The sequence below is a fragment of the Panthera tigris genome, chromosome B3 (genome assembly GCF_018350195.1).
Source record: "Panthera tigris isolate Pti1 chromosome B3, P.tigris_Pti1_mat1.1, whole genome shotgun sequence".
In the NCBI taxonomy this organism is placed as follows: domain Eukaryota; kingdom Metazoa; phylum Chordata; class Mammalia; order Carnivora; family Felidae; genus Panthera; species Panthera tigris.
In genome coordinates this window covers 11703243-11773199 of record NC_056665.1, presented here as the reverse complement: position 1 = coordinate 11773199, position 69957 = coordinate 11703243, and the positions used below count along the sequence as shown (strand labels likewise).

General features: G+C 50.3%; 1 protein-coding gene and 3 long non-coding RNA genes across 5 annotated transcripts in view; 2 read left to right on the top strand and 2 right to left on the bottom strand.

Annotated features, from left to right (window-relative positions):
* Positions 1-1011, top strand: part of LOC122239386 — a 6089-nt gene extending 5078 nt beyond the window's left edge. The window contains exon 3 of the long non-coding RNA XR_006218406.1: positions 680-1011. This is a non-coding gene — a long non-coding RNA (uncharacterized LOC122239386). The remainder of the gene's footprint in view (positions 1-679) is intronic.
* A 15297-nt stretch (positions 1012-16308) lies between these two features.
* On the top strand, positions 16309-49886 carry FAM174B (family with sequence similarity 174 member B). Its single transcript, XM_042988129.1, has 3 exons — positions 16309-16667; positions 38552-38683; positions 49804-49886. Exons 1-3 carry the CDS (start codon positions 16309-16311, stop codon positions 49805-49807), a joined length of 495 nt encoding a protein of 164 aa, XP_042844063.1. The 3' UTR covers positions 49808-49886.
* Positions 49375-53481, bottom strand: LOC122239384. 2 transcript variants are annotated; one of them, XR_006218402.1, is made up of 2 exons: positions 51941-53481; positions 49375-51560 (listed from the first exon to the last, which is right to left on the bottom strand). It is a non-coding gene; the product is annotated as an uncharacterized LOC122239384 (long non-coding RNA). The 2 variants fall into 2 exon arrangements; XR_006218403.1 differs by having other exon boundaries at positions 49375-51165.
* Positions 53482-60559: 7078 nt separating this feature from the next.
* LOC122239383 lies at positions 60560-62339 on the bottom strand. Its single transcript, XR_006218401.1, has 2 exons — positions 61222-62339; positions 60560-61119 (listed from the first exon to the last, which is right to left on the bottom strand). It is a non-coding gene; the product is annotated as an uncharacterized LOC122239383 (long non-coding RNA).
* Between the last annotated feature and the right edge of the window lie 7618 nt (positions 62340-69957).

Below are 69957 nucleotides of genomic sequence, written 5' to 3'. Positions count from 1 at the left end.
GTTCCGGAGCCAGGAGAGGTTGGGGGTGGGAAGATGAGAATCCAATTTTGCACATTTTTGAGGTTTCTGGAATCAGAAGATCTTTTATTTTATTTTTTTAAGTTTAGTTAGTTATTTTGAGAGAGAGGGAGAGAGGGAGCATGAGCAAGGGGGGAGGGGCAGAGAGAGAGGGAGAGAGAGAGAATCTCAAAAAGACTCCACACCATCAGCTCGGAGCCCAACGTGGGACTTGAACTCATGAACTGCGAGATCATGACCTGAGCCCAAATCAAGAGTCAGACCCTTAACAGACTGAGTCACCCAGGTGCCCCCGGAATCAGAAGATCTTAAGAATGGTCATGGGGCACACGGAGAGGGTGGTTTAAAGCCGGGGCCATGGTTGAGGACCCAGGGAGAGGGTGCGGAATGAGGAGAGGTCTCGGGCGGAAGCCCTGTGGACTGAGCTACAGGCAGAGGTGCCGGATGCAGAGAGGAAGACGGAAGGTCACAGGGAAGATGGGACATCCGGAGAGAAAGAGGGCCAGTCCCTCCAGGGAGCAGAGACTTCCAAGGCAGGAAGCCCCAGCATCATTAAAGGCCACCTAGAGGTTCGGGGGAGGAATAGCAAGAGATATTGAGGGACGAAGGAGACAAGCAAAGTTCAGGGATTTTTTTTTTTTTTTTTTTTTTTCGAAAGCAGGGGTGTCTAGCAGAGGACTGAAGATCCTGGAGAAAGTAGAGGCGGTTGGTGGAACAAAAGCCTTCGAGGACACAGAGGAGACGGGATCCAGGGTCAAGGTGGAGGCGGGCCACAGCCCTGAGACCCCAGGGGAGCCCGGAAAGGTGGAGAAGGATGCGGAGTAGCCCTTCTTGGGAAGCAGGTGGCAAGGTCATTTTGGAGAAAGAAGGGTCCAGAGTGGAGCCGGGGAGGCATCCACAGAGGGCTGCAAGTTGGGAATTCGCAGTGTGGGGTTTGGGAGAGATGCCACCCGGGACTGTCTCAAAACTTACACTTCTCTGCCCCAGTCCTTCAAAGAGCTCTGCCTGGGAATCAAAACATGAACTTTCGCAAACGTGCAACCTAATTCGGGCCTCCGGCGGGAGGCTGATGATGCCAGTTGTGGGAATCACAGCAGGACAGGCCTGGAGGGGTGTCTCTGGACACAGGTGGGCGGGTTGGGGGGGGGGGTGGCTCCCGCTTGGAAGTGCAGACCCTGAAACACAGAGACAATAGCTGGTGTGTTCTCGTCAAGCAGGCTGGATTTGGCCTCACGATGTTCGCTATTTATTTTACCAACAGCCCCCCAGAGGGTGAGCTGCCCCCCTCCTCACCCTCCACTTGGCTGGAGAAAGAAGTCTGTGGCTTGTTTAGTTCGGCCCAGCTGGTCTTCCCCTGTCAGAATCTTCATTTTGAGAAGAAAGCGAATGGATGTGACCTTGACGTGTACGAGACCAGCACGGCAGTGCAAGAGGAGCCGTGGACAGACGGTGCAGCCCGGGCTCAGGGGTGGGGGCCCCCCCACATCACGCCCCCCCACATCACGCCCCCAGGGCTTTGTGTCCTGTTGAAATCCCGTAGAAAGTTTCTCGCTGGGTGGTGCCTTCTGCCGCAGCGTGATTGGCCGGGAGGGCACCATCAGCCAGTATTATGTCATCACTGGTTGTTGGGGGGTCTCCTAGGGGACACTGGAGAAACTTTGATAGAAATATTTCTCTTTGGCAACGGCCCACCGTTTCCATGGTTTGACAATACTAACCAGATGGAGGCCAGCAAATGAGAGGCCGGCCTCGGGGAGAGAAGGCCTGCAGGCACCCGTGTCCAGCCCCGGGCAAGTTACATGACCTCATTAGGCCTCCGTTCTCTCTCTCTTTTTTTTACTGTTGATTTTTGAGAGAGAGAGAGAGAGAGACAGAGCACGAGTCGGGGAGGGGCAGAGAGAGAGGGAGACACAGAATCGGAAGCAGGCTCCGGGCTCTGAGCTGTCAGCATAGAACCTGACACAGGGCTTGAACTCACGATCTGTGACATCGTGAGCTGAGCCGAAGCCCAACGCGTAACCGACTGAACTACCCAGGCGCCCCTCTAATCTTTGAAATGGAATAACCACGAGAGCCCCACTTACCTTCCGGTGTTGTGAGAGTGAGTATTACAGAAGTTTGCACAATTTTGAGTTCTTTGGGTGAATCATGGTAAAGTCCCTTGGAGTATATATTTTAGGAACTAACGGAATAATAAACGAAGCAGAACTTAAATGTAATAATGTTAATTTTGCACGGGTCTCGTAAACTATCGTTGGCCATTTGTAGAGGTCTAACTCATTTTAGTAAAGAGCTCTCTCACCTGATAGTAACAGCACATTTTTAAACATGCTATTAAAACATTTTTATCGCACGTCCTGGTAGCACAGACTGCTGTGTGGGGGAAAGTTGGATGTGAAATAACCTTTGCTTCATTCATTTCCATAATACTTAATAGATCCAGGCCTATACTTTCATTTTCAAAATGTATCATTTTTATTGTTACAAGGCAATACATACCATTTCAGAAAGATCAGAAAATGCAGACAAGAAACAAAGATACTTTTTAAAAAAAAAATTATGTTTATTTATTTTAGAGAGAGAGAGAGAGAGACAGTGTGAGTGGGGAAGGGCAGAGAGAGAGAGAGGGAGACACAGAATCCAAAGCAGGCTCTAGGCTCTGAGCTGTCAGCACAGAGCCCGATGTGGGGCATGAACCCATAAACCATGAGATCATGACTTGAGTCAAAGTCGGATGCTTAACTGACTGAGCCACCCAGGCACCCCAGCACTTTAGTATTTTAGATTGTTTTCTGTTTCTTTTTAAATAAAAGTGAGATCAAAACATGCATAGTTTGTAACCTGCTTTTAATATATTTATTATTTAATGTATCACTTAATATATCAGGAACATATTTCAGGATAAAAGATTCCTCTACAGCATCATTTCGGGCACCTGGCTGGCTTCTGTTGGCAGAGCATGTGAGTCGTGACCTCAGGGTTGTGAGTTCGAGTCCCATTGGGTATAGCAATTACTTAAAAAAATAAAATCTTTAAAATTGTTACATATTATTCTACTGTCTGGACATTCTATTATTTATGTTGGCAAGCTGCTATTGTTAGACATTTACCTCATTTCTGTCTTTTTACAATCACTAACAATACTGCCACAGATGTTTTGGTTACCAAATACCCAAGCTAATTCTTATTTCCTTACCACAAATTCCAAGAGGTGAAATCATGTAACATTCGAGATGTTTCACCTGTCGTCAGATTTAGAGACAATGGCTTCAGTAGGTATCCGTCAGCTCAGTTGCTTTTTCGTGGTGCTGCGTTTTAGTCCTACCTAGCTGTGTGGATTAAACTTGATCAATGGAGCATATACCATGGGATGGAGTTTAATGGTTTGTACTCCTTTGGGCAGGCTCGAGAGTATCACCTTGCTGTAAAACACAGGATGGTGATTAGTTCTTAACAAAACATTTTTAACTTATTTTTTGGAACAAGTAATAAACTCACATGGTTCAGTATTCCAAATGTGTGTAAGGGTATATCGTCACCATTTTCTCCCTCGCCCAGGGTCCCAGTGATCCAGAGTCCCTCAGCATAGGTGGGATGTCCAACTGGTTCTGCTTTGCCTGGGACTTTCTGGCTTAGCCCTGAGAGTCCCGCGTTCCAGGAAAACCGTCAGTCACCAACCAAGTTGTTGGTTACCCTGTGTCACAGGCAACCAACATTATGAGTCTTTGTGTGTTCCCCTGAAGATAATATGGCGAGAGTAATCTTAGTAGTTGAAAGATCATCACAGGTGGCAAAAATAAAGATCTTGTAAAAGACATAATGTCAAGGGGAAGGGAGGACCCATGGTCACACGGACGCCCAAATCTTATTGTCTGCCAGTGGTTTCTAAACGTTTCCAACTCTGGAAATGCTGTCTCTGCAAAAGAACTCTCCCTGTCAGCCTTGGGAAAAAGGCTCACGTAAACATTAACAATCTGTGGCCCCATTTTCCATAGCTGTGGCTGACCCTAGACTCCATTATCCTTTTGTTTATGATTTATTTTTTTGTGGAGTTAAAAAAAGCATTTGTGTACCGGGGGCCTGGATTTTATAAATATGCTATTTGCCAAGTTGTCTTTTAGATTTCCCTCTGTGAATGTAACTGATTTGGGAAAGCCCGCATTCAGAGAAAGCATAACACTGCCCTTATCAAGTGTGAACTGAGAAAGACATCGGAAGGCCTTTTCCAGGCTAAAAATAGCCCCAGAACTCGGTGTATTTTAGCTTTGGGACTTTCACAAACTGTCTGGCAAACCAGCACATTATTATTTTATGAATAAGGCACCAACGTTCCTTTTAAATGTTCTGGCTTCAGGCTGTTTAACTTTTCGTGCAAAAAAAAAAGATGAATTATTTATAAAAATAGGCATGAATATCCTATGATAATATCCTCATTTCTAGCGGGGAGTAAAATGAGCTGCAGCTGGTGCTCTGTCAGCTCCCCCGGAGAGCCGAGTGGGGAGCAAGTCGAGGACGGGGACCGAGTGCCTGCTTCGGAAGGGGCTGCCCAGATGCAGCATGTTCTCCGGGAGGATGATCAAGTCTCCCAACTCTCTCCTGCTCTCTCTCTCTTACCCTCCTTCCTCTCTCCATCTTTCTTACATCTGTTCCCCCCCTTCCTTCCCTCTTCTCTTCCCTCCCTTCCTTCTGTCCAAACTTCTTTCCTTTCCTTCCTTCCTCCCTCCCTCCCATCCTTCCTTCTCCCTCCCTCCCTCCCTCCCTCCCTTCCTTCCTTCCTTCCTCCTTTCCCTCCTCCCTTCCTTCCTCCCTCCCTCCCTCCCTCCTTTCCTTCCTTCCTCCCTCCCTCCCATCCTTCCTTCTCCCTTCCTTCCTTCCTCCTTTCCCTCCTCCCTTCCTTTCCTCTTTCCTTCCTTCCTTCCTTCCTTCCTTCCTTCCTTCCTCCTTTCCCTCCTCCCTTCCTTCCTCCCTTCCTTCCTTCCTCCCTCTCTCCCTCCCTCCCTCCCTTTCCTCTTTCCTTCCTTCCTTCCTTCTTTCCTTCCTTCCTTCCTTCCTTCCTCCCTTCCTTCCTTCCTCCTTTCCCTCCTCCCTTCCTTCCTCCCTCCCTTCCTTCCTTCCTTCCCTCCTCCCTTCCTTCCTCCCTTCCTTCCTTCCTTCCTCCCTCCCTCCCTCCCTCCCTTCCTCCCTTCCTTCCTTCCTTTCTCCCTCCCTCCCTTCCTTTCCTCCTTCCTTCCTTCCTTCCTTCCTTCCTTCCTTCCTCCTTTCCCTCCTCCCTTCCTTCCTCCCTTCCTTCCTTCCTCCCTCCCTCCCTTCCTTTCTTCCTTCCTTCCTTCCTTCCTTCCTTCCTTCCTTCCTCCTTACCCTCCTCCCTTCCTTCCTCCCTCCCTTCCTTCCTTCCTTCCTTCCTTCCTTCCTTCCTTCCTTCCTTCCTTCCTAATTTCCTTCTTGAATCCTTCTTGACTTCCACCCTCCCTCCCTGTCACTCTGGCAAACTTCAGAAAGCAGAGTAAACTTGGTGGTGGGCAGAAGCTGTTTTATGGAGCTATTTGTATATACGTTGTTTACCTGTCTAAACCTCAGTTTACTCATCTGTGAAAGGAGGTGACATTGTAATTTCTCCCTGGTCCTGTGCTGAGGTTTAAATGACACAACTACATTAAGTTCCTGAGCCCGAGGAAACGGTGATGAGGGTGTTAGCTGTTAGCAAAGCCTACCCTCCGGGGACCACACTGGATGGGGCATTCGTGTGGCTGGGAAAGACAAGAGCAGGAGGTCATATTAGGAGAGGTTGGGTGAGGTGACCAACTTTTCTTGGTTTGTCCGGGACTAGCTTGACTTTAAAAGGCAAAATCCTGCCTGCTGAGTGCTCTCTGAGATGCCGGTGCCCTGGAGAGCTGGTTACCCTCCTGCATTAGTTCGGATGCCCACTTTTATGTGCCCTCTCTTCTCAGCTGGAGAGTGTGGCAGTGCCAGAGCTGTGGCACGCATGCGGCCACCTGTCCTCCTGGTGACGAGGACACTGACTGCCCTGGCAAGTGGAGGGGAGGGGGAGAGCCACCTAGCATGGCCCTCCGTCCCTCCTGGCCACTTGGTTGTGGGGCACAGGGACAGAACGGCTGGGAAGCCAGCTCCCTGTCCCCCAGCAGGCCCTCCAGGCCTCCTAACCCACCCACGAGAAGCGGGAGGAAACCGCAAGAACTCAACGGTGAGAGAAGTATGATCCCTTTTATCACATGGGTGATGAAACTGTGCATAAAAGAGCTTATTGTTGACTCTGATTTGAGCATGACATTTACTGGTATTCCAGGCGTGTGTTTTATACCATTGGCTGAGGCCTGTGCAACAGGGTTCCAGAAGCTTCTCCCACCACACCAGCATTACTCTCCTAAATGCACTCTGATGCTCACAGCACGTTGGAGGCTCACAGGACATTTCTAATTGAGTAACAGACATCTGGAGGGGGTCTCAGACTTGATTAGGAGTCGGACAGACCGGGGGTGGGGATCGGGCTCTGCCCCTTGGTACCAACTGGTGTGGCTTCAGACAGTCGTCGGACCCCTCAGGGCTTCAGGTCCCCAGGGGGACCACAGGCCACGGAGGTTGCTGCGAGGACGGAAAGAGGGAGTGTGTGAAGTGGGTCTGGCACACAGCTCGCACTCTGTAAATGAGTTTCCTGTCCAAACTTCCCTAGCAGTGATTGTGTAGTACAGCCAAAACCTATTTATCGACTCTCCCTGACCCCTTTCTCTGAGGTCTGGAAACTTTGTTCACTGGTGATTAGATTAGTGGCCGATAGGTCTTGTCTGCAAATCGGAATGGCTTTCATTAAGGCCAAAGGCCACGTGTCACATGCTTCTTCGCTCCCTGCAGCGCCTAGCTCATAACAGGAGCACACGCAAAAAAAATCCATTGCCATGGAAAGAAGCTTCCAGATGACATGAGCTCTGCTGATGGAATAAGGAAAAGTGAAAGACTGGCCGAGACAGCATGGACTGCTCCCCTGGGTTTCTGGCCGAGGAGCGCCGGGCCTTCTCCAGTCCTTTGCTATGAGTGCCCTTCAGGAGGGTAGCTGGTCGCTGCTTCCCCAGCCTACAGGGGACCCCTCACCAGGCCAGACCTTTCTCCTACTGCCCGAGCACATGTGTCCCTCTCGAGTCCCTAAATTGAGAAGGCAGATGAGCCCCGGGTTCTTCATCTGTAAAACAGGGGTGCCGATGTTTATTTACCTCTGGGGTTGGATGGTTCGGTGCCGTCATGCATGCAAAGCTCAATGAACAGTGGCCATTATTATCTGGAACTTCTTTATCCTCATGAAGTCTTTTGTTAAAAATTATTTTCAGTGCGCCTGGGTGGCTCAGTCTGTTAAGCATCTGATGTCGGCTCAGGTTGTGATCTCGTGGTTCGTGAGTTCGAGCCCCACGTCAGGCTGTCTGCTGTCAGCATAGAGCCCGCTTCTGATCCTCCGTCTACCCCTTCCTTGTCCCTCCCCTGCTCTCGCTCTTTCTCTCTCTCAAACATAAACATAAAAAACATTATTTTCACTAACAGGCACCTGGCTGGCTCAGTCAGTGGAGCATGTGACTCTTAATCTCAGGGTTGTAAATTCAAGGCCCGTGTTGGGTATAGAGATTACCTAAAAATAAAACCTTGAAAAAAGAGAGAGAAAAATTATTTTCACTAAAGAGTGTTGGGGGTTGAGCAGCCCTGAGGTTCCCAAGCCCACCTTTCACGTTTTCCTCGTACACACACTCTGAAGTGTGATCTCAGGTCATCTGTATACACGTGTTCCCAAAGTCATATTAAAAAGAATGATTGAGGGGCACCTGGGTGGCTCTGTTGGTTAAGCCTCCGACTTCAGCTCAGGTCACGATCTCACGGTTTGTGAGTTCGAGCCCCGTGCCGGGCTCTGTGCTGACGGCTGGGAGCCTGGAGCCTGCTTTGGATTCTGTGACTCTCTCTTTCTCTCTGCCCCTCCCCTGCTCATGCTCTGTCTATCTCTGTCTCTCAAAAAATAAATAAACGTTAAAAAAAAAAGAGTGATGTCATGATCAGTTTTAGACAAAATCATTAAAATATATAGTGTATATTTTAAATGTAATAAATAATATATGAATACATAATTATATATTATTACACATCAAGATAACAAAATTAATATGTATTTATTTTAGAGACTAGAAAATTCTGGTAAGGAAAGGAAGAAAATACAAACGCCCCATGACAACACCCTTAGGGATAGTTACTATTAATATGTTGGTTAAAAATTATATAGATGTATATTTTCCTTCAAACTTTTCTCTCTGGTGGCCTGAGGACTGAGCAGATCTGTCTTCTGAAGGTTTAGGGTACTTGCCTGAGACTCACTGCCTCTGGGCTGATAGGGAAATAGGTGAGACACGTCCAGAAGTTGTCTTGCTCTGAGGTCAAAGGTGGCATCCATGCTGTTACCTAAGGTAACTAGTTTTGCTTCTCAGCCCCTGACCCTGGAGGTGTCCCCAGCAGGAAATAAGAAACTCCCCTCCTTGGCTATTGGTGAGCCTTGAAGGTTGAGAAAACAATTTTCAGTTAAATATATTCTGCCATGTCAGCGTGCCTGGGTGGCTCAGTCGGTTAAGGGTCTGACTCTTGATTTCGTCTCAGGTAATGATCTCGAGGTTCCTGAGTTTGAACCCCACGTCAGGCTCTATACTGACAGTGTGGAGCCTTGGGATTCTCTCCCTCCCCCTCTCTCTGCCCCTTCCCTCTCTCTAAATAAATAAATAAACTTAAAAATTTAAAAATATTTTCTGCCATGTCAATGTTCCTTCTTCACTGCTCTGGTATTAATAATGAACATTTCTAGACATTGTGCTAAGCATGTTACAAATACTTTAGTCTCTGCAATATTCTCATGAGGTAGGTTTTCTTATTATCCCTGTATTACAGATAGCAAACAGAGACATAGCAGGTTTAAGCAAGGGCACACAGCTAGTAAATAGTATACTGGAATTAAATGACTTCTCTTGTGCTTGCTATGAATAAATAAGTAAGTAAATAAGCATAGCTTTGTATGTATATATAAAGTATGTGTATATAAATTTTTTTTAACGTTTATTTATTTTTGAGACAGAGACAGAGCATGAACAGGGGAGGGACAGAGAGAGAGGGAGACACAGAATCCGAAACAGGCTCCAGGCTCTGAGCTGTCAGCACAGAGCCCGACGCGGGGCTCGAACTCACGGACCGCGAGATTGTGACCTGAGCCGAAGTCGGACACTCAACCGACTGAGCCACCCAGGCGCCCCAAAGTATGTGTATATAAGAATCTCATCCGTGTCTGTCTGTCTCTCTCTATCCATCATCTATCTACCTTTCTATCTATCCTTGTTTGATCTGAGTTATTTCTGAAGAATTTTCATCTGTTCAAAGGGAGTACTTGTCATTTTTGGCCACCTGCATCCAGATGTCCTTATTTGGGTGGCTTTCCTCCAGGGCTGTGAGTCTTGGTGGAAGGGTCACGCCTCTGCCGTGGGAGCTGAAGGGGGTGGGACATGCCCTCTCCTGCTCCTGACAGTGACATGCGGCTTAGGTAAAGCAGTCTGATGCTCCAGCCCGGGACTTTGGATTCAAGTGATGCAATTCAAGGTCACTTTTGCCGCGGTGGTAATGGCAGTGGCATCTATGGTCCAGTGACAAAGGAGACAGTAGTTGTGGTGGAACCAGCAGAACATCTGCTGGACAGAGCCATTGGTTAGTAGCTTGCTAGCTGGATCCTTCCTGGGGTCTGATTTTGACCTTGGCACTAGGAGCCCAGCCAGACTCACGTCTCTGTTTTCCTGCCCGTTGGAATGAGAGTTGCAGCCTATGTGGCATCTACTTCTTCCCTTCCTCCTCTCTTAAGAACCTTCCCTCTCCTTTAGTTTTCCTCAAGGGGCTTCCCAGACCTCAGCTCCAAGGCAGGTCCAGTCAGATCAGTGCATGGCATTCCCCTGGTGGGTGCTAACTCATGATGGACTGGTCAGACCAACAGAAGGGTTTATATTCCGTGGGCAGCAGAAGGTTTTCTCTTTCTTGTTTCTTCTCTGCTGTATGTGGACAAGAAGACATGCCACTCTGATTGTCACTGTCATGATCTTGTGACCACCTTCCTAGGGTTGAAGCCAAAGCTGTGGGCAGCAGAGCAGAGGAGTGGAAGGGTCCCGGGTCCTTGATGTGATGTAGCTGCTGAGTCAACTAACCTTGGAGCAGTCCCATCTGGGACTTTCTTCATGTGAGAGAAAAGATTTCCTTTTCCTTTAAATCAGTTAAAATTGAGTTTCTTTTCTTTAATGCTTATTTATTTTTGAGAGAGAGAGAGAGGGAGAGACAAAGGGTATGATTGGGGGAGGGGCAGAGAGAGGGAGACAATACGAAGCAGGCTTTAGGCTCTCTCACTCTGATGCGGGGCTCAAACTCATGAACCGGGAGATCATGACCTGAGCCAAAGTCAGACACTTAACCAACTGAGCCACCCAGGTGCCCCCAAATGGAGTTTTCGGTTTCCCATAGCAGAAAGTATCCTAACTGATTCGCTTCTTTTCTCCTCCAGACCTGATTCTCTAAGCTCAGCATTTCTCAAATAGAATTTTAGTCCCTGAATGTTTTGGTTCCTTCTTGATTTCTAGTCTTAATAAAGATGAAGGACCTTAGGTTATACCCATTGATATTTACTGTATTAGAAGTTTATTGTTTAAACATTTTTAAGACATTTTAAGACATTTAAAACATTTGTTTTATGTTAAGTAATTTCTACCCCCAGCCTGGGGCTCGAACTCATGACCCGGAGACCAAGAATTGTACGTTCCACTGAGTGAGCCAGTCACATACCACGTTAGAAATTTAAAATGGAGAAAACTTAAAAATACTTATTAATTCATTTAAAAAATTTTAAAGTTTATTTATTTATTTTGAGAGAGACAGCGCAAGTGGGGGAGGGCCAGAGAGAGGGAGAGAGAGAGAATCCCATGCAGGCTCTGTCCTGTCAGCGCAGAGCCTGATCTGGGGCTTGAACCCACGAAGCCGTGAGATCATGACATGAGCCAAAACCAAGAGTTGGACAGTTAACTGACTGAGCCACCCAAGTGCCCCTATTAACTCATTTTAAAAACAAAATTACAAATACATTAATATGTTAACATTGATAACATTGTTATGGAAAAATAACTGTTTTCTCAAAAGTTTTCTCAAAAAATAGAAGAGTGGCATTGTTTAACTTTTTGTTTTTTAATTTTTTTAATGTTTATTTTTAAAGGAGAGAGAGAGAGACAGAGCGTGAGCAGAGGAGGGGCAGAGAGAGGGAGAGAAAGAATCCAAAGCAGGCTCCAGGCTCTGAGCTGTAAGCACAGAGCCTGATGCGGGCCTTGAACTCACAAACTGTGAGATCATGACCTGAGCCGAAGTCGGACGCTTAACCCACTGAGCCACCTAGGCGCCCCAACCTTTTTATTTTTGTAGATATTTTTAATATCAGACTTAATAGAAGATAAATGGGTCTTTATATTTGCTTTTGCTTTCAATCTGTTGCGAATCTGAAGAATATGAAGGAAATCCAGCCTTACCCAGATACGTGCTCAGACAAGGGAGGAGAATTTTAATAGTCTTCAAATAGTATAGACATTCTTCTTTGATACTGCATCTGAACTTGCAACTAGAAGTTTTTTTTTTTAATGTTTATTTATTTACTTAGAGAGAGAGAGAGAGAGAGAGAGTGCGTGTGTGCGCATGAGTGGGGGAGGGGCAGAAAGAGGGAGAGAGAACCCAAGCAGGCTGCACTTTGTCAGCACAGAGCCTGATGCTGGGCTCGATCTCACAAACCTCGAGGTCATGACCTGAGCTAACACCAAGAGTTGGGCTCTCCACGGACTGAGCCACCCAGGCTCCCCACAACTAGTCGTTCTTAAACATCAGTTACAATGTGAAATCTAAAACCATGACAATGGACTGCTGCACTTTGTTTCCTCAAAATCTGTTTGTTTACCTTGCACTTTGAATGGATCTGTTACCCACACATGATTCCCCCACCCCGACCCCTACCCCATGCATGATTTTGTAACATTGCACATTGGCCGTTTAGAAAAACTGGTTTGCTGATTTATGCAGAGCTTCTAAATGTTGACATATATCATTATATAACATCTAAATTCGAAAGCTAATCAGAAAAGTCTTGAAGGATTGGGAAGCGGTCTAGCTCACTGCAGAGAGCATCCTAATTGACAGGTTTTCTAAGAATTCAAATTTTCACTCGAAGGTTTGAATTTTATCATTGGCTACAATGCAGTCAGTTATTATCTGTGGAGTGACAGGCTCATCTTGTTCATTTTTGAGAAAATGCCTGCCAAAAACCAGGTTAAAAGCACTCTTTTGATTGGAAATGGTATTCTGTGAAAAAAGTGGCTTGTTCAGTTTGCAACTCTAAGAATGGCACATGTGCTTTTTCTTAAGACAAACATCATGCTTCAGTGTGCAGCAGAAGTGACTTATTCATACTTTCCATTTCATCACATGTAATATTAAAATGTTCTGTTCCCAAGGGTCAAGATTTAATAATTTCATGGCTATAGCTTTTTTTTTTTTCCCTATCGCGCATGGTTGTGAAGAATTCAATTACTATGGGTATAGTTTGTGTTGATACATGATAAGACACCATCAGTTGTCTTTTTTTTTAAGTTTTAATTTTAGTTACTTGATGGGCAGTGTTCTATTAGTGTTATATGTACAATGTAGTGATTCAACAATTCCATACATTACTCCACACTCATCATAATCAAAGTACTCTTAATCTTCCTCCCTTATTTTACCCACCCCCCACCCACCTCCCTCTGGTAACCATCAGTTTGTTCCCTAGAGTTTTTTCTGGTTTGTCTCTTTTTTTTCCCCTTTGTTCATTTGTTCTGTTCCTTAAATTCCACATGTGAGTGAAATCATATGGTATTTGTCTTTGACTTATCTCACTTAGCATTGTACTCTCGAGCTCCATCCACGTCCTTGAAAATGGCAAGATTTCATTCCTTTTAATAGCTGAATAACATTTCACATCATATATATATAAAACATCCCATTATAATATTATATATATCACATCTTCTTTTATATATATATCACATCATCATATATATCACATCTTCGTGTGTGTGTGTGTGTGTATACACACACACAGTCTCACATCTTCTTTATCCATTCATCAATTGATGGACATTTGGGCTGCTTCCATATCTTGGCTGTTATAGATAATGCTGCTATAAACATACGGGTCCATGTATCCCTTTAGTTAGTGTTTTTGTATTCTTTGGGTTAAAAAAAATAGTGCGATTGCTGAATCGTAGGGTAATTCTGTTTTTAACTTTTTGAGGAAACTCCACACTATTTTCCACAGTGGCTGAATTCCCACCAACAGTGCTCAAGGGTTCCTCTCTCTCCACATCCTCACCAACGCTTGTCGTTTCTTGTGTTGTTGACTTTAGCCATTCTGACCGGTGTGAAGTGATAGCTCATTGTAGTTTTGATTTGCATTTCCCTGGTAAGTGAGGATGAGCATCTTTTTGTGTGTCTGTTGGCCATCTGGATGTCTTCTTTGGGGAAGTGAGACACCATCGGTTTTTATCACCATTGTTTTTGCAATATTAGTGCAAATGTTAACTCAGTGAAAAAGTCAAATAATATTTTAGTATTATTATGGCATTAATCTTCACCCCATCAGTGAAATTCCTTGAAAGGATCTCAGAGACTTGAGGGGTCCACAGACCACACTTTTAGAACTTCTCCTCTAGTTACCAGTTGATTCTAGAAGCAACCCAACATGCTTCCAATAAACTCCCCTTTTCTGAAATCAGCCAGAGTTTTCTGTGGCCGGTCATCTGTGTTCCACGTTAAAAATGTCACTGTCTATGGATGGTTTAATCTAAATGTTTAAGGAACTCTAATTTAGGGCAATTTATAAATAAGTCCTTTGTTATGATGATTTATGCAGCAAATAGGAGGAATGAGAGATTCTAAAGTTTCACTTTACTAAAAATATCTAACATTTATACTTTTTACATCTTTGGTGGTAAGTCAATGTTAAATAATCAAAATAAGTCTACACAGGTCCAGGAATTATAGCAAAAGAAGGATAAGGTACTAATATTTTCTCCTTTCTTATGGATATTTCCAGTGACCTTACTGAGCTAAGTATTGTAGACATTAAAAATAACTTGGATTTGATGGTTAAACACCTTGACCGAGGCCACTCCGTGCTTAAACCTCTCATCCTGGCTGAGAGACTCCAGAGCTCAGGACCTCTCTGCTCCACTACACAGGAATTTCGGATAAGGACAAAAATATGAACCTGTGATGTCTAGGGTTTATGCCCTTGAACGCTGTGCTGTAAAGTCATGGGTGTCAGAGTAAGCTCTTTAAGGAACTTCTTTTTATAAATTCTGTCATGCTGATATGATAATGTTGGCTTTGTACCAAAGCAACATTTCTGACATGCCATAACGTGGCATTTTAGAGATGGAAGAGACCTGAATCATGTGATCTGTCCAAATTTATCACCACTGGGGCACGCCAAAATACTCAACATACATTTCAAATAGTATTTGCTGGGTGATAACCCGATTACTGTTCATCCCACTGAATCAAAATGTATCACATACAGTGGCAGGCATCTTCATGGATGGCCTCAATAATCCCTGCTTCCTGACTTTCACACCCCTGTGTAATCTCTTCCTCCTGAGTGTGGACAAGATTGGTAACTTGCCTGTAACCAACAGAATACAGCAAAGGTGCTGGGATGTTGCTTCTATGATAAGGTTTCATAAGATAGTGACTTCTGCCTTGGTAGTAGACTCCTATTGGCTTCCAAGCTTGTACATTTTGATGAAGCAAGCTGCCATATTGGAAGGGCCCACATGGTAAGGAACTGAGGGCAGCCTCAGGCCATCATCAGTAGGGAACTGAGGCTGTCAGTCCAACAGTCTGTGAAGAGTTTCTTCTGGCCAACAAACACTGATGGAGCTTGGAAGAAGGTCCTTCTCCACTTGAGCCTTCAGATAAGACCCCAGCACCTGCTAACCTGCATATACCCCTGAGAGATCCTAAAACAGAGGTCTCTGTTAAGCTATGCTCAGATTCCTAGCCTACACAGACTGTGAGATAATACATGTGTGCTGTTTTAAGCCTCAAAGTTTTGAGGTAATTTGTTAGGCAGCAACAGCTAACTGATACACTGTATTATCTTTATCTGTCTCTTTCCCTAGAAGGACCAGGAGAGAGCTGTTTAAGGTCAGGGAATCCTTGTCGTGTGTCCTTACCTGTTCAACTGCCATTAGAGAGTTTACTGCCACATTTGGTCCTCAAAGTGAAAGGTGGCAGGTCCTCAGTGTAGTTTCTAATGCTCCAGGAAAGCCCTCAGTTCCCACCTTTGGGCCTCACACTGGACCCTCCACAATGATCTTTCTCCACTTCCGCATCATGTAGCTTCCAAACCAGAGGCAGCCAATTACTTTTGGAGCCTAAAACTTTGGTCTCGGAGGAAGCCTGTTAATGTCCCCAACTACTGTTCCACAGCAAAGTTTTCAAGGCAGGAACGCACTTCCCAATCCAGTTCATAAGCAGAGATGCAAAATGTCTGAAAACTGAGAACATAAGAAAGGAGACACAGAGGTAAATTGGGGAGATACTAAAATATACTGCAACGCATAGGGCATGGGGCAAACCCTTCACCCTGGAGGTCTGTTTCCTCATCTGTAAAATGGGGGTTTACCTCGACGTCCCATAGGCTTTGGTTCTTAGTCTGACAGAATCTGGGTTACTGTGAGCTGGCTCTCTGGGTCCTAAATCAACGATTAAATGAGGATAAAGAATTACCTGCCTCCTAAAGGGGCTTTAGGATTAAATGAAATAAATAAAACGTAAACTCCGAAGCACAGGGCCGGCGCAATAGTGAGCCTGACCGTGATTGCTTCCACGCAGGGGTCCCGGGCTCCCCGGGGTGGGGTTGGCGCGGGGGGGGGGGGGAGGGATGAAGCCGCCGGTGAGCGGGGCACAGCCCGCACCGGGGCCCGGGTGGCCTGCTCCGCCCACGTGGGGCCGCGGCCCGTCGAATGACTCCGTGCAACGTGTTGGTGGCAGCGGCGGCGGCTGCGGCTCGGGCTCTTCCGGGCGCCGCAGCTTCCTGCCGAGCACCGCGCAGCCGCCTCCGCCGCGGAAGCCCCGGGTGCAGGCCTCGGCGCCGGTGCGGGACCGGGGCTCCGCCGCGCGCGCGCCCCGCGGGGCCCGGCGCCGCCCGACCGCACGATGCGCGCCGCGCCGCCGCCCGCGCCGCTCCTGCCGCTGCTGCTGCTGCTGCTCGCGCTCCTGGCCGCGCCCGCCGCCCGCGCCCGCAGAGCCGAGTCCGCCCCGGCGCCGCAGCCCCAAGCCGAGCGCCAGCCGCGGCCGTCGCCCGGCCCGGGGCCCGGCAACGCCACCCGGACGGGGTCTGGGGCCGCGGCGGCGGCGGCGGGCGGCGGCGGCGGCAGCTCCAACAGCAGCGGCGACGCCCTGGTGACCCGCATCTCCAGCCTGCTCCGCGACCTGCCCACCCTGAAGGCGGCCGTGATAGTGGCGTGCGCCTTCACCGCGCTGCTCATCGCCTGCCTGCTGCTGCGCGTCTTCAGGTGGGTCCGCACGCTCTCTGTCGTTCCCCCGCGGGCCAACCTGCCCCGCCAACCTGCTGTCACCGCGCGCCCGCCACCCCCGCGCGCACGGCTGCTCCGGGCGCGCGGCTCCGCTCGGGGCCTCGGTGCGCTCCAGCCAGCCCAGCCGAGCGTCTCCGGCCCTACCAGGCGGGCGTGCGCTCTGCCGACCGCCCCGCACCCCCCAAACGTTTTATAAATTTTCTCCCCCCTTTAACGATAGCTGTCGTGAATACTGGATTCCTTTGAACTCTCTGCTAGCGCTTAAGCTAACAGTAGCGCTCCAATTCTGGTAATTAATTCAGTATTTATTTTTACACGGAATTTATTTTTACACCCATTTCACAGATGGGGGAAAAAACCTCCAGAAAAGCGGGGTAGTTTATCCAAGTAAACTCAGTGGTGGAGGTAGAATTTGAGCCCAAGTCCGTCTGCCTTCAACTTTACCCATCTTGCTGTTCTTTCCTTTTTTTGCTTCGAACGTTCCCCAGTGCCCCACCTGCCCTTTTCCTTTTCCTTCCTTGTGCTACCAAAAACAACAACAACAGCAACAACAAAAGCATCGAGGATGGAATGCGCCCGGGGCGTGTGTTGGAGGTGACTTTGCACCAGGAATTGGAGCTGGGCACCAGGGTGGGTGCTTGGCGACCCTTGGTGGTCTGAGGGACTGTTGGGGGATACAAATGGCTCTCCTGTGCTCCTGTCTGACGGGGCTGCCCCAGTGAAGACTTACTAGGGCGTGAGGGTCTGGGGGAGGCTTTTGTAGGTTGCTCAAGTTCAGGGGGAAAGTGTATGGGAAATAAGGAAGGAGGACCCTGGGTCCTTGGAGCAGAGATGGAGAAGACCACAGCGAATGCAAGGGGGACATTTTCTCTGAATGCCTGGGAAATCCTGTTTTTGCAGGAAATGATGCAAATGTGTCCTGTTGCTCAGACGGGCCACCTGGAAATCTGGGTGTGTGTGTGTGTGAGTTATTCCGTGCCCACCCCACTCCCCTTGAAGTGTACACAGTATGCTTTGCTGTTTGATCAGCTGTTGGAGGGTTGGGGCCAGGGGCCCTCCTCTGGGGGCTCCTTGGGGCTCTCCTCGGGGGAGCATTTTCAGCACAGGAATGGAAACCAGACCTGGAAAGGCAGGGTCGGGCTGTCTGTTGAGGTTTGCTGTTGGTGCTGTGCAACTCTGTGTCCAAGTGTTTCCTTGCTGGTCTGTAGGATTAAATGCCAGTGGTCCTGAGAAAATGGAGAAAGGGGAATAGTGTTCCCACATCCACCCCCCCCTCTGTCCCCTGCCCTGGTCCCGGCCATGTTGTTCCTCACTGTGCTGGTCCCCTTGATGTACTTTGGTCATTGAATTGCCCCTCTTCACCCCATCCTTTCCACTGCCTTCGCTCCTCTGCTCGCAAACTTCGGTGGCTCCCTGTACTGCTACCTGGGTGTGGCCTTCAGGGCTCTTACAGACTGGCCCCAGCCCATCCTGTGGCCATCAGCCAGCCCTTCTGAGCTTCTCTCCATCCCTTGCTCATTTCCTTATGCTCCATGGTTGGCCTGTGCCTTCCCACTGCTGGGCCAGCTCCTGTGGCACACCTTCCAGGTCTGCATCAAGCTCCCATGCCCCTTCCTCTGAGTAGTTTTCTGGACATTCGAGTGAGGTCCACTTCCTTTTCTGGCTTCCCCCAGCGCTAGCCTTGCGCATCCTCCGTACAAGCCTTCTTGCGCAGGGCTGGGTGGCTGGGTTTGCTGTCAAGCTCCCATTCTGAGCAGACAGGCCTGGGAGACAGGGATGTCCAGTCCCCCCTCGTATCTCAGTGCCGGATGCTGGCCTGGCATCCAGCGGATGCACCAGAGTCCTTCACGGACTCCCTGATGGTTCAGCTGGAGTGAGCTGTTGATGCCTAGACTGGCTCTGAGCACAGAGGTTTGAAACATTTTGCTCAAAATAGGCCTCTGAGCCTACAAGGCAGTGTGCTTTTTAAGAAGGCATTTGAACTATTTTGCTAGTCTGCTCCTTATTACCAAGGGGTGGGGGAGAAAGGCAGTCAGCATGTGGCCAGATGTGAGCTGCCTGTTGCTCAGGCCTCGTCTGCTTGTTTGCTTCGTGTAGGAGGAAGGTTCTGATTTTATAGAAGCTGGTCATATATGACTTGCCTCTTCGTCCATGGAAGGTGTCTTTCTTGGGGTGAGTTTGCAGGTGGACCACTGGCATCCCGGTTTCTGATGCCGACAGGAGCTTAAAGCATTTTACAGCTGGGAAGGGCCTTAGTGGTACACAGTCCCCATGTGGTCCTTTGCAGAGGAGAAAGTCACATTCCAGGGAGTAGAGTGAGTTGCCCACTAGATTCTAGAATGTGCTATAAATCTGTGGCTGAGGCAGCGCCAGCGCCCCATCTTGCTCGTGGTCTATACCGTGAGCTTTCCTCCTCTCCACAGCCCTTGGCAGGCTCGGTTCGTCGGGCCTCCCCGACCACCTGCTGTCCCGGCCGGGTGTCATGCTTTATGTGTTCCCTCTCTCAGATCCTTAGCGTGTAGTCACTGAGTCCTGGCCATTCCACCCTTCGAGTGACCCTGAGGCTATCTCGCCTGGGCCCACATCCCTTCTTCCCCCATGGAGGCTTCTCCACCTGCCAGTACTTCTCCTTCTCCTTCTCCTTCTCCTTCTCCTTCTCCTTCTCCTTCTCCTTCTCCTTCTCCTTCTCCTTCTCCTTCTCCTTCTCCTTCTTCTTTTTTTAATGTTTATTTTTGAGAGAGAGAATGAGAGAGAGAGACAGAGCAAGCGGGGTAAGGGCAGAGAGAGGGGGACAAAGGAGTTCTGTGCTGACAGCAGACAGCTCGATGTGGGGATTGAACTCACCAACTGTGAGGTTATGACCTGAGCTTCATGACCTGAAGTCTAACGCTTAACCGACTGAGCCACCCAGACTCCCCTTCCTGCCAGCACTTCTGCTGGGCTTGCCTCCCTACCTTGTCTCTAAGTCACAGCAGTAGCCTTCACACTGGTGCCCCTGCTGCCAGCCTTGTCCCCGCCCCGTCCATCCTCCCTCTCTGGTCTTGTCCTTCCTCTGCCCACCTGCTCCCCCCACCCCCAAACAAGCTCCTTAGGCTGCAGACTATGTTGGCTCTTCATGAACAGGGCTCTGCCTCTCTCTCGAGTCCCTGTGTCAGCTCTGCCCACCGCTCCAGCCCCGCGGGGCTCCCAGAGGTTCTCCAGAGGTGCCACGTGGCCTGGGACCTGCCTGCCTTGCTCCGCTCTGACCCTCTGCCTGGAGCCCCCTCTGCCACCGAGACTACACGGCCAGCTCATGGCTCTTTGCCCTCCTCTGTTGCCTCCTCTGAGAAACCTCCTCCAGTAGGGCCCTCCAGGGCTCCCTGAGCACCTCTGGAGTTTGGAAATTCCTACGTGGAGTCGAGACAGTCACTGAACGTGTCCCTCTGCTTTCCAGCCTGGGGACTCCCAAGAGCAAGGCTGGCCCTTGATCGTCTGTGCCTCTCTGGCACCAGGTAGCCTCCAAGCACAAAGCTGGCATCTAATGAAGATGTTGTTAGCAAATGAATGTTGAACTCCTCTAAGTATTTTATATTACTGCTGTTTCTCAAAATGTCCTCTGTGCCCAGATGCCTGGCTCATGCCAGAAGCCTGCGAGGTAGGAATATATTTGGATGGAGACTCTCCATTTCCTTAACAACGCAGACAAGGGAGGAAGAGTATAGTCAGGGTATTGCTTACCAAGCAGCAATGCTAGCCCCTTTGTGTGTTTTCCCTGAAGGAGCCACCTGGCCAGACAGCAGGAAAAATGTGGAGTCAAGGAAACTGTTAAAATGGAAAGCACAGAGGGGCACCTGGGTGGCTCAGTCTATTAAGCATCTGACTTCAGCTCAGGTCATGATCTCGTGGTTCGTGAGTTCTAGCCCTGCCTCGGGCTCTGTGCTGACAGCTCAGAGCCCGGAGCCTGCTTTGGATTCTGTGTCTCCCTCTCTCTCTGCCCCTCCTCTGCTTACTTATGCTGTCTCTCAAAAATGAATAAACATTAAAAAAATTTAAAAAAAGAAAAGGAAAGCACAGAATGTATATTGTAGTGAAATATATAGATACCTTTAATGAAGCAATTCCATTCCCAGGGTACACGCGTTTTTCACTGTGATCCATTTTTCTTCCAATTTTATTAATTAGAAGAAGCAGCAAAGGTCCATGGGCAGGAAGGTTCAGAGCAGTTCTGTTTGGTAGTAAAAGGATTTAAATAACCTCAGTATTTAACAACTGGGTCTTGGTTAAATAACTTATGGAACATGTGGAATACGGTACAGCTGTTAAAAATGATGGCATTGATCTAACAGCTATTATCAAGTGGGACGGGTTACAAAATAGTATGGATAGTACGATGGCATTTAAATCATAAATTATATACATACAATGAGTATGCAAAGAAATCTGTGTGTGTGCACATTTCTGGATGTGGGTGATTATTATTTTTCAGGTTATGTTTTTATATAACCTGAAAAATAAAAATTTTTACATGCTCTGAGTTTCCTTACAACAGACATATGTTCTTTTCAGCTGTCCCTTGTCTGTGCACTCAGCTCGTTGCTGTGGCTTGGGACATGTCTTCTCGGGGACCTGTGTGGGGGCACCTGGGGTGTACATGTGGGGTTTCTGGGCCCCAGGGTGACTCATACATGATTCTCTGGAGTATGTACCGGTTTGCCCTTCCTCCTGTAGTGCCTGAGGGTTCTGCGATCCTGTCGAGTATTAGTACCATTTGGCTTTCTCACTGTTCCAATTAGGTGGGTGTCATTGGAATCTCATTGGTTTGTTTTGCATTTTTCCATTTTCTACTGAGGTTGAACAGCTCCCTCTTCCCGGACTTATGAATCGAGCCGATCCTGCCATCTGCAGAATCATTGACACCTTGTTCATGTGTTTGAATCATTAAGCAACACTGTTTTAAGAGGAGACAAAATTGGAAGGAGAGAAAGGCAGTGTGGATGCAGGGTACCTTCACTCTGTGTGTGTGTGTGTGTGTGTGTGTGTGTGTGTCCACACGTTCTGCCCAGCTGGTAGTGGGGCTGCCTCCCCAGGTCTCTTACTTGATCTGTTTCTGAGAGCTAGAAGAGAAGCAACAAGGAGGCTGTCTAGGAAGTAGAAAACGGCAATTCCTCTAACTTTTGGATGTTTGGAAATATCTGGTGGGTTGCATGGAGCCAGGGATAACACAACTTAAGCCAGTATTGTGCCCCACATGCTCTCTCAGGTCTGACATTTACCCTTTGCAATCTGGGAGGAATCCGGCTCTCCTCTCCGGTGTCTTATGACCGGGGTGGAGACGAGGCAGAGAAACTACCACCTCAGCCACGACTTTCCTCTCCTCATGGGGATCCTTTCCCCATCTTGGCGAGTCTCCGAGCTCCACTGCCCAGGCCACATTTCTCCCAGATCTCTGCTGGCTGCATTCCCAGCCATTTCTTATTTCAAAAGCTTTGCAAAATCCTCTTATGTTGGAAGGAGGGTTTTGGTGCTTCCTGGAGGACGGGGGAGGAAGATGAATCCTCGGTGGTCTGACACTGCCTGGCTGTCACATTTGCCACAGTGGCAGAGGTGCATGCCGCCACGTCCTGAAGACGTTGGGACCCCAGAAGCTCCGTGAATTTACTAACCCAGGTAGGGGTGCCTGGGTGGCTTAGTCGGTTGAGGGTCCAACTTCAGCTCACGTCATGATCTCACAGTTCGTGGGTTCAAGCCTCGCATCAGGCTCTGTGCTGGCAGCTGGGAGCCTGGAGCCTGCTTCGGATTCTGTGTCCCGCCCCCCCCCCGCCCCTCCCCCCCCCCCTGCCGCAATCACACACTCTCTCTCAAAAATAAATAAACATTAAAAAATTAAAAAAAAAATCTAACCCAGGTCTTTGAAAAGGAATGAAGACTTTTCTGCTTACCCCAGATTCCCCAAATTTCCCATCGTCTGTGTATTTACATTTATAATAAGAACAAATGTTATTTAAGAGAAAACATAACAGCTTCATACTTTTGGGATTTGGGGAAACTTAACCGTTCTGACATGTTTTTAGTTATTGCTCGTTAGCGTAGGAATATTCTTTTAATAAACTGGGGCTGTAGGCAGAGCATGGTTAGAAAGTTAAGCCCCTTTTTATGACTTTGAGAGAGATCATGCAGTTTGTTTTGCATCAGGTAATTTTTGATTGTTTGACCAAAGTTTTTGAATTGGGGGGAAAAGCTATAGAAGTGAAACATATTTATCCTAACTTAATCTTAATTTTTTACTGGATTTTCTGTTTCCTTTTCAGTTTCATTGTGATAAAATCGACATACAGCACTGTAAGCTGAGGGTATACAGCCGAATGGTTTGGATTACGTATATCGTGAAATGATTAGCACAATAAGTTTACTTACTATCTATCACCTCACACAGATACCAAACCAAAAAAAAAAGAAAAAAAAGGTTTTTGTTTTCTTCTTTATGACGAGAACTTTTGGGATCTGCTTGCTTAGCCATTCTCAGATGCACTGTACCACAGTGTAAGCCACGGTCATCATCAGGTTAACATTATACCTTCCAGAACTTGTCTTCTAACTGGAAGTTTGCATCCTTGGGCCATTTTCATCCAATCCCCCGCTCCCCCCTTCTCCCGTTTAATTTTATATACCACAGTGAAGAAAGAGTGTTAAATAATACAGCAAAAATTCAGATTAAATTTTTTTAAATGTTTATTTTTGAGAGAGAGACACACACACACACACACACACACACACAGATAGTGTGAGCGGGGGAGGAGCAGAGAGAGAGGGAGACACAGAATCTGAAGCAGGCTCCAGGCTCTGAGCTGTCAGCACAGAGCCTGATGCAGGGCTTGAACCCATGAACCGTGAGATCATGAGCTGAGCTGAAGTCTGGCACTTAACCATCTGAGCCACCCAGGTGCCCCTGGAGATATTTTTGATTGTCATGACTTGGGGAGAGGGATGCTAGTGTCCTGTGGTATTTCGAGTCCAAGGATGTCCCAGAATCCTCCTATAGCACAGGACAGCCCCTTAACAAAGGATAGCCTGAGACTTCGGTAGTGCTGAGGTTCCCTGACAGTCTGGGCTGGGAGGCTGTTGGTCACCTCACGTGAGCGGTTTACTGGGCCTTTCTGGGCATTCACTGGAGTACACGCCTCCAAGGCCTGTGGGGATATTTAGAATGACATCAAGTCGACCAAGTCCCTGGCTCCCCTTTCAATAGCAAAGTATCCTCTTGTATTTAAAAATCCGATTCTGAAAACAGATGTAATTTATATCCAAACTTTTGGTCCTGCTTCTGCCTGTCAATGAGGACACAGCCATATGGCCAAAGTCATCAGGCAGGTGCATCTGCCTCTGAGAGCCTCTTTCGGATGTAATTGGTGACTCTAACGTGCGTGAGCCTCCCTGGACACACAAGACCCTGAGTGGAGGAAGTGTCTCATGGCTGCTTATCCAATGTGTCTGTGAGGACTGGGCACCTGCCAATGATTTCTTCTCTCGAATCCGAAAGGGAGAAAAATCCCTCTTTAATTTAACCCTGAGCCCTTTGCCTTGTATAACTTTACCTATAAACTTTCATGCGCACGTATGCATTGGTTGGGGGGGTGGGCTTTGCAAACTCAGGTCCCTCCTGACACCTGAGGCACGTCCAGGGGTGGGGTCTCCAGTGTTAATGTCTGTGTAGCACCCTCCTCGCTTTAAGCAGAGGACGCTTGAGGGGTTGAGCTGGTATTTTAGTTTTATGGCTGATGCTTTGGTGCTATTTGCAGAGGTAATTTCTGCAACCATGCATTTGGAATCATGTTGTCATGGTTTCACTTAAAAAAATCCATACTTAATCTAAGGGTGATCTGCCAGGAGCCCAGACTTTATTTTCCTCAGGGTGCAGGGGACAGGAAATCCACGTTTATTGCCAGGTGTGGCGCAGGGGAGAGGCTGTGGCAACAGAGAGCTCCCTTGACCTCCCTCCCTTCATATGGATGAGAAAACTGAGGGCCACAAGAGGGGAGGGTTTATTGAGGTCATCCAGTGAGTCTGTAGGAAGAACAGAACTTAAGTGCAAGGAGTTCTGATGCTCAGCTTGGTCCTTTCTGGGGCTCCAATCTGTGGTGGGCTGGGTTTTGGTCTGGTCCCGCTGTGTCTCAGCATATTCGGCCAAGGACCCAGGAGAAACCATGGTTGAATGGATGGAGCATTCTTCTTCCCAGTGTATTTACGAGGCCCACTGTCAGCATAGGGGGGACTGTGCTGTCCAAGGAGCTTCTAGTGCAATCCAGGAGATAGGCTGATGCCCCTGGAGGATTCTACTGGGTAGAGAAGAAAGAATGCAGTTCAACGGAGGAATGATATAACAAAAGCCACACTCACAAGCAAAAGCATACACTGCAGAAGGTTGGCCCCAGGGGCTTTGGCCCCAGACCGAACGGTCTGGGAAGGCAAGTGGGGAGGAAGAGGATTTTGCCTTGGGGGGGGGGGGTGTGAGAAAACGATCACTTGGAAATCATGATGATGACAATAATAGTAGCAACTAATATCCATGAAGCCCTCACTGTGTGCCAGGCTCTGTGCTAAACGTTTTCTGTGTTTCCTCATTTCTCCGATCGGTGTGCGGCCGGAGCGCCCAGTTTCCAGATGAGTAAATCAAGGCACAGAGTGATGTAGTCTTGCTCACGGCCATGCCGCTGGTGAAGGGCTGGGATCTGACTTCCGAGCCAGGGTTCTCTGCCCTTCCCTTCTCGAAGCCGGATTTTGGAAGACACCAATTCTAGCTGGAGGATTTGGGGAATTGTAGTGGGTGGGAGAATCGTATGGAGTGAAATAAAGTGCTGCTTTAATGCTGACCCATGCTAGGTGCTTAGTAAGTATTTGCTGAGTGACTGAGTGAATAGCGATGTGGCTACAGTGGGGACTCAGGATGGTTGTGGAGACCTGTGGAAGGGGCTGGAAGGACCAGTAGGGAGGGCTGGAGGTCTGAGCCTATGAAGAGGAAGAGGGGGAGGAGAGTGTCAGGAGGCCCTGAAGGACCTGGAGAAAGGGGTCACGGCGGGGTCAGGCAGGGGAGAAGGGGAGAAAGCAGATGATGCAGGGGCACCTGGGTGGCTCAGTCGGTTAAGCATTTGACTCTTGATTTCCGGCTCAGGTCATGGTCTCACGGTTTGTGGGTTTGAACCCTGTGTCGGGCTTTGCACTGTGTCAGTGTGGAGCCTGCTTGGAACTCTCTTTCCCTCTCTCTCTGCCCCTACCCTACTTGCACACACACACACACACACACACTCTTTCTCTCAAATAAATAAACTTGAAAAAAAAAAAAGAAGAAAGTGCTGTATAGGTGACACTTGCTCACAGAAATTCCATCCCACACACCTGGACATCTGGGCTGAGCTTCTGTGAGAAGTGACTGCCCCTGAAGTGAGGTGCGGGTGGCAAGGAGTGACGTTCCCACGCCTCCCCTACCACGTGGCAGGGACAAGCGGGTGCTGAAAGGGTCACTCATGACATGTGTCCCAAAGCACAGTGACTTCAGAGTTTCCAGGCTGTAGTTGGGTCCGCTGGGTCCATCAAAAGAGTCCCTCTCCGTCATCTCGCCACTGCCCTTGAAACCCATGGAGCCGCCCCTGGAGGCTGCCTGCGTCGCGTTTATGCCTCGCCTCCCTCACCTGGTACCTCGTATAAAAACAAGGCGGACCTAGGGGCACCTGGGTGGCTCAGTCGGCTAAGCAACTGACTTCGGCTCAGGTCATGATCTCACGGCTCATGGGTTCGAGCCCCGCATTGGGCTCTGTGCTGACAGCTCAGAGCCTGGAGCCTGCTTCGGATTCTGTGTCTCCCGCTCTCTCTGTTCCTCCCCTGCTCGTTCTCTGTCTCTTTCTGTCTCTCAAAAATAAATAAACGTTAAAAAAAAATTAAAAAAAACAAGGCGGACCCAACCCTTTGCAAACACACCTGGCAGCTGGAGGAACAGGTCTTGCTTGGTGCGTCGGCTGTTGCCATACCACACGTGACTCCCCCAACTGGTTAAAGCCTGGGGTGTGCTTATTTTTTGTCTTGGAAGAATGAAAGTTGGAGACAGTCCCCAGGGAGCGACAGACAAACAAGTGTGGAGAGCAGACGGAGGCCAGAAGCTGTGGTGTTACGAAGAAAAGCCCTAAGGCTTGTGATCAAGCTCTTTGGGGTCCTGTGGCCCGTTTTGTATGATCCGTGTTTATATGAACTGTACGCACCCCCAGGGCACAACGCGCATTGTGTGCCGGATGTAGGCATTGGGCTCCGTCAGAAATGACACCACTTCCGTGAACCCCAGGGGATGGTGCCCAAGAGGGAGGGAGGGAGGCAGCTAGGTTGTGTGAATAACAACTGAACTGCTGGGGAGCAGCTATGAGGAAGGCCTTGGTTGAACATGCGAGTCATTCCATCTTTCTGGGCTCATGATTTTTTCGTTGAGTTGTTGAGTATCACTCCTGCTTGGCATCCATGACCATGGCCAGGAACTAGAGGTTGCAAACTGATGGTCCGCAGATACGTTTTTTGTTTTGTTTTGTTTCGTTTTGATCTGCGCGGTGTTTTTGACAACTGAGATGGTTGAGGACACTTACAAATTGGAAGTCTTCATGTGAGAATCGAGGTCTGCTTTTCTCGACAGACGAGAATCCCTGGAAACATAGAGCCTCTGTTCCAGGTGGCAGTCGCGGGTAGGCGCTGGGTCGCAGCCATCGCTCTCGGCCGGGGCTGTGAACACCTTGCGTCTCTGAGTCAGAGAGCGTCGGTCGCCGTTTGTCATCCCGTTCGTTCCGATGTTCGTGTCGCACCAGGCCTGCTTCACTGGTTTCCTGTGCCTGCGGGGCTCTGTGGCATTTGCGTTTTTGACGCGGTGCTTTGAGTCACTGCACTTGACCGGGAGCCGGGGGCCGGAGCCGAGGAGCCCTGGCATGGTGGGGAGGGTGCAGCCCAAGGACAGAGAAAGGCGTGGAGGTGCTTGCTTCTGGGTGCATCTGGAAGGCTCTCGAACACCAGTGTTCAGGAGGGCCTGACTGGAGCCATGGTAGAGCTGGGCCGCTGGAGACCTTGAAGCTCACACTGTGCCGGAGGAGAAGCTTTGTCTCATGGACCTGACCATCAGTCCCCAGGTGCCCACCCAGAGCTTAGCACGATGAGGTTCCTGTTGGAGCTTAGCGTGTTTACCTCCTTCAGTGGCTTGTTTCAACTGCTTAAAAGGAAGGTTTTGGGTGGGGTGCAGGGGCCGGGCCCGAGGAAGGAGGGTTGTACTTAGGAATTGTATCCTGGCCACCGGCCTTGGTGAGCAGTGGCGCTGGCCTTGCCTCCTGAGCTGGGGACTAATCCTAGACCTATTCTCTAGGGACAGCACTGTTGTTCCTTCCTGCAGGGAAGCTTGAAGGTGGGTTTTGGAATTGGGTTCTTTCTTCAGATTTACTTAGTTTTCTTTTTTTTTAAATTTTTTAAAAATGTTTTTATTTATTTTTGAGAGAGAGAGAGCACATGTACGTGCGCGAGCGGGGGAGGGGCAGAGACAGAGGGAGACACAGAATCCGAAGCAGGTTCCAGGCTCTGAGCTGTCAGCACAGACCCGGACGTGGGGCTTGAACTCGTGAACTGCAAGATCAAGACCTGAGCCAAAGTTGGAGGCTTAATCACCTGAGCCACCCAGGCACCCTTAGTTTTCTTTTTTTTTAATTAAAAAAAAAAAAATATATATATATATATATATTTATTTATTTGAGAGAGAAAGAAGGGGAGAGGGGCAGAGAGAATCTTCCTGATGCAGAACTTGATCCCATGACCCTGGAATCATGACCTGAACCGAAATCAAGAGTCAGACGCTCAACTGACTGAGCCACCTAGGCACCCCGAGTTTACTTAATTTTCTAGGGAAGCCTCAGTAGTTATGTCTTACGCTCTGAGGTTGGAGGTGCAGGGTCAAGGTCAGAGGGAAAAATGGGAAACGCCCCTGACCCCAGAGCAGAAGCCCCACCAGGCATTAAGGCTGTGTGGCATCTCAGCCAGCTCCCAGCAGCTTCTTGGTTCTGTGTCCCCCACCCCATTTCGTTCTTATTTTCTTTATTAATTTTTTTTGTTTTTAAATATTTTATTTTTATTGAGGGAGAGAGGGTGCAGGTGGGCGAGGGTGGAGAGAGAGAGAGAGAATCCTACGATGGCCGGGGAGGGGGAGTAGAGAGAGAGGGAGGGAGGGAGGGAGAGAGGGAGAGAGAAGTGGAGTTCACCCAAAGTGGGCTTGAGCTCACCTGAGGCAGGGCTCGTGCTCACTCCACGTGGGACTTGAAACCATGAACCGTGAGATCATGACCTGAGCCAAAGTCGGATGCTCAACAGCTGAGCCACCCAGGGGCCCCTGTTAATTTTTCTCAATGTCAGAGGTGACATGCTCTTTGTGACAAGTAGTGTGGTTTCTGCAGCAAGCTGGTCCTCGAGCTACAGACCTACTTTAATGGGCTTAAAAATGAAATCAGCCAGGGTGGAGGAAAGGTTCGGTTGCTGGGTTTGGCTCCTAAAGTCCCCAGATGAGGGGAGGCGACATGAGGCCTCTGGGCGGAGCAGAGGGGCCCCTGGGCCAGCTCCAAGGGGAGAGCAGGCCTGATGCATTTAAAGTATTTTTTTAATTACTGACTTTGAATTTTACTTCCTCGTTTGTTTCTTTTAAAAATAGATCGTATGTTCACATGGTTCAAAATTCCTGAGGAGCCAAAGAATATATTGTGAATGTCCTTCTTACCTCTTGTCCCCTCAGCCACCACACTTTCTTCTCTGCTTGCCATCAATTTCCTGTGTCTCTTTCCCGAGAGGTTTTAAAAGTAGAGAAATGAGTGTAACGTATGTACAGACACATATAAATAAATACATATCTTTCCCTATTTTTTTTTTTCAACTTTTTTTTTTTTTTATTTTTTATTTTTATTTTTGGGACAGAGAGAGACAGAGCATGAACGGGGGAGGGGCAAAGAGAGAGGGAGACACAGAATCGGAAACAGGCTCCAGGCTCCGAGCCATCAGCCCAGAGCCTGACGCGGGGCTCGAACTCACGGACCGCGCGAGATCATGACCTGGCTGAAGTCGGACGCTTAACCGACTGCGCCACCCAGGCGCCCCTCTTTCCCTATTTTTTAAAAATGTTTATTTATTTTTTGAGAGAGAGAGGGTGTGTGTGTGCGGTGGGGGAGGGACAGAGAGAGAGAGGGAGAGAGAGAATCCCAAGCGGGCTCCGTGCTGTCAGCTCAGAGCCTGATGTGGGGCTCAAACCCACAATCTGTGAGATCAAGACCTGAGCTGAAATCAGCAGTCAGATGCTTAACTGACTGACCCACCCAGGCACCCCGGATTTATGTTAAAAAAAACTTTTTTTAATGTTTGTTTATTTTTGAGAGAGACAGAGAGTGTGCGAACCAGGGAGGGGCAGAGAGAGAGGGAGACACAGAATCTGAAGCAGGCTCCAGGCCCCAAGCTGTCAGCACAGAGCCAGACGTGGGGCTTGAACACATGAACCGCAAGATTATAACCTGAGCTGAAGTCAGACTCTTAACCTACTGAGCCACCCAGGCGCCCCTGTCTTTCCCTGTTGTTAGTAACAGCTTTATAAGATAATTCTCATATCCCACAATTCACCCATTTAAAGTGTCCAATTCGTGGTTTTTAGTGCATGCACAGACTTGCGCACCGTTACCTCAATCAATTTAGAAGATTTTCATCACCCCAGAAAGAAACTCTGAGCCCATTAGCAGAACCCCCATCTCCCTCCCAACCCCCAGGCTTAGGTAAACCCTATTTAGGATCAGTTTCCCTTCAAACTCCTCTTTTCCAGAATTTTCCTAGCTATTCTTGTTATCCATTTTTTCCCCCCTTCTCTGAGCTTTGGGACTAACTCGTCTAGATCCCCCAACAAAAATCTGTCCGTATTTTATTGGATTTCGTTAAACTTGTAGATTAATATGAGAGGCGTGACATTGGCGTGGACGCTTTGTAGTCGGAAGCACGGCGCGCCCTCCCTTTGCTGGCACGGTCCTCCGTCGGTTGTTTTTCGGTGGTGGAGGAGGCAGGGGGCGACCACAAGAATTTGCAATTGGATTCTTGCTGTCTGACAGTGTGGGGATCCCCGGTGACCCCGGTGCGTCTCCTGCTCTCTGTTGGAGTGTGAAGAGCTTGGGTTCTGGAATGTGGTAGACGTAGCCTTGAGCCCCACTCGCGGGGCAGGTCGCTCAGTGCCTCCTGGCTTTTGTTTCCTTGACTCCACGATGGCCGGAGGCTCCACTAGGAGTACGCGGGTGATGCCTGGCGCTGAGTGTTGCCCCGTTGTGGTGGCTGCTGTTACTGTCACCCCAGCGGAACAGTGATGCAAGAGGGCCACTCGTGGTTCGGAGTCACATGCAGATGGTGCCCCACAGCGGGGACAGTGTCTGCGAGTGGAGATCACAGAAATCTGAGGCAGCAGGAAACCTGACCTCTGTGGGGAGTCCTGGGAAGGCCTCGTGGGGGAAACGGGCGTGCTGTGGCCCATGGAGTGGGTGAGGCGGGAGGCACCATGAGGCTCCATCACCAGAACCCCAACTGAACCTGGCCAGCGGTACCAATGGACATGAGATTAAGATTCAGGGGCGCCTGTGTGGCTCAGTCAGTTAAGCATCTGACTTCGGCTCAGGTCATGATCTCTCCGTTCATGAGTTCGAGCCCCGCGTCAGGCTCTGTGCTGACAGCCCAGAGCCTGGAGCCTGCTGCGGATTCTGTGTCTCCCTCTCTCTCTGCCCCTCTCCTGCTTGCACTCTGTTTCACTCTGTCTCCCAAAAATAAATAAACATTAAAGTTTAAATTTTTTTTTTAAAGATTCAGCGGAGTGAGTACATAACAGAGGAATTGGGGAGCCGAGGTCCAAACCCCATCTCTGGATGTGCAGTCTATGGGTCTGACTGCTGCACCCCCAGCTGGATTTCTCATAACAAACTAACCCTTAAGGGTTGGTTTAGTTTTGTTCCTCCTCGCGGGGAAGGGCAGGGACGGAAGGCCCCCCTCCACGTTGGCCCGCTGAGCCCCGATGCTCTGCTCCCCGGCCTTTGTGTTTGCATAAGCGGAACAGCCCCCCCTCACTGGGAAACCCGCTTCTGGGCAGCTGCTGACAGGGCCTCTGCGTAAACAAATCCCCTGGCTTTAGGATCACATTTCAGAGTAAAAGAATCTTGAACTTCTCCTCTGCCTTGTTAAAAATGTGTGTTTTGGCTCCTGTGGAAGGATCCTTTGTCTCTTAGAACTTCTCTGGTCTTGCCTCTTTCTGTGAAACACAATGTGAACATTTACTTAAAGCCACCGCTTGCCATCTCTTCGTTGAGGCCATCTGGTTCAAAGGGACCTTGTTCCACGGGTGCCTGGGTGGCTTAGTCAGTGAAGTGTCGACCTCCTGATTTCGGCTCAGGTCATGATCTCATGGTTCCAAGCCTCGGGTTGGGCTCTGCACTGACAGCACGGAGCCTGCTTGGGATTTTCTCTGCCCCCCTCTCTCTGCCCCTCCTCCAAGCACTCTGTCTCTCTCTCTCTTTCTCTTTCAAAAAATGGATAAATAAAAAAATAAAGGGACCTTATTCACTGAAGAGAAATGGTGTCACCGGGGCCATGCTGTAGAGCACAGGCCAGCTATATCTTTTCCCTTCTTTGATTCTCGAATCTTCTTTAGCTGGAAGCTGTATGCCTGACAGTTTTGGCAGGCTCCTCCCCTGCCTGTCCGCCCCCCTCCCCCCCGCCCCCGTGTATGACTGTGGAAACAGGCCTGTGTATAGAATTGCTGGGTTATGAACTCAGATCTGACTCTGCACCTGGGCTCTAGAACCAGGTGTCTAGAACTTTCTTCCTCAGGTTGGTGACCGAGATGAGGGCTGTGCCCACAAGCTGACGCACTGTCCCTTGGAGAGACTCAGGGGACTTCAGAGTCTTTGTGGCCATGTGGCCTTGGCCTTTTTCGCAGGCCAGTGTGCTTATAAACATCCCTGTGGGAAGGAGTCACCAGGATGTTTGTGTTCTTGGAAAACCTGTTCCCCGGTGGCTCTAAGCAGAAATGTTTAGGATGTTGTCACTGAGGCACTTTGTATGTATGGGTTCTTTCTTTCTAGAGCAGGGATGAGTCCTGGGGTTTTGAAGGGTTAGACGAAATAAAATTGTATGTACATGTGGAAGTTTTACCGTTAGCAGGTAGGAAAATCCCAAGATGGTTTATATTGTTACAGCGATGGTTTCACTTCATGCTGTGCCTGCGTTCGTTCCATCAGGATCCTGTGACTGGATTCTCCATGTGGTGTGTGACAGAAACCTCAGCCCAGGCTGGCTTTGGTAGCTGTCAAGGAGGGCTGGCTTTATTTTATTTATTTATTCATTTATTTTTAATTTTTTTTAATGTGTATTTTTGAGAGAGAGATTGAGAGAGAGACAGAGAGAGAGAGAGAGTGCAAGTGGGGGAGGGCCAGAGAGAGAGGGAGACACAGAATCCGAAGCAAGCACCAGGCTCTGAGCTGTCAGCACAGAGTCCGACATGGGGCTCGAACTCATGAATGGTGAGATTGTTACTTGAGCTGAAGTTAGACGCTCAACCAACTGACCCACCCAGGCGCCCCAAGGAGGGCTGGCTTTATAGTAGATTTGGAACTTGATCTCTCTCCCTCCCAATCTGCCTTCTGCCATATGAGCTTTATTTTCCATTTCTTTTTTTTCAAGTTTATTTGTTTATTTTGAGAGAGAGACAGAATAAAAGCATGAATGGGGGAGGGGCAGAGAGAGAGAGAAAGAGAGAGAGAGAGAGAGAGAGAGAGAGAGAGAGAGAGAGAATCCCAAGCAGGCTCCATACTCTAAGTACAGATCCTGATGTGGGGCTTGACCCCTGAATTGTGAGGTCATGACCTGAGCCAAACTCTGACACTTAACCAACTGAGCTGCTCAGGCACCCCTTTACTTTCCATTTCCAGAAGGTGGCAAGATGGCTTGCTTCATTTGGGTCTCAAGACCAGTGGATGGAGCATTTACTGCCCCCAGTCCAGCCTTCCTAGCAAAAGGCCATTGGCTCTGATTGGTCCCCAGTCCCGCCCCTCTTGCAGTGGCCTGGGGATTGCAACACACTGATTGGCTCGGGCTTCAGTCCCACAGCTACTCCTGGAACTGGGGGTGTGGTAGGTGACCAGGCCCCCTCAACCGCGGGGACTACGTGGGAAGGGGACTCACCCAGGCCCCTGAAGATGTAGACGCCGAAAGGAGGGAGGAAATGGAAACTGGCCTGCTTTGAACCGACTCATGTCCTGAGGGTCCACGATTTAGAGCAAGTTCATTAGAAGTGTGCGCAGATCAATTTGGAGTAGGAATGTGCGAGCTCTGTTAAGTGGCAGGTTCTAGAAGGGCAGAGAGTTTCTTGGTGTTAACGTGGAGTGGGGGTGGAGTCTGGTGGGGGTGCGGAGTGGGCTTGCATTTGAGAGAGTGAGCAGGAAGTATCTAGAGACAGCTGGCACCTTGCCTCTTGGCAGGCACGGGTGGTTCAAGGTGACCGCCAGGGAGCTTTGTTCTGGGGCAGCCTTTGGCCTTGGCCATGGGAACATCAACCTCTCTGAGCCCCCTTTTCCTCAGTTGTGAGGCAGGCACCTTGTAGAGTGCTTGATGAGCTGTGACGTGTGATCACATGTGATCAGTATGTGTAAATGACTTAGCCCAGCAAGAGCTCACCTGTCGTAGACTGGTATTAATTAGAAAAGACACGTTAGAGTGTCCACACTCAGAGAAGACAGAGCAGGACTGGGTGAAGTTATTCGGGCTGGAGAACTATCCGTTTTCTGTTTTCTCCCATTCTCCCTCCCTGAAGCAGGATGACACTGTTCTCCAGCCCCAGGACCCTTGGAATCTGCGGGAAATGCTCACTGACTGTTCACGCGTTTCCCTGCTTCTGACTTGGGCACTGCTAGGAAAGGAGGGGTTCGCTTCCTCTTGTGACAAATATGTGGGGAGCCTCCCATCCCGCCCCACCTGAATGCGTGCGTAGCTTGTACATTGACCGTGACCGCCCCCCTCCACCGAAGGCACTTGTCCCTGGAGGCCGCTGTCCATGCGTCTGGGTCTCTTCAGCCTCTCACTGGGTCCCAGTTTCCCTGTTAACACGTCCAGCTGTGGAACAGTGACATCGCTCCTTGTTTGTGATGTTTCTGTGTCTCAGAGAGCTGATCATTTGAAATGTAATTTCTTTAGCTCATTACGTCAGAACTGGCATTTAAAGCATCCATGAGGGCCCTTGTTAATGGCCTCTTGTCCCTAGTCAGGGTCCTCCTAGTGAAACAGGACCAAGAGGGTCGATGGATGGATGGATCGACTGATCTATCTTTCTATCTTTCTAAGAGCCATGGAACATATATCAATATGTAACACATGAATTATATTATTAAAACATTAATCACTTGTATATAATCAGTCAATAGATTTATATATATATGTATATATATATATTTTAATATATATATATTATATGTATGTATATATATATTGTAAGTAATTGGCTTACAAGATTAAGGAGGCTGACAAATTCCAAGATTTGCGAGGAGAACGTGCAATCTAGAAACCCAAGAGCTTGCAATGGTGTAAGTTCCCATCCCAAGGATGGCAGGCCTGAAACCCAAGAAAAGCTAGCTTTTCAGCTTAATTGTCAACATAGGGAAGAAACAAACAAAAAACAATGTCCCACCTCAAAGGCAGTCAGGCAGGGAGGTCAGTCTTTATGTTTTGGTCAGACCTTCAGCTGATTGGATGAGGAGAGCAGTCTGTTACTTAGTCTGTCAATTCAGATGTTAATCTTATCCAGAAATACCCTCACAGAAACACCCAGAAGTAATGTTTGATGAAATGCTTGAACGCCTTGTGGCAGTTGACATACAGAATTAACATATAGAATTAACCATTATACCTTTGGTGTAATCTTGGGGTTTAAAATTATTTTCTGAGGTCACATGGTTGGAATGGGTGGCATTAAACCAAGTAGGCCGTGACATTCTAGAAGCTGGTGGTGTTTTCCAGTTTCTCCCCTGCGTAACTGTTCAAGGGTCTTATTTTAAACTAGCTAAGTTAATTTTCTCATGATGAGACTCTATAAACCATCAGGAAGAAGGGAGGTGATTTTAGGGGTGATAGGGATCCACTCCCATGAAGCAGAGCTAAAGTCAGAGCCTCCAGAACCTTCTTCCAGAGTCAGCAGTCAGTCCTGCTCCAGGGCCAATGACTAAATTAGGTTTCAAGTTCCGAGTGTACCACGAGGTTTTCAGATCAGATTTCGCATTTTCTAGGCTTCCTTGTACCCGAAAAAGAGCTACAAACAGCACTGTGATTCCTCAGCCCGAAACCATCAGGCTGTCGGTCTCTTTGGGCAAAAACCTTTGCAAAGCCAGGCTTTGCAGAGAGCTCTGAACAGCTGTGAGTCATCTGGGTGGAGATGTGGGGCTGTTTTCCTGACAAAGGTGTGGTGTGAGGGTCTGCGTAGATGGGGATGTTGACCCGTCTTCAGGGCTTGGGGATGGTGGTTCCTTGTGCCTTTGTCTTGGGTGGCTTGTGGCGTCTGGAAGCTGTTTCTAATCTCCCCTGTCCAGTATCGGAGATGGAGTTGGTCAAGGATTATGAGTCAGCTAGGGCAGAAGGCAGAGACTTACTTTGCTCCTTTGGGGGGAGGTGGATAGAAACGAAGAGTCTGTTGAGGGTTGAGAATGTAGGACTAGTGGTGTTTACAAGGTTAGTGTTTATGCTCCTGCATAAAGCCTCCTTCTAAAATGCCATTGTCCAGGACCACTGGGGAGGCGACTGGCTGTGCCCCTCTTACCCCCCAAGCTTGGTACTGGTACCATGCCTCATCTCACGTTTGAGATACAAGCAATCACACCCATGCCTCTGTGTGTGTGTGTGTGTCTGTCCAGGTAGGGCAGATAGCTTTATGGTAGGGTGTGGTGATCAGCAGACTTTTTATTTTTAATGTTTCATATCTTTTTGAGAGAGGGCAAATGGGGGAGGGGCAGAGAGGGGTGGGGACAGAGGATTCGAAGTGGGCTCTGTGCTGACAGGCTGACAGCAGTGAGCCCGATGTGGGTCTCAAACTCATGAACCGAGAGATCATGACCTGAGCCAAAGTCGGATGCTTAACCGACTGAGCCACCCAGGTGCTCCAGTCATCAGAATTTATAGCTGGTTTCCCCCTGTCTCTCGAAGTCTCTCCCTGAAAAACCACAAGGAGCAGGTACTAGAGGTTGTATAGGGTGCTTTATGCCGAAGATACAGGTACACATACAGGTAAATATCTACTTTTTCTACGTAAGTGACAGTTTCATGTTTTTGGTAAATCATACCAGGTAAGACAAGAACAATTTGCTGTTGCTAAGAAACTATGAGAAACCTGACTGTTGGGGCGCCTGGGGGGTTCAGTCAGTTAAGCATCTGACTTCGGCTCAGGTCATGATGTCATGGTTCGTGGGTTCAAGCCTCGCGTCGGGCTCTGTGTTGACTGCTGACGGCCTGGAGCCTGCTTCGGATTCTGTGTCTCCCTCTCTCTCTATTGCCCCTCCCCTGCTCGTGCTCTGTCTCTCTCAGTAATAAAGAAATAAACTTTAAAAAGCATATACAAAAAAGAAACCTTAAAGTGAATTTCTTATTTCATCATTTTACAAACTGACCAAAGAATTTCTGCATGTGGGGGACAAAGAGGTCTTGCGTGTATCCTGGATGTGGTCACCACCTGGGAAGAGCTGACAGTCTGCAGGAGGAATGTGCAGAGTGTACGATTCTTCAGTGCCCCATTTATGATTATTTGCAGGGAGGAGGTTGTCTGGCTTCTCATAGACAGTATCAAATGTAGTCAAAACGGAGAGACACCGTAGAATACAAGGCATTTGGGAAAATAGTCAAGATAGTGGAGAAATAAATGCAAAGAGCATCAGTAGTCATGATAATAGTATTATTCCCAGTGGCATTATAAACTTTCAGCCCTGCCCTGATAAATGTAGCATCCTTCGTGCAGAGTGACTAACGCCAGAGACCGAAGGACGTGTCTTAGCACTTTCCCGGTGGCTCGCGGTGACCCTTTACCATCCCAGAGGTAAAAGCTTCGTGTTATAACTCACTGTCCCCATAAATCCTCATGCTGGAAATGATATTGACTTGTTTTTTTTTACAAGTCCTTGTCATCTGAGAGAGGCTATAGCACTTCTGTTTGTTTATTATTTTTACTAACAGTAACTTTTGCTGAGAGCCTCCTGTGTGTAGGCTCCTTGAATTCACCATCTCATTTAATTCTCTCTTGCCTGTGAGGGGCAAATACTGTCCGTATCCTAGTTTATTTAGGAGGAAACTGAGGCTTAGGGAGATTAACCGACTTGCCTGAGATCACACAGGTGGAGAGTGCCTGAGCCTTGACCCAGATCCCACCTGGTTGGCCTGTCAGTGCCACCTGTGACATCTATGCTTGGGGGAGGGGGGCGGGGGAGGGGGCAAGGGGACAGATGTGTCACGCCCATGCAAACCCAGGGCTGGATCCTGTCTTCATTGAACATTTTCATCTTTGGCTCATCGCAGATTTTCTTTGCATTAATTTTGCCCTTTTAAAAATACTGCATTGGGGTACTATTTATTTGCTCACTGGACTTTTCAGTGCTCAGGGCAGGCATGATCATCTCCACTTTGCAGGTGAGGACCAAGAGGATTGGCGAGGTCCGGAATCTGTAAGAGTTCCCATGGCCGAAAGGGAGGGAGCTGGGACGTCTGCCAGGGCTGCCCGGAGCAAGCGGGAGGGGGCAACGCCACTTACCTCTGGGCATCACAGAGTTCTCAGGAACGTGCCTCCCTTCCTCCAGGTCGGGAAAGAGGTTGAAGAAGACCCGCAAGTATGACATCATCACTACTCCAGCCGAGCGAGTGGAAATGGCCCCGCTGAACGAAGAGGAGGATGAGGATGAGGACTCCACAGTATTTGACATCAAATACAGGTACGGGGGTTGGGGGGGCAGCAGCTTCCTCCTTGGGCCCTCGGGTGTTGGCGTGGTGAGACGGTTCACCTTGGAAAACAGCGCAAGGCCAGGGGTGGCGTCCATGTGTCCTTGTTCTTTGGTTATGTGTTTGACCTTGGGACGTTCTGCTTATGGGGGGAGCCGCTTTGATCCCTTCCTAGAATGCACAGCACCCAGAAAGCTGGCAGAGAAATGGTTATTCCCACTTTCCCAAATGCGAACGCTGGAGGAATCAGCTTTGCGTGAAGAAAAGGGGGACTGAATATCAGACAACGAGCTGCTCGCGCACTGCCTGCGGGGATCTGGTTCTGGCAGCTGCCTGTGCCACAGACTGCCCACAAATGGACACTTCTCTTTCAGCCACTCTAAAACTGATGGCTGAGAGCGTGGAGTGGGGCGAGGGTTACTCCTTGGCTGGAATTTACCGATGAGAAAGGGAGCCTGTAGGAAAGTCAGAATGACTTTGTGACTTCAGGATTGTAGTTTGCATTTTGGATTCTTTTAGAGCGTGCTCTTTGGAGGTATGAGATTCTCAATGTAAGGACGGGGGTGAGTGTAGATTAGAGATGAGGGCTCAAAGCCTCAGAGAAGAGGAAGTTGTTTGCTTAAGTTTCCAGTTATTGCCGACAAAGGGGAACTACAGGTCCAGGCTGGACCCAATCCTGAGTTTTCCCTGGACAGCTCTCCAGAGAAACAGAACCAATAGGATATGTATCTACATAAAGAAAGATTTATTATAAAGGTCCAAGTCTGAAGGTCTGAGAACCAGGGGAGCCAGGGATGTAAGTCCTGTTCCAAGTGAGGGAGGAGACCAGTGGCCCAGTTTGAAAACAGTCAGCGGGGAGAGTGAATTCCCTCTTACCCTCCTTTTGTTCTATTCTGGCCTCCAACTGATTGGACGAGGCCCACCCACATCAGACAAGGCAATCTACTTCATTTGGTCTACTGATAAAATTGTTAATCTCTAGAAACACCCTCACAGACACACTCAGAATGTTTGACCAAATGTCAGGGCACCTTGTGACTCTTGTCAAGTTGACACGTCAGATTAACCAGCACATGCAGCGTTTCCATTCCTGAGAAGGCCAGTCTTCCACAGCCTCTCCTGACTTGTTCTTTGTCAGCACGGCTGTTCTTGGCCCTTCTTTATAAATCAGTTGTCAGGTTCAACAAAAGCATGTTTGGGATTTTGACTCCATGCATCAGTTTAGGGGGAAATCAGCCCCTTTGTGAGAATCCTTCCAATCCATGAATATGGGATGACTTTCCATTTACTTAGGTATTTAAAAAAAAATGTCTTTCAGTACTTTCAAAAATGTCTCCATAAATGTTTTATAAGTTTATGTTACATATATTGCCAGGTGTTTTACAAATATATGTATGTATTTTTAACTTAAAAAAATGCTATTTTCTTGGGGGTGCTTGGGTGGCTCAACCGGTTTCTTAACTTTGGCTCTGACTTTGGCTCAGGTCACAATATCATGGTTTGTGAGTTTGACCCCTGCATCGGGCTGTCTGCCGTCAGCATGGATCCTGCTTCGGATCCTGTCTCCCTCTTTCTTTCTGCCCCTCTCCCACTCATGCTCACATTTCCCACCCCCCCAAATAAACATTAAAAAAAAATCACACCTACATTTTAAGAATACACAAACATTAAAGCATGGATTATAGTAGATAGCAGAGCAAAACCATTCGCTATAATTTGCATGTTAGGTAAATAGTAGCCCTTTGAGTAGAATGGGAACAATCAGTGATATTCATCAATACTATCACATAATATACACTTAAGAAAGTTCGTGGTCGTACTGGTTTTATTGCTTAGCCATTTCATCGGTCTCATGTTCAATGCACAGAAATAAAACATAACGTGAAGAAAACTCTGTCCTCGTTATTAGCTACAATGAAGAGGGTTTGCTGTGTCCTGCAGGCCTGGAAGTATTATACAGTAGGGAGCCCTTGTGGGCTTACGGGGCTCAACGTACTGTTCTGATGCTGAGACACTTAAATAGAATCTCATCCATACTTCATGACTGAACTAGCTGTGGAAGCCTTGCATCTCACTAAATAGGAAAAGACCCTAACAAAGAAATACATCAATCAATCTGTCCAGATAGTCTATCTTTAGGCTTGGACTTTAGTGTAAGGTAGGAAAAGGGGCCCTTTCTTTCTTTTATTTTTTTTAACATTTTTTAAAAATGTTTATTTTGAGAGAGAGAGGAGGAGAGGGTGAGCGGGGGAGGGGCAGAGAGAGAAGGAGAGACAGAGAATCCCAAGCAGGCTCTGCATTCTTAAGCGCAGAGCCCAATGTGGGGCTCGAACCCATGAACTGTGACATCTATGACCTGAGCCGAAACCAAGAGTAGGATGCTTCACCACTGAGCCACCCAGGCATCCCCAAAGGGGCCCTTTCCTGAGCACATGGACACAAGTATTTTGTGGCTTAGAGACTGCTGGATTGGTATTGTGTCTGGTATCATGAAAAGAAGTATTGAAACCACTGTCAGATTAAGAAAATTCCACGGCTCATCTTAGTACTTCAGACAATGGAGCAAGTGCCTCTTCTAGGCTGACCGTACGTGCTGAATTGACATTGGTACTTAGTTAGCAATTTCCAGGTACACCGTAAGGCAGTGTTAGCCACAGCCATCCCCGGTATGTATTATCTCTTAACTGGATGCTTGCACCTTTGACCATTTTCACCCGAGTCCCCCACCCCCAACCCTCCACCTCTGCTAACTACAAATCTGGTCTCTTTTTCTTATGAGTATGGTGTTTTTTTTGAGATTCCACATATGAGGAAGATCATGTTGTATTCGTCTTTCGCTGTCTGGCATATTTCACTTAGCATAACGCCCTCAAGGTCCATCCATGTTGTTGCAAATGGCAGGATTTCCTTCCTTTTTATGCTGAATAATATTCCATTACATATATATATATACCCACTACATTTTCTTTATCTTTTCATCTGTCCATGGACACTTTGGTTGTTTCCATGTCTCGGCTGTCATAAATAATGCTGCAGTAAACGTAGGAAGGCGGGTATGTCTTCGGCATAGTGGTTTTGTTTCTAAAAGCAGATGATTAAATTGAACCCCCTGGTAGGTGTTAGGTAACAGGTAATACATTTTTTTTAATGTTTATTTTTGAGAGAAAGAGCACGTGTGAGCAGGGGAGAGGGGCAGAGAGAGAGACACACACAGAACTTGAAGCAGACTCCAGGCTCCAAGCTGTGTGCACAGAGCCCGACTCGAGGTTCGAACTCATGAACTATGAGATCATGACCTGAGCCGAAGTCGGAGGCTCAACCGACTGAGCCACCCGGGAGCCTCACGTTTGCTTTTACGAAAGTCTGAGTATGCTCCCTGGTTTGTTTCAAGGGCAAGAACAGGTGAAAAACTGGGTCTAAGGGGCGCCTGGATGGCTCAGTCGGTTGAGCATCCGACTTTGGCTCAGGTCATGATCTCACGGTCCATGAGTTTGAGCCTCGTGTTGGGCTCTGAGCTGGGAGCCTGGAGCCTGCTTCGGATTCTGTGTCTCCCTCTCTCTCTCTGCCCCTCCCCAGCTCGTGCTCTCTCTCTCTCTCTCTCAAAAATAAACAAACATAAAAAAAATTAAAAAAAAAAAAAAGACACAGGGTCTCAGAGCATATGCTCTGGAGTAGGTCATTGGCCACTTTCATAGCGGGTGGCTCCAGCTCCACATGACACAGCAGTGCATGGGGCCCCTCAGCACGTGGTGACTTTTTAAAAAGATATTTCTTTATTTATTTCGAGAGAGAGAGAGCATGAGCAGGGGAGGGGCAGAGAGAGAGAGGGAGAGAGAGAATCCCAAGCACAGACCCCACTCGGGGCTTGGTCTCCTGAACTGTGAGATCACGACCTGAGCCAAAATCAAGAGTCACACGCTTAACGGACTGAGCCGCCCAGGTGCCTCTGCCTCTAAATCGTTGTTAAATAGAAGCGATGGACATTCTGCATTATTCTTGACCTTAAAGTGTGTGCTTTCCATGCTGACCACTGAGAGTGGTGGCAGCTGTGGGGTTTCGTAGAATTTCTTTCCTGCAAAGGTTCCCGCTGTCCCTAGTTTGCTAATGTCAAATTTTATTTTAATGCCTTTTCTAGCTCTGTTGAGAGGGTCAGTCATACTGTTTATTAACCTTCCATCTGTTAAGGTGGTGAAATTGTGTTAGATTTTTCTGATATTAAACCAACTTGGCGTCTGTGCAACAAAAGGAGCTTGATTGTCGTTGTGTTATCCTGTCATGCACGTCGCTTTGATGATAGTTATTTAGGGCTTTCTTTGGTTGTCTGAGTGACCAAGATTGCTTTGTCCTTTTCCTACTTTGTGATATCTTTGTCAGGCTTTGGTAAATGTTTTACTAGTAAGACACGTTTTCCTTATAAAGCAAGGTAGGGTAGGTTCCTTATTTGCTGTGTCTCTGGAACAGTTTGTATCAGATTAGAAATATTTGTTTCCTAAATGTTTAGTAGAACATGCTGAAACTCACCGGATCCTGATGTTTTCTGTGTGCAAAGAGTAAAAAAAAAAACAAAAAAAAAACCTATTGATGTTCAGTCCTTTGAACAGTGATAGGACTACATAGTCTTTGTTTCCTCTTGGGTTAGTTTTGATATGGGTCGTATTTCTGGGATTTTTTCCACTTCATCCAAGTTTTCAAATTATTGTCCTAACGTTGCTCACAGCATTCTCTTACTATCTTTTTAATCTTTGAATCGTGTAGACATGGTCCCCTTTTCATTCTTTTCTTTCTTTCTTTTTTTTGTGTTTTTCAGCCCAACATGGGGCTTGAACACATGACCCTGAGATCAAGATCTTAGCTGAGATCAAGAGTCAGACATGTAACCAACTGAGCCACCCCGGCGCCCCAGTGTTTATTCTGTAACAATCTACTTTAGCTGCCTCCCGCAGGCTTTCCTCATCACCAGGCACTATCCTCCTGTCTGTCGAACTTCAAGCAGCTCCTGGTTGTGTTGTTTGTGGTTGAAATGATACCAGGATGTGAGCGAACTTGGAGCTTGGTCACCAGACACAAGACTGCTCTAGCCCTCAGGCCCAGAGATGACCGACCATTTAGGAAGACTGAGAGTGACAGCTTTCCTTATTACAGATGTCATGTATGCTATGCACATTACAGAGAAGAGAAAGGAAAAATAAAATTTCTGTAATCTCACTACTTAACGGTAACCACTAGAGTGTGTGTGAGTACATATCTGTGAATTTTCTTTTTTTGTAGAAGTAGGACCGTGTTACACGTGCTGCTTTGGAACAGTTTTCCACCTGGACGGAATGTTACAAACAACTTTATAGGTCAATAAGTTTGAAAGAACACGAATTTTAAGACCAGTTTTATGTTCGGGTTAGTGTTTTTTGAGAACTTCTCTGTCTGCCCCTGATAATCTCTTCACAGGTACTTGTCTTTCCTGTTTAGACCTAGCTCAGCAAAATATTGGGGTTCCCTCTGGGAAACAGACTGCATTTAAATCGATGCAGCTGAATTATGACCTTGGGTTATTTTATGAGTGACTGCAAAGAGGAAAATCGTGTTGTCGGTGCCGAGGGCAGTGAGGCAGTAACTTGGTCCATACTATTACACGTGCTGTTCTTTGATGGCATTGTGGGACGCAGAGCCTGGCCGCATCAGCCCGGCAGGAAATGGAGAGAAGGCGGCCAGGGCTTCCTGACTTCTGTGCGTAGCCCTCTTTTTAGGCTCCTGGGCAACTGGGATGTTCAAGTCCATGAGATAAGACCTCCAGTGTTTAGGGCCAGATGGGGCGGGGGTGTGGAGGGAAACAAAGTCTGTGGAAATGCGTTCCCCGTTCTGTCCTTAAAAAGGCTAATTAGAAGAAATAAATGACGGCTAACCGGAGTGCAGAGAACCCTGGGGTTTTGGAATGGTTCCATGTTTCCAAAGGCGTTTGAACCCCGGCTGTGTGTGCTTTGAGCTTGGTTGGCCTGGCGTGCGGCTGTGGCTGATGTTCTGGGTCTTCGTGCATCCCCACTTTCCTACAGGAGACCCCTGTGACACCCGTTGGGCGTGTCCCCCGGTGGCGAGGCAGGTGCCACCCTTCCTCCCGGTTGTCTGTAGGTGGTAGTGGCGGCTGTGACACGTGGGGTGCAAAGGTGGGTGCTGGGAGCTGGGGAGACCCACTGCTCCTCCCGCCCAAGCTTGCGTGCCACGTCCCTCTGCTTCTTAGGTTTGGAAAAGATGTGGCCTGTGGGAATCCAGGCATGCATTCTACAAGTGCCCGCCTCCCACCCTCTTGTGAATAGAGCTTCCTGTGGGAATCTCATTAGAAAGCCATGAGCTTTCCGCTGGGATGCCAGGCGCTGTGCCTGGCATCTTGTCTTTGGAACAAAGGGCATTAGGTGGCTGTTTGCAGCAAGAGGCCCCTGGAGGCAAGGCTGGGAGCAGGAGAAAGCAGACTGACTTACTTGTGCTAGACTGAGCCTGGGGCTCAGAGTCCTGGACACCTTAGGGAAGTTGCTAAGCACAGAGTAGTGACTTAAAAAAAATTTTTTTTTAATGTTTACTTATTTTTGAGAGAGAGAGAGAGAGTTGGGGAAAGGCAGAGAGAGGGAGGGAGACAGAATCTGAAGCAGGCCCCAGGCTCCTAGCTGTCAGCACAGAGCCCGTACGGGGCTTAAACTCATGGACGGTAAGATCATGGCCTGAGCTGAAGTCAGATGTTTAATGGACTGAACCACCCAGGTGCCCCAGAGCAGTGACTTCTTGAAGGTCGGGCTCAAATGCCCCTTCTGTTCCCTGCTTTCTCGTCTTCTGGAACGAAGGTTCTAGAGTGAGGAACGAAGCTGTTAGGAGCGTCAACATGTGGGCAGCTGTAGGGACGATGGGGTATGGTGAGCTTCTGAGGCCGGGAAGGAATCAGCGACCCACAGGTTCCCCTGAGGATGCCGGAGTAACCCACCTGGACCTCAGACGACAGCAGGGGGTCACCCCCCTACCTGTTTGGACGATGCTCTGCCAGCCCTCTTCTGTACAGGCTGAGCTCCTGTCTGGAAGACGGGCATGTCAGGGGACGTTTCTGTGTCTTTGAAGAGCAGTATTGGCCATCTGGGGGCAGTCCTCCGCTAAGGTATCATGCACCGTAAAAAGATTGGAGTTTTAGGTCTCTGAGCAGAGAACCTATACCAACAGGAATTTGCGTGGCGATGAAAATTTACCACTAAGTGAATGTGACTTGTCTCCTGCCTACACACATGTGCGCGCGCACACGCACACACACACACACACACACACACACACAGCAGAGCTTATAGGGCTACAGAAGAATCAAGTGAAAAGAACAAAGGAAAAAAAAAAACCCACTAAACAACCCAAAACCTAGCACAAATAATCTTAGCAATGCTTTTGCAAAAGCTGGCCACGTTGTTTGGTTGCTCCTTACTGTGGTTGGTGTCCTGGATGAAAGCGGGAGCACGGTTGACATGCAGTGGTGGTCCTCGCCTCACCTCCCTGAGGTGTCCTGGACCGCTGTGCGGAGAGGTCGGCTGCTAGGGTGCTCACAGGTGCAGAGATGCAACACCCTGTGTGTTGAGGGCTCTTCTTCTTTAAAATGTTTATTTATTCTTGAGGGGGGGGCAGTGAGAGAGGGAGACACAGAGTCCGAAGCAGGCTCCAGGCCCTGAGCTGTCAGCACGGAGCCCCATGCGGGACTCGAACCCACAAACCCTGAGGTCATGACCTGAGCCGTAAGCCGGATGCTTCACTGACTGAGCCACCCAGGTGCCCCAAGGGCTTTTTTCTGCTGACAGACAAAGCACTGGACACAGACAGGTTGGGACACGCCCTTCTCCTTCTCCGGGATGGTTACATGGTTACAACCCAGTGTCGTTGCACAGGATGTTTGAAGGTTTGAAAGGAATAAGCATGGGGTATGGAGCCCAAATGTGTCTTCACTTCTCAGGGAGCTGCCAGGGAGGGCGGGGAGCTCAGCTCTGAGACTCTCTCGGGTCTCTCTTCTTGATGAAGCAGGAGTGTTGTTAGCAGTTTGGCTGTTCTGGGGGAGAGAAAGAGGCTGAGAGAGTCCTTCCAGAAATCTCTGCGCGTCCCCCACCTCTGTGTGTCCGGCTCGCGAGCCTGCTAATTCCATTCACTGTGAGTGAGGTTGGGTGAACCTGGCCTGTGCCCCGGGAGCTTGTGCTGAGACTGGGGCAGGGGTTGGGGAGCGACAGCCAGAAACCTGGGAACCGCTGGGAGGAAAGAACGGGGTGCTGTGGACAGCCAGGAGGGTTACCTCGCCGGGGCAGGAAGCTCTTTCCAGAGGAGGTGAAACTCATGGTGGGTTTGAAAGGAAGCACCCCAAGGCAGACTGAGGGGCGGGGAGGAGTGAGGGGGAGAGTTGACAGCATGTGTGATGTGTGCAGGTTTGAGCGAGTGGAGGGAGAGCCGGGGGAGCTGCAGCCGTGAGCCCGTCCCCCACCCCACGGGGCCCTCCGGGGGAGAACCCCAAATCTGCATGGCCTTGGGGAGGCAGGGAGATGAAACAGAGAGCCCTAGTGTCTGTGTCCACGGTCCCCTGGAGCTTCCTGAGTCACAGCGTCACCGGAGAGTCTGAAGCCAACCCCACGGCCCAGACTTGTGATGGGGCTCGCCTCCTTCTGGAGAGCTGGTGACCCCCCTGAGGGCGATCGCAGGCACCCAGGGTGACTGCTCCCCTCGGGAGGTGTGTGTAAACTCTGTTGTTTCCTTTCCCCCCTGTCCCACTGTGCTGTGGAGGGGCTGAGTAGTTGTGCAGAGCGTGGTGATTCATGGGGGGCCCCCTGCGCCCGCCCCGTCCTTCGAGCACATTTATTCTATAAGCACAGGGGTGTTCGCGGCTGCCCGGGGGCGTGGGCACAGACAGGGGCCTGGCGGACGACCCTGGGTGTGGTCTCGCGGCATCCCTGAGATGTATGTCCCCGGATCAGAAGGTGAGTCTCCGGCCTGTGTGCCCTACGTGAAGTCCGTGCCTCTGTGACTCCTCATGCTCTGCTCCTCCCGGATTCGGCAGGCCAGCGCCCAAGTCTGTTCCCCTTCCTAGGCACGGCCGCTTCGGTGGAGCCATTGGGAATCCAGTCCCTTCACTCGGGTCCCGTTCTTGGTCTTTGGAAGCTTTGAAAGCTCGGTCCCCAGTCCCTTGGTCCCCCTACATCGAACCTGCAGTGGATGTAGCCTGACTCTTGTGGGAGGGGGGCAGCCCTGGTGGGAGTCTTTACATCTGAGGTCCTCAGGCTGCATCTGTAGAGTGGGGGTGAGCATCTGGGCTCCGTGGATGTCAGTTGGGGGAGATTAGCCCCCACTCCCCAGCCCAAGGGAGGAGGGCGCATGTGGATGCTGGAAAAAAGCCACCCTGCACAGATTGGACACGGCTGTGGCCACTTGTCTTTTCCGCCCACCAGTCTGCTGTGTAGGGTATCCTAGTGGCCAATATGGGTGTATCTTTGTGTTTTTTCTTTTTTTAAAAGTGTATTTTTTATTTGAGAGAGACAGTGGGGGTGAGGTAGAGAGAGAGAGGAGAGGGAGAATCCCAAGCAGGCTCTGTGCTGTCAGTACAGAGCCCAGTGTGGGGCTCAAAGTCGTGAACTGTGAGATCACAACCTGAGCTGAAATCAAGACTCAGATGCTTAACCGACTTAGCCACCCAGGAGCCCCTGCTTTTTTTTTTTTTTCTTGAAAGTTTTTGTTAAATAATTTCAAGCCTAAAAAAAGTTGCAAAAACAAAAATAGTATACTCTTTTTTAAAACATTTTTTTGTTAATGTTTATTTTGGAGAGAGAGACAAAACTCAAGTGGGGGAGGGGCAGAGAGCAAGGGAGACAGAGAATCTGAAGCAGGCTCCAGGCTCTGAGCTGTCAGCACAGATGCGGGACTTGAAGTCTCTGTGAAATCATCACCTGAGCCGAAGTTGGATGCTCAACCGACTGAGCCACCCAGGTGCTCCCCAAAATAGTAACTCTTTACCCAAATTTTCCTGGTATAACGTTTCACCTCAGTCACCTTATGATGGCTCTGTGTGTGTGTACATAACAGATTTTTTTTTTTCCTGAACCATTTGAGGGTAAGTTACATATATCATGTTCCTTTCTGGCAAATACTTAAGTGTGTATTTCCTAAAAATAGGATGTTTGTTATCTTTTAGAAAATAGTTACCTGATGATGATGGCAATATTTATATTTGGGGTCATGTAACATTATGAAAAGAAATTCATTATTTTGTAAATTCTCCTAAATCCCCACTATTTTTACATGTATGATTTTTTGATGCCCATGATCAAACATGAGCAGAGGACATTGGTGGCTCTGACCTCACAGATTTTCCCTCCTCTCCTGAGTCTCTTCGGATGATGTCTTGAGTGGATTTAGGTTCCAGGCTTTCTTTCACTCCTGGTACTGTGGTTGGTGCCGGGGGTTTAAAGGTGAGTGAGCTCAGACATGGGTCTTGCCTACAAGGGGCCCCCAGCCTAAGCAAGAGCCAGACATGAATCAGATAATTGCATAAACCAGGGATTTGCAAACTATGGCCCATGGGCTAAATATGGCTGTCTGCCTGGTTTTGGTACAGCTCGTGAGCCAAGACTGATTTTTTATGATTGAAAAAGAATTAAAAGAAGCCTACCGTTTCATGACCTGTAAAAATTTGCAAATAAAATCTCAGTGTCCACAAATAAAGTTTTATTGGAACACAGCCATGCTCAAGCATGTTCCTATTATCCACAGTGGCTTTTGTTCCACAGGGGTGTTGTTGAGTAGTTGCCACAGAGAATGTAGGGCCCACAAAGTCGAAAATGTTTACTGTCTGGACTTCGACAGAAAAATTTTGTGGAGCCCTGGAGTAAACACCAGTAGCACTGCTAGGAAGGAGAAGTATAAGGAGAAAAGCAGCTCTGTACTAGGGGGTCTGCATGGGGAGCTAGGATCCTGAGCAAGGAGCTGAAGGAACGGAAGGAGTTACCTTCCAGATAGCATGTTCAAAGGTCCTGTGGTTGGGTGAGTGTGACCTATAGGGTAGAGACTGTGAGGGTCAGAATGGATGCAGGGTTCTGCCGAGGGCATTGACTGGTTCTTCTTTTTCTTTTAGGTAAAATCTATATCCAGCATGTTGGCATCCTGTGGAACGTTGGTCAGCTGCAGCCTGGGATGTGAAGGATCTGGAAGCTGTCTTGTCTGAGATGTTGAAACCAAAACAAACACTATGAAACTCTGGCACAGTTGTGTGTGTCGCACATCAGCTCAGAATATCACTGCAGGAGAGTCGCCTCTACTACCCTCTGGATGCCCCTTTAAAATGTCACCCTGTCTTCCTCAAGAGGGTTTTTGTCTTGCTACGGGGCAAGGGATAGAAACATTTTGACTTAAACAAAGTAACTTTAAGGCAACTGTTCACAAAAGTAAAGAGATCAGAAGTTAACAGGAACCTAAAAAAAAAAAAAAAGCCTAGAGGATATTCAGCTTCTAATTTCTGATATTCTGCTCTCCTGGATCTACGACATTCTAGACGTCTGACCCTTCAGTGGTCTTTTGGGTTTGGCCAAGTTCTGGCCTTTGGTGACAGCTATGTGAAAGTTCAAAGTTGAAATGTTTAGAGCCAGCCAGCCCTAGCAGAAATATACTGGTGTTTGTGGCTCCTTTTCTCTCCTTTTTCAAAAAACGGGTCCAGCAGAATTAGACATAGCTAGTTCACAAAGAATTTTGTGTATCAGGGAAAAGCCTATATGTATGTGCGTGTATGCATACATGTGTGTGCACACGCGTGTGCACATGTGAAATAACTTCTCCCTTTCTGGGAGGAAAAGACAGCACGAGGCAGCCTTTGGTTAGTAACATCCTCCGTGTGTTTCTCTGCCCTGTTCTACACTGTTGGGGCTTGGAAATGTAATTTTAGAAAATCACCGTGGTGATTCAGAGGGATGGGGATTTGGTTGCCTGAAAAAGGCACAGTGTCGGGGACCACGTTTGAAGTTGTTCTAGGCCAGGCTGGACCGGACACCCACCGGGACTCAGGAGGTGACAGCAGGAAGGCCCCTCCTGAAGGTGTGGATCAGGGGTTTGGGGGGGGGGCTGGCTCGTTTCAGAGCTGTGTGCCCAGACATGTGCTGGCTTCCGGAAACAGGGCCTTGGGCTGACCTCTCTGGTGGATGGAGACCTTCTGTCTTGCTCTTTTCCCGAGGTTGAGATTAGCTGCTTGAGCAGTGCCTTTGGGGCTCTGGGATTCTGTTCTCTCTGGAGAGGGGTTTTGCGTTTTTTATCCCCTCTCTTCTGGCATTCTGCAGGGTTCGTGCACTTTGCCTGCTTATGGCCTGTACCACCGCTGTGGGTGAAAACTCCGTAGCCGTTTCTGACTCGCCTGTTCTCAGGTTATTCAGTTTCCGGAGAAGGGCCGTCAGTGCTGCGGGGTCCACGGGTTCCCCAGTCCCTGGCTATCGGGACGGTGCGATGGCCTCTGCAGGAGAGAGGGGGGGGTGTCTGGGGAGACTGCTGGGGCAAGGGTGTGGTGCAGAGCCTGCCTGTACAACCAGCTGTGCCTCTGTTCCCTCTTTCGCATGTCCTTTGTTGACTTTCGTCCTGCTCTTCTCCGCCCTGTTTGTCCCTGGGGCGGGCCTGCTTTACCTCTCCCCCCACAGGGTACTCTCGGGCCAGAGCGGTGACTCAGTGGGACCGGCGCCTGGCAGCTGTGTGCCCTCTGAACCTTGGGACTGGAACCCTGTGCGGGGAAGCCGGATTCTTCCGCCTTACACAGAAACCCCGGTGCCGCCTTCCAGGTGCCTTCCGCCGGGCCTGGCAGGTGTGGCCGCCAGGAATGACCTTCCCAATTCCAGAGCTGCAGCACTGCGGGCTCTTAAATAAAAAAAAAATTAAAAAAAAAACAAACCAAAAAACGACCCTTTTGGCATGACCCATGCGTGCGTCGCTTTGGATGTTTTCTAAGCCGGAGGCCAGCGAGGTGCCTTCTGGTGATCAGGGGCGCGGGCACAAGGCCTGGAGGAGGGCAGAGGCGGGGGGCTAAGGGGGAGGCACCTGGTCCTGGTGGTTTAGGGAAAAGCTGAGAACGGGAATGGTGCTGGGGAGAGGCGGGCGTGCGGTGTTTGTGCACGTACGTGTAGGCACATCTGGTCATTTCCTGGGAGCTGCCGCGGGGATTTTGGAGAATCTTGGGGGTGTCTCCAGAGAAGAGAGTGTCAGAACGTGCTGGCTTGTTATTGCCTCCTACTACCTACCTGGCTTGGAGGGGCAGGAACGGGCCAAGTCCAGGCTGGGTCCGCCGGCCCGAGTGAGCGCCAGGAAGGAAAGCTGGCTATTTGCTTCCGTCCTCACGTGCTGTCCTTAGATGTTCTGGAGAAGCTGGGGGAGTGTCTCTTGCACTGCAGTCATCTGGGGCGGTCCTTTCTCCCAGCAGGGCTGCAGGGAAGGTGCTGTGGCGGAGGGTCTCCTGTGGGGTAGGGTCCTGTGGGCACCCAGGGAGGGGCCGGGCTGGGGGTGCAGAGAGGAGGCGTGTTCCAGAGTCGGCAGGAGGCCCCCAGGGTTGGCCGATACCTCACCTAACCTTCTATTTTGGGGGATTCAGTTGGGGATCAACCCCCGCAGTGCGCCCCCTTCTACACAAAGAAAACCCGCCCTTCCCGGTGTGCCGTCGGTACCTACAGAAAGCATGAAGGGAAAGGAGACTCATAATTATCAACTCCTTCCCTCTACCGCCCGTGTGTGCTGTCCTGGACGTAGTCATTATATGGCTGTTCTCACGTTGTGGCTGGGGCAGGTGGGGGGGGGTATGCGGGAAAGTTTGGGGCGTTGTTGCAAAATGACGTGTTGTAAGGAATTGGCACATCGTCCCTGAAAGTCTTGTCTCCCCTCCCTGCCCTGTTCAGTGGGATTCCTGTGTTTGGATACCATTTAAGTGCGATCAGGGGGAGAGGATCCAGAAGAGCAAGATCCGAGGGAATAGGGTGTGCCCATGCCCCAGACTTGCCGGTGAGACTGTGGCAACTGTGTCAGCAGAGTGGACATTGGTGGTGTCATTTCCTGAAGAGGGAAGGGGAGGGGAGGAGAGAAGGGGAGGGAAAGGAGTTGGAGAAAAGGGGAGGGCAGGGCAAGGGAGGGGACTCGGCACCAGGCAGTCCTCCCTGACAGAGCCGCCTGCAGCCCCCTCCCCGCTGCACACCTCTTCCCAGGGCCCCGGAACCATGAATTTGCAGGACCCAGTATTCCGTACATTTCTCCCCACTAACAGTTCCCTGGGTCTTCTGAGGGCTCGGGGTTAGGTCTTGTCTTAGGCAATCAGGTGGTTTCATCCTCTGAAACCGCCAGGGCCAGGGGTGAGTGAGCTCTGGGGCCTGGGGAGGTGTCTGCTGCAGCCCCCCCTCCCCCAGTGCAGACAAAGGGTCTCCCCCAGGAAGCCCCCCAGATGGCTCCTGCTGAGACAGGTGGGGGCCGGGGCTGACCTTGGGCCTGGTAGTGCTGGCATCTTGAAACGTTCTTGTGATTTTATGAGTGAATTCAAGAGCACTTGATGTGGACTCAAGGGCACACACACACAGTAGTGAAAACAGGGTCTATTTTGCATGATTTTTGGGAACCAGACAGACTCAGGTGGTTGTGAGCCGTACCCTATATTGCTACCCGAGTCTTTGGTCCACCAAGTAGCTGGCTGTGGGTCTCCTTGTAAACTGTACTCAAAATGTGCGGAGGTGAAGGGCGCCTGGGTGGCTCAGTCGGTTAAGCATCAGACTCTTGGTTTCGGCTCAGGTCGTGATCTCACAGGTTCATGGGTTCGAGCCCCGCGTCTGGCTCTGTACTGACAGCGTGGAGCCTGCTTGGAACTCTCTCTCTCCTCTCTCTCTGCCCTCCCCCACTAGCGCGGTCTCCGTATCTCTCAAAATAAATAAACTTAAAAAAAATGTGCTGAGGTGAGACACTTTTCTGGGTGTGGTTGGTTGGCTTATCTGCAAGCTCGTCCTCCTGGGGATGGGTTTTCCAGGAGCTTTGCACACGGGACAGGAACACAGAGAGCTCTAGGGTGTTGGCAAAGCAGGGGGCCTGGAGTCTTGGCCGCGTTGTTTAACCTCCAGCCTGTCCTGGGAGCTGGGGGCAGGTAGGCGTGTGGGGGGTTCTCCTCAGAGTCTGCAGGAAGACCAGCTGAGGCGTTGAGCGTGGTGTGGCGGGGGGTGGGGACTGGGAAGGAGGATTGGGAGGCAGATGGACGGACCCTCGTGCGATTCCTGGCCTGGCTGCTGACCAGCTGGGGGATCCTGGCCTCACTCCTCTCAACGGCCATATGAGAGCAAAGCTCCGCTGATTGTTGTGATCAAAGGAATGATCTAGCAAAGCGCACGCTGCAGGTGCCTGGCACAGAGTCACTCAAGACAATGTCGCTGCTGCCAGCCACATCACCAGAGGCGTTCGAGTCCCTCCTGTGGGCCAGGTGCGTTTGCATCCACTCTCTTGTTCAGTTCTTTGGAGAGTCCTTTTTGCAGGTGTCCTTCCTGGAACCCACTCGGGGTTCCGCTGTCCTTCCCACGGACCCTGGGCTGTTCCCATCGAGAGCCACACCTCCTCCTCCCGGGATCCCCGTTGGAAAACAAGTCTCCTGTTGGCCTAGTGCCTTAACAGCCTGGGAGTGCGGCCAACCACGTGGGGAGCCTGGGGATGGTCTTGGTCTTCTAGAGGACCAGGATCAGGAAGGTCTTGTCACTGCGGGGTCTGCTGGTTAAAGGGGACAGATCTTGGGCTGTGAGTCTCCTGGGCTCTCTAGCACTTTCCCCTGAGGGAAGGAGGCAGGGAGCTTCTCTTCAGAGGCCATTGCAGCTTACTCGCGGGATGGCCTAAGACGTCTGAGCTCTGGGTCAAGGACACTGAAAGGCACACGTCCCAATAGGCACCCCACACTCTGGAAGGCCCCCTTCTGTCTGTGGCCTCTTCACGGGCCCATGACCTTCCCTTTTCAGATCTCACGGTTGAATTCTCTCCCTGAATGTCCCTGGCTTCCGGGCGTCCTGCCTGGGCCCCTGGTGTGCCTACACCTTGGCTGAGCAGCTAGGGATGGGGGTGTGCAGGCTGCGGTGTCCACAGGCGTGCACGGGGCCCCTCACGATGCGGACCAGGCGGGGGTGCAAGAGAAGGGGAACAGGCTGCGGGCCGGGACCCTCTGCTGAAATCCTGACCTGGACGCGGCAGACGTCGGCAGCGGGTGGGCCCAGTCTGGGGGACTGACACCGGCTGCGCATCGGGGAAAACTGTGTGTGTGGTCTCCATCCTTGTTGTGAGCCTTGTTGTGCAACGTGAGAACCAATGGCGGGGAGACCAGCGGACGCCCACACGTGATGACGAGCCCGCTCTGGGTGCCCATGCCGTTAGGATGGACCATTTGCTAGATTGGAGTCGGGTTCACAAGGGATCTTCCCAGTCTCCTTTTTTTTTTTTGGAAATCAAAGATGTAGTAGGGTTGTGCTTTGACATTGCCACTGTTTTGACATAGCGTTGTTTTTCTTTATAATGACTCTCTCACTATAAGATGTGAGACCATTATTGATTCAGCTGGCCTTGACATCAGCCCTTGTTTTCTGATGCCCTCACTCTCCCTCCCAAGTCCCTCGAGGTCTTGGAGGGCAGCTGTGTACTTTCCTCTCCTTATTTTACTTGGAATCACTATCCGTGGAAATAATTGCTGGGCACGTTCTGGAATAGAAAGTGAAGAACAACGGAATTGTATGCTATAGAAATGGGATCATCTCATTTTCATTTGAAAGCTACCCAAGGGGCACATTGCTCTGCCTCGAGAATCCCTCCACGTTCACCCCTCGCTCGTGGAGAGGCTGCAAGGTCAGGCAGGCCAGCCTGGGGATGCCCAGCACCTAGCTTGGACCCTTTGGCTGAGGCAGTTCTCAGCTGCCCACACCGTGAGTGTTGGGTGGGGGGGGGGGGAGGGAGGGAGGGAGAGATTTGAATGAGATAAGGTGCACGTGGTGGGTGCCCGATAAATGTGTCATTGTATTACCTGTGCAACAGGTGTTCAGGGAGCCACGAGGCACGATGGGGGGTCTGCTGGGCCACGGAGGTGAATGGCCCAGACATGCTTCTGTCTTGGAAGGCTGGTAGAGTAGAAGGAAGCGGTTGGCACACAGAGCCCCACCTTGGTCACCCTCTGCTTTACTAAGACATCTGTAACACCAGAGCATCAGCTACTATTGGTCGTGCTTTAAACAGCTTCTAGACGCCGTCTTGCGAGCTCAGGCTCTAGAGCCAGACTCGAGTCCCGGTTCTAATATTTACCAGCCATGGGACCTCGGGGGCACTGCTCTGACCTCCCCACGAGCCCCTCTGCTCATCTGTAAAAGGGGCGCAGTAGCACCCGCCTCATCGGGGCGCTGCAAAGTGGGCGTGTCATCAGCGCTAATGTGTTCGTGTGTCCGGCACCACTCAAGTAGCTTCTGGTATCCTTTCTGCTCTACAAGCTAGGAACCGAAGTATGGTAGTGGACGTGCCCAGGTCCAAAGCCCCGAGTGCTGTGCACAGTGCTGCATCGCTACCCGGTGCTGGGTCTCGGTCCCAGCCCGGGAGGCCACGTTCCAACCAGGGCCTGCTGCCTGGAGGTCCCGCTGCAGCCACATGGTTCCAGAGGCCCAGAGAGGGTGCGGGCCCCTAGGGCTCTCCTGAGGCCGCTTTCTTTCCCCCTGGGCAGGGCGTTCGTGGCCACAGGTGCTCGTGCTTGGGACAGTGGGGTCCACAGGTGTAGCACCTGGGCAGAGGGGAGAAGGGAGGGTGGGGTGGGGACTGGAGGGTCTGTCTTTACTTGGAAAATCCAGCTCCTCCTCTGGGATGAGAGTGATTTCCTAAAAGCAGAATGAGTTCAGCCTTGGGGACGCAAAGTAGGTTGGAAGGAAGATCGGACCCGGGTAGGGTGTCTTCTTCCTTAACGTCTCCCTCTTTCCATCCTTGCCATGGGCCTTTCAGAGCAGCCGACCTCAGGGTGAGACTGGCCCATCGTCCCAGGGGATCCCACAGCCCCCAGGGGTACTACTTTCTTTCTCGAGGGGCATGCCTGTTCCTCAGATGTGGGGGTCTTGCCCAGAATCCAGCTACTCCGTTCCGTATCTTTTCTGAGCATTTGGGAACTTGTGGATCGTGTGTTCCAGTATTGGCTCTGGAACACGTGGCCACCATATAGACATCACCTAGTGCCAGTGTCTTCTCGACTCACCTAAAATAGGACTTGGAATGTTACGAGAAAACGTTTCAGAACGACTTAAATAGAATTTTGATAAAAAGTGGATTTATTATAAAAGTGATTTTTTTTAAAAAAAATTGGTGACATTTTGGAAGTAATTGAAAAGGAGGTAAAATAAGTTAGCCAGAGAATAGTAACCCTCCACATTTTGGTCGTGTTTTCCTCTGAATTTACCCCTGTCTCCGCCCCTCCCCTACTTCTTCCCTTCTCTCTTTCCCTTCCCTTCCTTCCCTTCCCCTCCTTCTCCCTTCCATCCCTTCCTCTACCCTCCTCTTCATTCCTTTCCGGCTCCTCCTCTCCCCTCCCTCCCTCCTCACTCCCCTCTTCCCTTCCCCCCCTTCCTTCCTTCCTTCCCTCCATCCATCATTTATCCACTCATCATTTGCAAACATTTATTGAATGCCCACTTATGCCAGGCTCTGTGTTAGTTGGGAGGTTCAAGAAGTTGAGTCTAGAAAAAGACCAGATGTAGGACTTCGGGGATGATGGAGAAGAAAGGGCTGTGACAGGCACTGGGGGCTGGGGTGGGGACTCAGAAGCCCTGACAAGGGAGGGACCAGCTCTGCTTGGATGATGAGTGACCTCTGGACTTGTGTGGGGGTGACCTTCACATTCTTCTTTACAACATTGTGGCATAGCACTGGATTTTTGCACTCAGTATTATGAGCATTTTTGGTGCTGCTATTATGAGCATTTCTGACATCCATAAATATTTAAGACAATTATTTATTTAAAAAATGTTAATGTTTATTTTTGAGAAAGAGAGAGAGCATGTGCGCAAGAATGGGAGAGGGGCAGAGAGAGAGAGGGAGACATAGAATCTGAAGCAGCTCCAGGCTCCGAGCTGTCAGCACAGAGCCCGATGCAGGGCTTGAACTCACTTGACTGTGAGATCGTGACCTGAGCTGAAGTTGGACGCTCAACCGACTGAGCCACCCAGGCGCCCCTAGACTCAATATGATGAGTGTTTCCGGTGCGTCCGTAAATAGTTAAGACAATTCTTTAAATGGGAACCTTAGAATTGGATTTTGTAGGATTGCCACCGAGTGACCCTGTCCCTAATCTCCATTGGCTGAGGAGGGGAGAGGCCCCAGCACCAGGTACAGGGAGCGAGGCCTCTGGGGTCTGCACTGGCCCCCAAGTGGAGCCCAGGTAATGGCTAGTTTCCTTTCCTCCTCCTCTTTCCTCCCCTTTATGCCCCTTCCAACTATTTCAGCCTGGCCAAGAGGAGGCTGAAGCCTGTGTGAGCGCGAAACTTGGCCCACCGCTGTCTGTCCTTACCTCTGTGTGACCAGGGGGCTTCGGCTCGCTGCCGGGCCCACAGTCACCACTGGGTTGTGTGTGGTCCTGACCCTCTTCTGTCCTTCCCCTGGTGGACGGCCACTCAGTGGCCATCTGTGCCTCACTGACCGGAGCCCGTGGAGGGTCAGCTGCCGGCCACGTGGAGCCTGCCCAGGGAGGGCTCTGTGGCCAAAGTGAGCTGAAGCCCCCCAACCCCTCAGAGCTCCGCCAGCCTTGTCCCCCTATAGGTATCGCCCCACAAGGAGCCCCCGGTGGTTCTGATGTGCACGCTGGGTTCAGAACCACCAGTCTTCTTGGGCTGTGCCTGGCCCTGAAAACAGCCGTTGTGTGAGGTTTGGATTCCGTCTTACCGGTTTTCCATCTAGTTGTCCCTCAGCCACTGACTTGAGACAGTCACCTCTGTGGTAGTATATACTAAGTTCTATGTCAAAGTTTTCTGTTGAAAGCTTTTGCTTAGCTTAGCTCCATGGTGTTGGTAATTGTCCTGGTACTAGGTCCTAGGTCCCACCTGAAGTCTGTGCCAGAGGGTCCCGCACTGCGGAACAGGAGGACATGGGGGGATTTGTCACTTGGGGTCATGGAGTCCAGTGTCCTCGTGCTACGTACACTTGAGGAGACTTGGGGTCCTAGAGTTTATGGGAATTCCAACTCTTGCCTCCACAGGAGGGCAAGCTCCCTCTGAGGCCCGGCTACCTGCACCCAGAGCCCTAAGCAAGACTCAGCAGGAGGCCCCTCCTCTTCTTCCAGTTCTTTCTTCTACACCTGTGCCTCATTGTTTTCCCACCCTGTCCAGGCGAGGGTGCCGGGGTGTGTGTGTGGGGGGGGGAGGTCACAGTACACCTGACCCATGTGCCGACTGGGAAGGGTGTGGCCACTGCACTCGGGGCAGAGAGTGGATATGGGCCATCTATAAAGAACCTCAGATTCACAATGTGGGGCTACCAAAGAGAAGCACCATAAGGTGCTTCCTGAAAGCAGCTCGGTGACCCAAGGGACTCAGGAGTCTGAAAGCCTTGAACTTCGTCCTCAGGGGGACAGAGAAGGACTGGGGAGAGCGGTGGCCCCACCTCACTGGCTGTGACCAACCATGGCTGTGGCTGCTGGGGCTTGGCTGTATGATCTCTCAGTCTGGGGGCTGTGCCGGAAAGTGCCTGCCCTGGGAGGAGGCAGTGCTGGAGCTGGGTGCTCTGTGTGGGGGTGCCAGAGTCCCCAGAGCGGGGAGATGGCAGCCGGGCCCTGGACTGCCAACAGCCAGGCCAGCGGGCCCCACAGGAGGCCCACTTGGGGACCACTGTGAGGTCCACCAAGGCCAAGGCCACACAGCCTTGAAGACGCGTGAGAACTCGCAGGCCTGTGGCCTGACTCTGCATTTCCAATAAGCACCCCGGGGAGGCCAGAGATACCGGTCCAGGGAACCACATCCTGAAGAGCAAGGGTTTAGCTTGCTTTTTTCCTGTACCCTGCTTCATTGTCACTCTTCGGCTTTCTGAGGTCACCTCTGACCTGCCCCCTCTTCCACAATGGTCCCCAGAGACAATGATGCCCTCTGTATTAGAATCTCACGGAGGTCCCAGCCAGACGGTCCCATGTGCCGACTCCACAGACCATCCCTGATACCGAGGCCCGGCGCCCTGCAGGAGGGCCTGGAGCAGGGACTTGAATGGGGTGATGGCTTCCTTCCCATGCCCACGAGGGCCACCTTGTTTGGAGGAACGGGGTTTCCAGGATGGAAACCATCCTGGATGGCTGGTGCCAGGAAGATGGCCCTGATGTCTGAGAAGCAGCCCAGTAGGAGGGTTGGGTGCCAAAGCACATGAACATGTGGCTTTTTTCGTGAGCAGAAAAGACTTAAGAAACAAAACAAAGCCACTATACTACAGTTTCCTTTCCTTCTCAGCAACCTACAAGTGAAAAAAAAAAAAAAAAAGCTTCCATTTGGAAACGAGAAGGTCTAAGCCCTTGAGAGCCCATTGGACACTGAAGGCTGGGTTGTCACAGAGAAGATCTCACCTTGGCGTCCCAGCCGGGTCCCAGCACCCTCCCAAGTGTGACACAGGCAGGTGTCAGGCAAAACGGGCCATGGCTGGGACCTGCAGTCATCGGGTATGGCAGGGACAGATCAGCGCTTTTGGGGGGGGGGGCGGGGAATCTGTCAGCACTGCGGGGGAGGCTGGGCTGGGGGCAGGGGAGGATTCAAACGTAAAAAGACGTTGCCAGACGCTCGCTCGCCTGGGTGGCCGAAGAGCTCACTTTTGGGAGAGGAAGATGGCGAATGGGGCAGTTTCCCACTGTCCAGGGAAATGATGAGCATGGAGAGGAGGAATAGAGCAGAGTATTTGGAAACTAACCAGGCGGTGACACAAAGTGGCCCGAGGAAGAAATAGATGCAGAGGAAAGAGAAAGAGAAAGTGCCCGGAAAACTTCAGTTGCAGTAGATAAAAGGTTACAGGTTCGAACTTTGCAAGTAGAGGTAGAGTCAGGAGGCTCGTGCCAGAGGCTGGCAAACTTGTCTCTTTGGGAGATTGTCAACATTTTCAGCGTTTTGGTGGGGGGGGAGGGGTCGTGGTGAGAATTTCAGACGTTTGCCCCTGGGGTACTGCAGATACGTTCAGGGCTTCCTTTGCACCTGAGTGTCAGAGAAAAGGCAAACGGGCAGACAGTGGGGTCAGGAGGACAGCAGGGTGTTGGGCCCCCGGCCTGACCCCCAGAAGAAGTGAGCGACGAGGAGGGGAGGGCTGCCTGTTTCACCTGCCGGTGCTGCAGGCTGGGTGTGTGAGTGGTGCCCAGTGGGCATTTTGGGGCAGCGCATGTCTCTGTCCAGTGAGACGCAGATGCCTTTCCTAGGGCAGGAAGATGGCCTGAAGCCTCTGTGCACTTGAGAAGACAGAGAACATGTGTTATGGAAGTCTGCATTTGAGAAAAGCAGTGTGAGTCAAGGTTTTCTTGCCTCCCTCCCTCCCTCCCGTGTGTGCTCACCTGGAGCCTTTGCCAGCCGGTGCTCCCCAAGCCCCACCCGCGTCTCGCCAGGGTCCCCCGGGGTTCCAGACCTCTCCCCAGCATCAAGGTCGTCCGCATCATCTTTGGTTCAATGTCTGCCCTCCTCCCCTCCTCTCCCCTCCCTGCTTCTGACCAGCTGCTCGCTGTGGGTTCTCGGGTTCTCGTCACTTCCTCACCTCCCCTGCCATTGTTGGCCTTGGTGGCCCTCCTCCCCTCCAGGCCCTCCTTCCCACAGTCTGAGCTCCTGTGGAGTCTCCTAGCTGCTCTCTGAGAGACCCTGGGGCAGAGCCTGGGGGGCTGAAGCCCAAACACCACCCTTGGGGGGTGGTCTCAAGCACTCTCTGACTCAAGTGCTTCTGTGGTCAATAAAGCTTCACTGCCTCCCCATTGCCAACAGATTAAAAGTCCAAACTCTTTAACTTAGCTTAGGAGTCTCTCCGAAGGCTGCTCTGTCTTCTACCGTGACCCTCCCCGCCCCCGCCCCCTGCCTGTCCCTGAACAGCCCTTTTGTCAGTGCCCGTGTGCACCTGTGTCCTCAGCGGTTCCGCGACATGTCACCTGCACCGCCCCGCCCCCCAGTCAAGGTCCAGTTCCAGCCCCACTTTTACGTGGTGCCGTGGCCTACCAACCCACGGCCCCGTCTCCCCAGAGCTTTATTCTCTGAGGTGTCCAGGCCCCGGTGAGATTTAAGGTCTAAGGAGCTCAGGCAGGCACAATCCCACCGTCGTGGGCTTTCTTTGGAGGCCTGGGGGCCTGTGACCATGGGGTCGCCTTTGCCTCCTGATTTTTGCCTTCTGTACATCTGCGCTCCCCTCGCCACATCACCCCGGGTGCCAGGTGCAATCAAAACTCTATCACATAAGAGACGTGGAGGCAGTGTTTGGGTTTTCTGGAGGCCGTGGGCATGTTCCTGAGAGGCCTTACCTTGTGCACCGCAAACACATGCACACACTTTTACAAGGGTGCCTTGGACATTCCTGCCTGTAAGCGTTCTTTCTGTCCCCCATCCCTGGCACTGGAATGTTCCCTTGGCCCCAGGCCAGCGGTGTCCAGCCTCCTACTCTTGCCAACGACACTCTTTTTACTTGCCCTCTTGCCTCGCCCTGCTCCCATCACCCCCCACCACAACCCCCAACCAAAAAATCCCAAATCCCCCTGCTCGTCCCGTGCAGTAGTGGGTTCACCCTGTTCCCTGTGCCCTCAGGCTCTGGGGCCCTCACCTTCTACCACAAGGACTGATCAAACCCTTTCTCACGTGCCCCTCCCCCCGCCCATATCATTACTTCTCTAGGAAGGTGTCACAGCTATTCCTGCCCTCCTCCCCCCTCTTCCCTCCCCAGGCACTTGTTGATGTATCTGTGACATCATCAGAGAACACTCACTGGCCCAGCCTTCCCCGTGAGGCTCCCTCCAGCTTCCAGGTGGACACAGACTGTTAATTCTCTTTGTGCTCAGTACGGGGTCTCCCACTGGGACCAGTGAGGCAGTGACCACTTTTGATAGCAACAATGACGGTAGTATGAAGACATTGCCGGTAAATGAATTTGGGAGTGTTTTTAAAATGGAAAAGAGTCGAGCAGCACTGTCCTAGAAGGGTCCTACTCTAAAAGCGCTGGAGGACACAGGCTCCTGAAAAGTCTCGTACAAAAGGAGGAGACAAAAGAAGAGGAAAATGAAGGGAGATGAGGAGAAGGGCTCCCAGTATTCCTGGAGGAGGAGGAAGTCCGTCACTGAAGCAAAGGCCGGGGGAAGGCCTGTAGCTGGCTGTTCAGAGTCTCTGGGCTTCACAGGAAGTGCTGTGATTTCATTCATTTGCTTGGGGAAAAAATTAAAATAAAAAAACCCCACCAAAACAACAACAACAAAAAACCAAACAGCTGAGCCCTCCTCTGTGCTAGGCAGTGTTCTGGGAACTGTGAACACCCTCGTGGACATAACAGTCTTGGCTTTGGTGTCTGTGGAATTCGTACTAAGAGAAGTCAGACGTCAAGCGGATGAAAGTCCCCCGTTGTTGGGAGAGTTCTAAGGGGTGGGAGCAGTGGTGGGCCCTCAATTGGATCCGAAGGGACAGGAAGGGATGGGGATGGGACAAGGGAGGCCTGGGAGTGAGCCTCAGGAGAAATGGCCAAGGGGTGGGATGTGTCCTGAGCCCATCGAAGAGGGGTACTTTCCTCTCAAAGAGGCCGAGCCCTTTTCCCAGTGTTAGACACCCTCCCCCGGCAGGGCCACCTGCTTCCCAACAAACCCTCCTGGCTCCTTGCAAAGAAGACTGGGGGAAAAGATGGTGATGGGTTTTAGTGGTTTCAGTTTTCTAAGTTTTTGCATTTCTCTTATGGAGAAGGGGCCTCCTTCATGCACGCAGCTCTGATGTCACAGAGAACCTGCATCTGGGTCCAGCTTCATCCCAGAAAAGGGCGCAGTGAGGGCTCGTGATAGCATGGGGAGCGGTCAGGTATGTTTCTGCCCCGTGGGGCGGGCACTCCAGTGTCCTTGTGAGGTGACCTCCGTGTCCTTCTCAGGGAGGTGGCCTGCCAGGAGTTCCCGGATTTCAAGGATGGCTCTTCCTGTGTATGAACGATTTGAGGCCTAGGGTGACGTTAACCTTCTTCCAGAGAAGACTTTCCCTGCTTTTCTGACAGACGCTTGCTGGCAGTACGAGGGCCGGGGCCACCATCATGCAGGCTCGAGGCCTGGGGTTCCCTGAGTCAACCAGAGGGTGCGGAGTGAAGCCACAGGCCCATGGAGGGCTGGCTCAGTTCTGGTTTTCCTTTGCTCTGGGGATGTACGCCTTCGGGGTAGTGGTTGGCGAAGGGGGGGGCGGTGCTCAGTAGGGCCCCAGACTGTGGTGGGCGCTGGGCAGTGACTTTTGCCCACAAGCCCATCGGAATCACAGCTTAGTTTCTAAGCAGATTCATCTGGATCCCAGTGCCCTCGAGGCAAGAGCAGATTTGAGAGCTGGGTTTTCCGTTCTGGGTTTTCTTCTCTGCGACTCTGCTCATCAATTCCTCACTAGCTTGTCATCTCTTTGATGCCTTTAAAAAGAGTCTTTCTCTTATAATATCCCATCTGTTTTTTAATTAAAAAAATAATAACTTTTTTTTTGGGGGGGGTATGGTTTCAGTGACCTGATGGGCCATTTCCAGAAACAGAAGTCTTAGTTACTTCTCTAGGCTCCTCTTTGCCGGCGGGAAGTTTCATCCAGCAGAGCTCTTTGTGGGGTGGGTGCCGGGGGGGGGGGGGGGGGGGGAGGTGGGAGGTGGGAGTCGGGGGGTGGGGAGTGGGAAAAGGCAGAGAAAGGCCGGCTGGGCTCTAGGGCAGGCAGACGAGGCAGGCGCATCCGGGCCTTTGGAGCAGGAAGAGCTCAGAGGCACAGCCTCCCGTCCGAAACTCCCAGGAAGGCTTGGAGGGTCCGGCATCTGAGCCACCCGAAGGGAGCCTCCAGAACCGGCACCTTTGTTCACCAGCTGGCAAGTCTGTGTTTCTCTAAGGGGTTTTGGGCATGAGGACCACCCACAAGGAGAGAGGAGGCAGGAGTGCTGGATGAGCCTGCAGACCTTGGGAGGATGGGAGAAGAGAGATCAAATTGCGTGCAGATACAAAGAGCCGGCATACTTGTAGGGGACCCCTGCTGAGGCCGTTCGGTAGGATAGTCCACGTTTTTTCTGAACTTAGGCATTGGTATAGAAAAAGAGGCCCAAGTGGAAATCAAATGACATTTACATTTCTTCACATTCGCCTCGATTCTTTTTTCATCCGTGTATGTATTTTACATAGATAAAAGTACATGCATGCATATGTATATACAGCGCCTTCTGACAGTGGCCCGCTTCTGCCGCGCTCGTGGGTGCCTGTGCCAGTGACCCCCTATTTGGCCTGGAGCCCATCGCATTTACATCTCTCTTTTTATAAATATCTAATAAGGAAGAAGACAGAGGCCATGGGGGATGCTGGATCCAGAGGGTCTGGCTGACAGCTGGGTGCTCAGGGGCTGGACATACCCAGGGAGCCCCAGGGACAGGAGCTGAGTGTAGGTTTTTTTTCCCTTCTGTTTGGAGTGAAGTGCCATGCGCGCTGCAACGGTAAGCCATCTCTGCAAACCCCTACCCTTCGTGCATATTTCTAAAATCCTTTGCAGGCATGGTTTAATTACATTTGGAGGCTCCTGCCATCTCTTGGTCCTGCGGCATGCTGGGGGCATAAGTGGGTTTCCTGAGGACCACACTCTCATTTAACCCTTCTCTCCAGGACGTGTATGTAGCTTCCAAGTTCCCATCATTATTAATGCGTTCAAGAACATCCTTTTTCAGGTGTATTGCAACGCCTCCTGTCATCACTTCTAAGGGTTGATTCCTGGAAGTGGGTCACGGAGGGCAAAGATTCTTGGTATATTTGATAGTTGTTTTTGCCTTTACCAGGAGTTGCTACCAGTCAGTACCTCAAGAAGCCACATACGATGATGTAAATCTTGCCCAAGTGGCCCCACCCCCTGCCCCTGTTAATGTGCCTTGTCCTGATTCCACACTTCCCAGCCCTAAGGTAAACTCCAGATGCATCCTGGAGACAGCCCAGGAGGAGAGAGGAGAGGTCCAGGGTGATGGAGGAGACTCTAGACCTCAGAGGATCGGAGAGGAGGGGGCAGATCCAGGGAGGTGTGTCTGCAGGACCTGCTGGTGTCCCCTGGGACAGAAGTCTTTCTCTTTTTTTCTAATGATCACCCTTGGCCTTGGAGTTTATCTGTTTTGGATACCCAGGAAAACCAGGTTTCTGAGCTTGCAGGGGCTGGGTGGAGGGAGGTCCTCCACTTTCCTGCTGTCCTCCCGTGGTCTCTAGGGAGAAACGTGCACCTTGGTGGTGAGCCAGCTGGCCTTTCTGGCATCCAGCTTGGGCAGCCTAGCTGGCAGGGGCTCTCTTCAACTACATAATTCCACATGTCTACTTTCGGTCAGTAAGGAACCCATCTTGATTCATTCATTCATTCATTCATTCATTCCACAAATATTTACTGAGCACCTACCATGTGCCAAGTCCAATTTTGGGCACTGGGGACACACTGATCTACAAAACACACCAAAAACCCTACACCTGTGTAGGCTTCACATTCTCAGGAATGTTCTAGAATCCCTCTCCTCCAAGTCACCCCCCGCACCCCCAGATTTATTTGTTCCTGAACCAGCACGGTCCCCGCTCTAGGACTTGTATTTGTCAGCCCAGGTGCATGGAGTTTCTTGAACTTCCATCACTAACCTTTTGGGGCTGGGTAGTTCCCTCCGTGGGCAGAGCAGAGCTCCATGCTGGCACCAGCAGGCTTTTGCCAAAGGAGGAATTCAAGCTGGGGGGTGGGCTGTGAGGGGGCCAGATGCAGCCCGTGGCACATTGCCTGGGACTCAGAGGTCAGCTAAGGGAGTGACGGCAGAAGCTTTAAGCTTGAATGTCAGGACCCCAGGTCGTGGCATTGCTGGGGTTTTGAGGTCTATCTTCAGAAGACTGTAGCAATTGAAAAAAGACTTGATCCAGTTACGGTATCTTCTGGATACTTTCATTTGCATTTTCTTTCCATTACATGGATTAAGAAATGGGATATATAACATATTTACATGATTGCAATTTAGCACTTCTCAAAACATGTACGTGACCGAGCTCCCCTACGACGCGCAAGTCACCAGCAGGCTGCCACCATGAATACAGCGGTTAGTTGAGGGCCTTCCCCATTGCGAGCACATTTTGGGATATTTTAATTGGGAATTGGGGAGAGAGTATATATCAGGTTCTGCCGTGCAACATGTCAACAACGCACTTTGCGTGTGCTTAAAAACATAAACTCTAAAAGCATCCTGGAGGGTTCAGGAAGACATCTTAGCCACTGACAGCCTAGCCTCCGTCCCCAGCCCAGGTATCGCCTTAGGTTCCCACTGGTCATGATTGGTGCTGTGCTGACAGCAGTAGTTTTCTTCCTAAGACACAATTCTCCTCTAAAGGACAATTCTAAGGGTGGAGGGAAAGCACCGTCCCTCCTTCCAGAACACCTTGGTTTTTCTCTTTTAGACACAACATTTGCATGATGTCAGTATCCTCAGGCCTGCAGAAAGAGCTCGGTAGGTGAGAACACATTGGGTCGCTGTATTTGATTGCTTTTCTGGAGCCCAGTAAAGGGTACCGTTGTTTCTAGGAGGCCGCTTCTTCCATTTTGTATCCAGCTCCCTTTCTAAGAGTTGGGTTTACCTGGCAGGGGGGACTCTCGGGGTATGTTTGTTGAATTGAAAAGCAATCCTCAATTAGATACCTCCTTGGAACTGGCTGCCAACTCTGTCTTCAAATTCAAATGGAGATATACAAAGCTAAAGTTGACATCTCCAAAATGTTTTAGGGCAAGTTTATGAATGTGTAACCCTTCATTTAAATTGCCACCTAATTTTCTCTTTCCCTAAGTTATCAATACCCAGAATTGTAAATAATTGAGTTTCATTAACCATTCTTGAGTCACTTGTTTGACTGATAAAGGAAAACTCAGGTCTTTGAGATTATGTTAGGGTAGGCCAAAGTGCTCTTAACAAATAGACCCAAGATACAATAGAGCTCAAGGGCAAGAGACGTTTCTTTCTTTCTCACCTAATAGTCCAGGCACATGTCCTGGATGGTTGGAGATGGGGCAGAAAGTATACTGCTCTGTGCATTCCTATAGAACTCACACGGAGAGTGGCTCTGCCATTTTCAACAAGTGGCTTCCAGGGTTGCTATTCTGGTCATCATCACTCCAGCTCATGGGATGTGGGAGCGTATAATGCTTTTCTGGGCTACCTGGAAGTCATCCACACCTTCTTTCCACAATGGAAAGAACGCAGCCCCGTGGCTGTGCCTATCGACCATGACAGGGAAACGGTGACAGCTGGTCAACCAGACACCTGACAGTCTTGGAAATGGAGGATGGATTTGGGAGGGAGTAGAGAGATTCGTCAATCTGGGATCTGGAAGAGATCGTCGGGATCTCCTTGTCTGATGGCCAACCCAGCACAAGCATGAATCTCCCCGCTTGCAGAGCTGTGCTGCCGTCATGTATCTAGGCTGACTTTCTGATCTAGGACGTTGAGGAACGCTAGACATCGAGTCTACAGGAAGAAAACAGGAAGGGTCTCTTTCAGACACAGGCTTTTGTCACTTGACAAAAATATGACACCGAGGAGGGAGAAGCGACTTGCACGGGGAGCCCATCTTTTGTGGCCCTGGGGGACTGGGATGGTGCCATATAGTCTTTCCCTTTGGTGTGGCCGCCCTCTCTTCCCCTCAAATTCCTTCTCCCCTCACACCGCCCCCTGTCACAGCACCCCAGTCATCCCGCCCAGCTCCCACCCCCTAGACGCCTAGCTTGGCCTCTTGCGGGCACTCATACATGGCTTGGACTGCTGTCTTCCCAGTGGCATTGTAAGCTCCGTGAGCGTTTGGAATCTGTCTTGTTTCCTTGTTTCCTTGGGCTTGAGTGCAGTGTAGGGAGTATTCTGTAAACACTTGTAGGCAGTGGCGTTTATAAGAACTTGGGGGACGCTGCAGTGACTTGAGTCGGATGGAGATGAAAGTGACTCTTGGATGTCAGGGATGGACCACACCCCTCCTGCGGCCCAGACCCTGGTGGCTTGGGGCAGAAGAGGAGAGAACAACAAAAGGAAAGGCTTCTGACTTGGCTCAGCAGCAGTGAACCCAGCTCTGGCAGGGTCAGATCCTAGTGGGCAGCGCCCTGAGGCTCGGGGCCGTCTGGACCATGCCAGGGTGCTGGCGGTCTGAGGGATGCCGCTGGAGACTTGACTACCATGTTCCTGGAAACACTAGGTTCAATGGTTAGGACAATAGCTTCCCAGAGCTGGGGATGCGAGGCAAGGCCAAGATACTGAGAATGGACCGCAGCCCAAAGCAGGGCTTTGTGTGGGAGGGCTTTGGGGCACTTCACCCACCTTCCCTGCTTCAGTCCCCCAGGGACCTTTCCGAAGATGCTTGTAGGGGTACAGGGAGAGGGAATCACTTATCTCTTGTATCCCTTGTGAAAAGATACCAGGTGAGCTCAATCTTGCCCTCTCCCAGCTGGAGTTTAAAGGAGTCCCAGCTGCTCCTAAACTCTGGTCATTTAGGGACGGGTGAATGGAGCTTGGCTCTATTTGAGATCAGAGCCCGGGAGCCCAGGATTCCCTGAGCCTCAGGCCCCATCACTTCTTGGAGCAAGTCTTGCCACGTATACTTGGGCATTTGACTGAAGGGGATTCGGCAGTTAGCTGTGAAAGTGTAAACGACATGTCCGGGCTTTTCTTCATCTCTAGAATCCTGTGCATTTCTGAGATGCCCAGACTGGAAGAAGAGGGGTTTGCCTGCTGCCGCTTGGAAGAAAGAGGAGGAGGGGGTTGGCCTGCCCGCCTCCTGCCCCTGCCCCCACCGCCCCAAGCCTCCCTCCTTTCTCCCTCCACAGGCAGGGGCAGATTGGAACAGGGCAGCCTTTGGGGAGCTGGAACCCTCCTCCGGGTAGGTGAGGCCCCCAGGGGCCCAGAAATATCCTACTGGGGCTGGGAACAGCGTTGGGGGTGGGAGGAGTCATCCAGGACCAGAGTTCATGGTTTCTGTCTGAGAGAGACAGCTGTGGCTAGCCGCAGATACAGGAGTAAAAAAGCAGAAAGGCAAAGTGGCCAGAGACGGGTCCTCAAGGGAGGGGGAGTCTAGGGGTTTCTCTAAGAGTCCAGA

What these genes read in the sequence shown, in the direction of transcription:
- FAM174B (XM_042988129.1), top strand. Translation starts at nt 16,309, where the DNA reads ATGCGCGCCGCGCCGCCGCCCGCGCCGCTCCTGCCGCTGCTGCTGCTG. An exon ending in CTGCTGCTGCGCGTCTTCAG is followed by an intron (nt 16,668 to 38,551) that starts GTGGGTCCGCAC and finishes CCCTTCCTCCAG; the next exon opens with GTCGGGAAAGAGGTTGAAGA.